This window comes from Suillus plorans (assembly GCF_016647745.1).
Source record: "Suillus plorans strain S12 chromosome Unknown HD556scaffold_33, whole genome shotgun sequence".
Taxonomy (NCBI): Eukaryota; Fungi; Basidiomycota; class Agaricomycetes; order Boletales; family Suillaceae; genus Suillus; species Suillus plorans.
In genome coordinates, this window is record NW_024537417.1 from 6012 (window position 1) to 66959 (window position 60948).

The window sequence follows — 60948 nt, forward strand, 5'->3', positions numbered from 1 at the left end:
GCTAGTCACTAGGCCGTATGTAAATATTTCGAATAGATCACGCGACCTCAAACCTCATGTGCTTTGAAAACTCTGGTGGTGTTTGTAAGCAACTAGAAAGTCACGCGACGATTCTGCTCGAGCCTTCATTGTGTCCCGCCCCCAGGTTGATTCTATGCTAGCGAAATCCTATGTCTACATTTTTTGTTTTTCTTCATCATGAGCCACATATGTAGGGGCTGTCATCGAGAATTTGATTCTCGTGGGGCTCTCAGTACCCACAAGCGGTTTTGTTTGAGCAAAATTACTGATGCTGCTGCTACTTCTCTAGCAAAGAGAAGACACAACCGAGAAACCCAACAAGCAGCAAAAATATGTCGTCAGGAAGAAGAAGCAGCAGCACTAATAGCTCGCCAGGACATACGTGAAAGCATTGCTGAGTCGGGGTTACCACCGGTATGTTCATTCATTTGTTATATCTGAGTCATCTTCATCTGGTGTCTTGTTCAGGACCCAGGCCCAAGGTCTCCATCACCATCTGCATATCGGCCCTCGGGTCTACCAAACCGCCGACGTCGCTTACCGAAAAGATTCCGGGATGACTTACCACCTATCCCAGTGGTAGCCCCGGCTTCAACCTCGGATTCAGACCATGTGAACATACCAGATCTACCCCTCCCAATTCCCAACCAACCAGCGATTAGCACAGTACGAGATCATTATGGTCTCTATCGTCAATACACACACTCCCTTCCATCATATAACCCCGATAACTTCATCTCCACGGCGCATTTATCTGACTCGCCAACCTTTATCAAGACTCCGAACAGCCTTGGGGCCCAACCATGGTGGTCAGGATTTGGTAGATCGATACGGGTTTCTCCAGCCAATTACTTCGCGCCATTTCTCAATGCAACAACATTTCGCCTCATGTCTTGGTTTTACAGTGGCCCCATTACAAAATCTTTGGCTGAGTTAGATCGTCTTGTAGACGAGGTCATTCTTGCAGAGGACTTCGACAAAACTGATCTCAAGGAGTTTCGGGCCTTGAAGGAATCCCATCGCCTTGACAGCTATCAGGGCGATGTTGAAGACATCCGTTCATCATTCTCTCCATCAGATGGCTGGAAGGAAACTGGTGTGAAGATCCGTGTCCCGGCTGATGGAGTTCAACATGTATCTGAGGATGCGGCTCCACTGTTCGAGGTTCCTGGCCTATTCTATCGCAAGCCGCTTGAAGTCATCAAAGCGGCATTCTGCGAATCAGCTGCAGAACATTTTCATCTTACTCCATTCGAAGTCTTTTATCAGCCGTCTGAGAATACGCCTGCAGAGAAAACCTACGGGGAAATCTACAATTCGCCTGCAATGCTCGACGAACACAAGAAAATCCATTCACAGCCCCGAGAGGGTGGCTGCACTCTGGAGACTGTGATTGCAGCAATGATGCTGTGGTCAGACTCGACCCATCTTGCAAGCTTCGGAACGGCATCTCTCTGGCCTATTTATATGTTCCTAGGGAATCAGTCAAAATACGTGCGAAGTAAGCCAACATCATTTGCAGCACACCATCTTGCATACATTCCAAAGGTAGTACGAGCTTCATTATTCTAATTAGTCCATGTTTGATGTGTTTCCACAGCTCACAGACAGTTTTCAAGACTTCTACCGACGTACATTCAATAAGCCTGCGACGGCTGAAATCCTCAGTCATTGTCGACACGAGTTGATGCAGGCAATCTGGTTGTTGCTCCTTGATGATGACTTCATGCACGCCTATGAGTTTGGGATCATCATTGAATGTCTTGATGGCATCTCCCGCAGAATCTTTCCTCGGTTTTTTACTTACTCGGCAGATTACCCTGAAAAGTAAGGATCTTTCGAAGGCACACTTCCAACTGATTTATCTCATTCGATTAGAACACTTCTCGCATCAATTAAATTTCTCGCCCAGTGCCCTTGTCCACGCTGCCTGATCCCCAAGACCAAGATAGGTGGTCTCGGAAACAAGGCTGACAGACGATGGTGCGAGAAAAAGATACGTGAAGATGGCCATCGGATATGGACAATAATCAGACAGGTTCGGGAGTGGTTGTACGTCAAGGGCACCAATATCACAAGTGTCTTTGTCAAGCGGATGCTCGTACCTGAGTCTCTTGTCCCCAGTACGGTATGCTTCATGTACTACATCCTGTTTCACCTTACTGATTTACTTAGAATGCATTTTCAACTCGGCTCGCACGCTTTGGGTTCAATTTTTACACCATGTTTGTTCCTGATCTGCTTCATGAATTCGAACTGGGAGTTTGGAAGGCCACTTTTACGCATCTCATCCGTGTTCTTTACGCATATGGCCACGACACAATACAGCAGTTGAATAAACGGTACGAGTTCCTGCTTAACCACTACAGGAATTGCTTATATTAATATACGCTGACAGTTATCGACAAGTACCCACATTTAGCAGGAGTACGGTCCGCAAATTCAGTGACAATGCCTCTGGCATGAAGAAGCTTGCGGCGCGAGACTTTGAGGATCTTTTACAGGTATGTTTTCTAATAGTGGTGCTAGTACAGCGCACTTGTACTAACCAAGGTTTGCAAGTGTGCTATCCCTGTGTTTGAAGACCTCCTTCCAGAACCATTCAACACCCTTGTCCTCGACCTTCTCTTTGAATTGGCTACATGGCATGGATTGGCAAAGTTACGCCTGCACACAGACACTACCCTATCCTTCCTTGATTCATCCACAACTCGACTCGGCAAGATTTTGAGGCGTTTTTCCAGCGAGACAGAGACATTTGACACCCGAGATCTTCTAAGCGAAGAAGCTGCTCGTGGCCGTCGCCAAGCACGAAAGGCTGCACAGAGTTCAGCGCACGGAAACTCGGCAATGCAACAGCCTCAAGGACGCTCGAAGCACAGGAAGTTTAATCTACAAACCTACAAACTTCACGCACTGGGTGATTATGTTAATACCATCAGACGATTTGGGACAACAGACAACTTTACAACCCAGCTGGTACGTACTAGTAACGCTCCATGTAGCAATTGACTTAGTACTAATACTGTTTCATAGGGTGAAATTGAGCACAGGCGCATCAAACGCTTTTACCCGCGAGTGAACAAGTTTCGATATGTATCTGGAATTGCAAAGCAACAGCAACGGGAGAGAATCCTCTTCAGGATGAAAGAATGTATTCCTGAGGGTAAGTACAAGAAGAGGAAAACCACTTCACTGCGCAATCTTATTGCTCCTGATGCAACGGAGATGCCATCCTTGCGCTTTGAGGAGTCGGAACGGCTACCATACACTGATCCTCGAGTACACTACCATATTTCCACGGAAGCACGCCACTTTTTGGGTCTTTCTCAATGGCTGAGGAAGAATGAAGGGGATCCTGCTTTCACTGTGAGTGCTTCTGACTTCAATTTCTATCCTACAATGCTCAGTATTTTAAAATATCTAGGCATTTCTTCCCCGATTAAAAGATCATATCCTCGCACGATTACTTGGACACGATTATGATGGCGACGAAGTCTCCTTCTCCACTGCTGAGCGCAGCCGACTGGTATTTGTAAATGATCGTATCTATCGACACAAGGTGATCCGCATCAACTACACTACCTATGATCTACGACGAGAACAAGACTCGCTCAACTCCAGGACTCATGCCGATATAATGGTCTTGTCCCACGAGGATGACGAGGCTAATGGCCATTCTTATTGGTATGCCAGAATTATTGGTATATTTCACGCACTTGTCTATTATCGTGATCCCACCGCCAACTCATTGTCATACGATCCTGTGCAAGTTGACTTTGCATGGGTGCGTTGGTTTGGCCGTGATCTCAGTCACTGTTCAGGCTGGAAGGTGAAGCGGTTACACCGACTTGGCTTCATCCCGAGCGAAGATCCTGGAGCGTTTGGGTTCATCGACCCAACACATATCATTCGTGGAATTCATCTTATCCCAGCCTTCACTCATGGCCATACCTCAGAATATATGTCACCATCAATCACCCGTCATCCCAATGACAACAACGAAGACTGGACTTATTTCTATCTAAATATGTGGGTGTCACTGTTATGGGTGAATATCATTGCTGATATCTAACAGTTTTGTCGATCGAGACATGCTCATGAGATTTCGTGGGGGCGGCGTTGGTCATCGAACAACTCACGAAGCAACAAGCAGTTTTCTGAATGATCGTGACCCACTGGACATACATCAAGCCAACACTGCAGTAACCCATAGCGAGGATGAAGGCAGCGATGACGATGAAAGTGATTTGATAGACAGCAAGGAAGGGTCTGCAGCTCGAGGCGAAGCCATGGAACTGGACGAAGGTGACGAGTATCAATTCGACTACGATGACTATGGCTACTCCGGAATACAGCAGGAGGTTGAAGGGGAGGACTTTGATGAAAACAGATACGGCGAGGATGGCCCGGGAGAGGGTGTTGAAGCCACTGAAGGTGATGGGGACAGTGATATTGATGACGAGCTGGGTGCAGAGGACGGCGAGGACAGTGACGAGGAGCTAGAGGGTTTTAGTGAATTTTGATCATGTTGCATCCCCAGTAAGAATCAGTCAATATGTTTGATTAGAGGTCCGTGCATAATATGTATCTCGTTGCTCAGGCTCGAGTATTTCGTACTTCACCACACTAGATACAACTTCAACAGTTCAACTTGCCCACGACTCGGACTAAGAGTTTCAATTCACTCTCCAGAGGGCGTCCGACCAATTCTTACTGGGACTGAACAGTCTTCGCACATTCGAAACATCTCTGCTATAACTTGCATACATACCTCAGCACTTCTGTCAGTACTTCACAAGCTCCACACATTTCTTGTACGAGTTTTCATTTTGCACATGTCTCCTATGACTTGCTACAATCTCATACATACCGTCACACTTCTGTTTGTTACTTTGCGAGCTTCACATACCTCGTGTACAAGCCTTACATTTTGTACGTGTCTGCTAAGACTTGTATACAGGCTACAAACTCATGCATACCTCCACATATCTGTTTGTTACTGTACAAGCTTCGCACACTTCCGGTACAAGTTTTACATCTTATACGTGTCTGTTACTACTTGCATATGTGTTACAATCTCATACAACCATCTACCAGGGTTTGTAAGCCATAAAAGGCAGTAACCAGCCATATACGCGAACTGTTCTTTTGTCGATGACATACATATATCTTTACATACCTTACTCGGTAGCGCTTCGGCTCCGCGTGACAGCGCTTAGGCGCCGTATATAAGCGCCAGCAGTACATATTATTAGACACAAAACTTTCGAACTTTGGACGGGACCTCCCACTTACCCACTTACCACCTAGAGAATATAGTTGCAATCTATTCTTTGACACCTCGCGCTCACATCTCTTGTTATTCATCTATCATCACTTAAGCAAACTCACACTTACTCTCACTTGTTTCCGCTCACGCGCGCGCGCTTCCCGCGCCTCGTGCATACCTTCGCTTTCCCGCGCCTCGCGCGTACCTGCGCGCTTTCTCGCGCTTCGCATTGGCCGACCAGTAGCGCCTTCAGCGCCTACTACCAGATCTTCGCTGCACTTGCTTCCCCTTTAGGGTCGAACGCACTTGTCGTCTCAGGTATAGCAGACTAGGCAACGCGTGACCTTACAACATTTACAGATACCATTTGGAGCATTCATTTGTTCCTCTCAGTATTGTTGTTTCTACACCGTGCACACATATTGACCTATTTAAGCACATGTATTACCACTAGTTTCTTTACTTGAATCTTACTAGGTTTTACCTGAACTATCTCTCGCTTAAACCCCCCAAGTTTAAGTCGTCTGATACTTGATTCTTAGTCGAAGCACTCCTTCATCTAAGCCTATAAAGAACCCTCTCTCTTCTGAGAGACTACGAATCTCAACGATCGAAACTCTGTTGAGTTGTCGTTGTTAAGAACTATCCTAGTTCGTAACACAATGTAGGCAAGGGGTTGTGAGTACACACCAAATTGATGAGGCAGCATGGATATTACATGGACCTGTGCAACTTGGACTGTGACTATAACTTAGAGTTCATCATCATCATACTTTGTGAATTGGAAGACCATTGACATACTGTCCAGGATGAGTAGTACCTTCAATGCTTGGACACCATTACTACTAATTAATGCCATGTTGAATCATGCAGGGGAACCCGACTTCCGTCCAGAAGGCAAAGGGAGCACTTCAGGCATTGCCCTCACCTGCAGGCACTTGAGTGACTTGGGCACATGAGGGTTGGGGGGAGGGATGATGACGACTTGTCAAAAAACATCAAAATAATCTTGATAACCGGGCACAATGTGATTGTGTGGGAAATGGTTCTGTAAAAATGACTTGAAAGCGGGTAGAAAATCAATGGTGCCATGCATGGTTTCAAGATGTTGAACAGATTTTCAAGGGTGTGGAGGTTTCTTCACTAGAACATGACCTATATCTTGTGAAACAACAGCACCACGTTGAAGTCTTCATTCTCAGCATCAGAGTCGGAGTTATACTCACATTCACATTCTGTCTGAGTGGCACAATTGGCCACCCATTCAAGGTAAGAGGTCTGCCAGAAGATTGCTTCCTGGCATTGAAGCCATAATGCCATTTGTTCCTCGTAGTCAACTTGATAGGCCGGATGTTTTCCTGCAGCACATCACAATCAAAATCATCCAACTCATTTATTTCATTAATCCATCTCTCTGCATCATTGGCATTGTCAGTGTTTGGATCCCCATCACCATTCTCTGCTATAGCATCTTTGTCCTCAATGTCAATGTCACCTGCGAGATCCTGGAGGTCATGGTCTGCACTGTCAAGTGACTTGACACTATGGTGTTTTGGTATGTCAAACTCTTTAATTAAACTTTTGACCACAAGATTGATGATATGCAAGAGGCAATGTGTGTGTACCGCTTCTCCACCAAAATGATCAATGAGCTTGGCAAGTTCCGTTGTCATTGTGTCATTACTTGATGCATTGTCTGCTGTTACACTCAGCATCTGATGAAAATTAGTAAGTCGTGCTAGATGTTGTTGATGAAACCTTGCCTTATCTGAAATTCCAAAGTCATCAAGTATCTTTGCAAATGCTTCAGTGAGATTCATGCCTGAATGTGACTTCGTGACCTCGACAATGTCGAGAAGCATTGCAAGGGGCTGGCCTTCATGCTTCAAGTGCACCGAGATGGCTACAAATGCCTTATGGTTCAGTGATGTCCATGCATCAGTGGTGAAATTAAGGTCACCATCATAATCCTGCAACATCTGTGCAATCCTTTTCCTGACATTTGTGAAAACAAGCTTAACATCACATGATATGGTGAATGGTGAAGGTATATAGTACTCTGGCCATCCTGTCTTTATTAAGGACTTAAAACCTTGATCATTAATGACTTCAAATGGGCAAAGACTCTCTGATACCCATCGAACAATCTTGGCCCTATAAATATTGTGAGTCACATTTATGATGCATGTTTCATGGGCTCACTTTGTCTTAGATTTTGTATGTTGCCTATGTGAGTATGTTACTTTGCCTTTACCCTTTCAAAGGAAGGAGGATGTGATCAAGCCTGTTGTGAGTATACTACCCACTATGGAGTTGCATGCTCATGCAGCTGTCTTATTCATATGCAGTCTCACCCCAACAGCTTTTAACATGCTTAGCCATGTTACTTGTTGATTTCGTGTCTCCCTTGTCAAGGTAGTGCTGAACATGCTGTTTACAGCTCTTTCCCAGGCACTTGAATACATGCGAGCGTCTCCTGTTGGTGTATTCAATACTGGGTGTTGGCTTGAAGAATGCGTATACTGGTGAAGTCCATTCTTTTTGTAGCCACTGTAGAGACTGACATCTCTGTAGCCTCGTAGAGGCTATATCTACGACATGCCTTAAAGGTGCAGTTTGATGCACAATTTGTGCTAAACACCTCTCCAATCATTCCCTATGCGAAGTGCAACTCTCCTGTGCCAAGCGCCAAGCACGTGCTACTTTCCCGCTGTAGGACACGAGCTGGTGCTGGGCTCGTATCGAGCTATTTTACAGTACACATCAAATACCCATCACATGCTAATCACTTCCCGATGTTATCCAATGCTAACCCGCTAACCCGACATTTAGGCCACATCGGCCGATGAAAATTCCCACGCACTCGTCCTTCCCGTGTCTTGTCCTGTCTTGCTAGCCCCACTAGGTGCGTAGTTCATTATTTCACACATTACTCACGTCGTAGCAAGCACTATTACATGTTTTCTCATCATCCGCAGTACCACATGTTATTTTACATGTACTTTGGATCCGAAGTATCCCGCCGCTACTTTTGCCTATAGGGTTCCGGATTTCTACGTACCTACATAAATATTGGACTCCCCACAGTGTCATTCATCATCCAAGTAGAGGGGAGCAGTTCCCCGACGCTTAGTGGTCAAACCCAATATTTCGTAGTTCTTAGTTGATATTGCGAATATCATCGCTCTTTCATTATCCGTATCAATCATTGTTGTCATCACACATACCGCTCGCTTTTCCGACGCTCGCATAACGCGTCACTATTAGTTTCCGCATACCCGACCCGACAAACCTGACACTTTTGCATCGGACATCGTAAATATACCTTCGGACATTGTTTCCCGCACTCGGACTATTGATCTCACATCACTCACTTACCCCCAAGACTATTCCCAGACTGCAGACCCCTGGGTCGAATGCACTTGTCAGGCAAGTATAGTAGACTAGGCAGTGCAAAGACCACAACACAAATATATCAGTTTGGAGCCATCTTTGTATAGCTCCACTCAGTATTGTTGTTTCTACACCGCACCAAGCGCCATGTTCTCACACGTGTGCTGTAATGAGACAACAATAGCTAGACACTACATGAAGTAAGTGCTCAGCAATATAGAAATGTTGTGGTCTGCACGTCCTAGTCTGCTATACTTGCAAGACAAGTGCGTTCGACCCAAGGGGTTCGCTGTAAGGATATAGAATAATCAGTTTAAACAAAAAGGAAGATAGTCTGAAGTGCGGGAAACGAAGTCTGAAGGTAAAAACGTTGGGTCCGATGTTTTCGGATTTCGGCAGGTTTCGTCGGGTTTCATCGGATTAGCGTCAGGAATGTAACGAATGTCAGGGATAGTAAATGGCGGGTTACTGTCGGTGTTTTCGGAGTGTTTCAGATAAAGAAAGGATGATATTTGCGGAATTCAATGAACAACTACGAATATCTAATGACCTCCTCCTACTCAGAGGCAGAAAGGTAAATAAGTAAGTAGGAGGCATGCAAAATATATAGTGTCTATGTAGAATTTCGGAGCACTATAGGCAAAAGTAGTAGCAGTAATTTTCGGGTCCAATGTCCTATGTAATAAGACATGTGGTTCTGCAGACATGTAATAACGTGGTCTACAGTGTTAGCGATGTGAAAACTGATAACTGCGCACCTAGTGGGGATAGATACGACAGGACAGAACATTGGGAGGACAAGTGTGCGGGAAAATATCGGGTCTGATGCGCGAGAAACATCGGGTCCATCAGATTAGCATTGGACTTTGTTGGGTTAGTGTTGGATTAGCAGATAAACGTCAGATTGAGCAGATAAGTGTCAGATAACATTGGGAAGTGATTCATGTGCAACATGCATAGGGAAATAGCTCAATCCAAGCCTAGCGCAAGCTCCAGTGCTACAACAGGTATTGTACCTTGCTGGATGGGTAGCGGGTACCCAGTGTGCCAACCCGCACCCACACCCGTGAGGTACCCATACCCATGCTAATGCCTACTTATCTCATATCTGACTGAACTTTTGCACTACTAGTAGTACTGGACTCCCTTCATCTCATCGCTTCCCTCATTTTGTTGCTTCCCTTCAAGTTCATCAGCAAACTACAACTTTCCCCACAGAAGGCACATGACTTATGTTCCCATGACAGCTGATCACAGATTTCACAGTTCCACCAAGAGTCACAGCAAATAGTACCACAAGGTATACATTTATTACAATCACTCACAGTTCAACATGACTCACAGGACTTTGCATTTGAAAGTCGAAGGAGTCCGAGTTTGAATAGCTACTAGTAGTAAGTAGTATATACTAGTACTAGTAATACCATAGAAATGCGAAGTCAATCTTTTATTTCGGACTATGGATGGACCTCAGACAATGCAAAATTACATTCAAACACCGAGATAACAACATGAGCATAAATATTGTATGAACTGTAAGGGACACACATAGTACTAATAGTGCTAGTAGTACATGAAGCGAATATCATAATGTGACATATAGTAGTGCAAACCGTCCATGACAAACAGGTCAGTCAAGCTGGATAGTGAGAGTGTGGCTACTTGGACCTTCTGTCATAGCAGATGATGAATTTTCTGCACTTGATAAGTATGATTGCTTTCTCTCACAGATCATAAACTTACCGGCACACTGATGATCACTTTTGTGTTGTCTTGCAGATAAATGAGACCAGCCATGCTGTTTGAAGGCAAGTCTCATGCACCCCAGGCCCATCTCTGCATCGCCTAGCATCTTCCCCACGACATCTACTCGGAATCTGAGCAAGCTTGATAATACTTTTTCCTGTTGTAAACACTCTGCAAGTGCCTTTTGTGCCCAAAATACTTCACACTTGGCTCATGCAAGGTCCATAACAAGTTTCACTTCAGAATTAGTTGGATTCTGTATCGACTGATGAAATTTTAGGTGCCTTCAAGAAATAAGAAATATAAAATTGACTTTACCAAGGACCTAATAGCTTAAAGAAGCTCATAAAAGTCCATCCCACGTGTCCCTGGTCTCATGTCATCATGGTGCTGATGAAGAATGTCGTCAGCTAGACCTGACAGTTTTGTCGATAATGTGCGCAGATTGATAGTCATTGTATATTGAGAGATAGTTTTGGGAAATGCTGGTATCTGTATCAGCCATATTACTGAAGTCTGACCATGTGTTTCTTACTAGGCTGACTGTCTTACTAGTATGTCTCATCATGATTCCAGCTGCCCCTCATGCGGCAAAATCTTCAAAGACCACACTTCCATTGCTCGTCATATGAGCCAGCCTTGGTCTGGATGCAACACATGGTTAGAGGATATGATCAACCCCATTTTGTTTGGTGAAGATCATAACATGGACTCTGTGGACGATGAGGACATCACTGGACTTCCTCATAATGTTGGCAACTTGCAGCATGGCTCTTATGTTCAGGCCTAAGCATGGGGAAGATCGACTCTTTTCTATCACTTGAAATGGTCAGTTTGTCTACTTTACTTTCACTGCTAATGATTCACCTCTTTTTAGATCAAGGATTTACCCTTGTCATTCCGCTCCGCCAGAGAACTACATGGTCGAGCTGAGATGCTGCCCAGCGGTCCATGCTGGAAGTCTCAAGTCATTCATACATCACATCCTACAAAGTTGCCAGTAATTCTGTACTGGCATGACCCTATTGAATGTATCACCAGCATCTTTAGTCACCCACTATTTCACTGTTATATAGATCTCACACCTCACAAGATTCACTCTACTGTAGAGAGACTATGTCGTGTATACACTAGATGGATATCAGGAAATGACGCATGGGATATGCAGGTGAGTAGATAGTCAAATATTGAGGTCTGGCACTCATGTATTCTTAAAGTTGGTGATACCCAAGGGTGCAACCCTCCTTGACACCATTCTCTCCTCTGACAAGACAAACATCACTGCATTAACGGGGGATTGCATAGCTCATCCGCTCCTAATTAGCCTCCCCAACATCTATGTGAATGTACGCTTAAAATCATCAACCAACTCTTTCATTCTCACTGCCCTGTTACCAGTCCCCAAGTTCATTCACAAGAAAAAGTGAATGAAGGGCATATTGGAGGATCACCTTATACATCAGTGCCTTAATATTGTTCTTGAGCTGCTCAAGCAATCCGCTCAACATGGTGTCATGCTGTCTGATCCTATTGGATGCAGTCGGTATTGCTTCACTGCTCTCATGAGCTATATTTCCAACACCCCTGAGGCCATGATGCTGGCAGCCGTTGGTGGAAAAATGTCGCCAGTGACGATGGCAATGTATAAGCAGTTCGGGGATGTATTCCATCACGAACCCCGGACAAAATCAACAACTAGTGCACAGCTTGCTGTTGTGCGCTCACGTGCAGATCCTAATGATCATATTTCTGTGAGGCACAGAAATTCCGACTGAATGGCATCGACAAACCGTTCTGGTGGGACTATGCACTAGCAGACCCCTCCCGGTTTCTTACACCAGAATCACTCCATCATCTTCATAAAGAATTCTTTGACCATGACACCCAATGGCTCATTTGCGCTGTTGGAGATTCTGAAATAGACTTCCGATTCTCAGTGTTACAGCCCATCACTGGTTATTGACACTTTTATGGTGGCATCTCCAAACTAAAACAAGTCACTAGTCACTGTGAACAAGAAATCCAATGTTATATCATCGCTATCAGTGCAGATGCAGCACCTCCTCATGTCATCGCTGCTGTACATGCGCTCATGCAGTTCTGGTATCTCATACAGTCACCACATATTGATGAGGAAGATCTTGGGCACATCTCAGGTGCTCTAACTGAGTTCCACATGAACAAGGATGCAATCCTTGCTGCTGGAGCTCGTCAGGGGAAGGGCAATAGAAACATTGACAACTTTTATATCCCCAAGCTGGAGCTAATGCAGAGTATCGTTCCCAGCATTTGCAACTCTGGTTTCATAGGACAGTGGTCTGCTGACATCACTGAACATGCCCACATCACGGAGATCAAAGACCCCACCAGATCAAGCAATAACAACAATTACAACACACAAATTTGTTGACACCTCGACCATGCTGAAAAATGTCATTGTTTTGAGCTCGCCACTAGCCTTCTGGATCATGGACAGAGGAATTGGACTTGGATGCTGAAGATAGCAATATTGAAGCTGATGTTGACACAGAAGATGTTCCTATCGACCCGACTCAACACCCACGCCAAACTACAAATTATTTTGCAATTGTGAAGGTGCTTCAGCACCAAGAAGTGGGTTTGTGCCTGTACCACCTTGCTCCTTTGTCAACAAACACACTGCCTTTCACTTTGGATATGACCCCTCCATTCAGAGCATCACCATTGATGAAGTCGTGATTAAATTTGGCTTACCAGATCTACAACCAGCCATAGCTGATTTCCTTCAATGTGAGGCAACTTATGGACACCAGCATGTTCATTCAATAAGTGGCCCTAGAAGGGCTGGATCTACTGCTGTCCTCCCATTCGACAAAGTACAAGTCTGGTTCAAAATTCGCTTGCAGGAGATGGACTTCCACGACACTCACACAATCAAACCAGCTCAGACGCTAAATTGTGTACCACCAAACAACTCGTGGATTCTAGGCTGTTATGATACAGTCATTATTGAGACCAGTGCAGGCTGCCCATGGCCTAGTAGTCGTCTTTCAGGTACTTTCTGTCTTGCGCTACAATAAATGTATGTTCACTCACTGTTACAGGTCATACAATCATGCAGATTAGACTCATTATGTGACCCATTGGCAAGAGTGGCACACAATGGTCCTGGAAGGATTATTTCCTCATGTATGTCCAATGTTTTGATCTTTCAAATGATTGTGATCCAGCCACATGGCTTTACACACTGAAGCGAGTGAAGCACTTGAATGGAAACTGGATGGGCGACATTATTCCGGTATCTCAATTGAGGGCTCCTGTTCAACTCGTCCCTTGCTTTGGTGCTACTGCTGACAAGTGTCTCTCAGCATATAACAGTTTGGAGCATGCTGCTGAGTTTTGGCTGAATGAATTTTGGGATAAAAGCACCTTCTTTGTGCTATCAGTCTAAGATTTGATACAAGATAGGGTCATTTTTGTAGTAGACATGCCAAATGGATCAAAGGTTATTCTTGTACTTGTATCCATGCATTCATACTAGTGCTCCCTCATGCCACTCGGTAAACATTTCTGTTCAGTGGGCCTCGGGATGAAGCTGGCATCTTTGATGTCAGCTCCAGAGGTTCACAACATAACAACAATGGATAGACTCACCAGCTTGGAACTTATTTGCTTGATTTTGCAGAAATCTTCACCTGCCAACAGTGACAAGCTTGGCCATGTATTATCACTAATTTTCAAGTCCTGTGCAACTGAAGTTCCCAAAGCAAAGGATCTCAAAGTTCTGTTGAAGAAAATCCACCCTGATACCAGGATTGAAGCATTTCAGCACATTGAAGATGAAGCAACCCTCGTACCACTCTATGACATGTGCGCATGCCATTAGAACTGGCCACTCCCAGAGTCACATTTACACAAACTCACTGCCAGTGGGGAGAGAAGTAATCAGGCAGGAGAGAACAGTAGCATGGACCAGGGAGAGAGGGAAGGAGAAAATAGTGGTGCCATGAATCAGAGGCCAGGAGATTGGGTTTTCGTCGATGACACTGGCACACCTGCTGCCTCTGAGTCACAGGCTGAAAGTGTTGGCCAGCCTGAGGATGATGTAATGTCAACAAATGCCAGCTCTGCCAGTAGTGACAAAGCCCCAGTGCTCCATGAAATCGACCATGATTCTACAAAACCATGGACGTGTGTTCTTCAATAACCTCCTTGCCTTTGCCCTCCTCCTGCAGCAACCTGCACTCGCTTAGAAGCATAACTTATCTTGTATCTGGAGTGCATCAAACTCCTCATCCGCAATATGTGGCGATGAAATCATGTGCAAACCAGACCTCACCCTACTCGATGATATCAAGGCTAGATGGGATACAATCAAGGCCGTATGTGAGCTGACTTCAAGTGCCTACTTACCTTCACATCCCCTTGCCAAAACTCTCGACACCAAGGCTTACCTGCTTCTCAAACACCAACTGTGGAGACACTTCGCACTGTTGGTCTCCATTTGCAATGGGTATCACAAGCTTCACATCCATCTATATGACCACTCAGGTGGAGTTGTCAGCCCTTGCACACATATTGATTGAGAGCCAGTGTAGCACTCAGCCTTATTCTGAGCATGTATTCAGCTAATTCCCAATGCATGACAAACACCCATTGCACACAAATCACTTTCCAATGTTATCCGACACTTACCCGCTCAATCCAACATTCATCCGCTAACCCGATGCTAGTCCAACAAACCTGATGTTTCCCACACATCGGACCCGATATTTTCCCGCGCACTTGTCCTCTCTATGACCTGTCCTATCGTATCTATCCCCACTAGATGCGGAGTTATCTGTTTTCATGTCGCTAACACTGTAGACCGTGTTAGTACATGTCCACCATACCACATGTCTTATTACATAGGACATCGGACCCGAAAATTACCACTACTACTTTTGCCTATAGCACTCCAAAATTCTACGTAGACACTATATATTTCGCATACCTCTTACTTACTTATTCACCTTTCTACCTCTGAGTAGGAGACGATCATTAGATATTTGTAGTTCTTTGTGTTACGACTAGGATAGGTCGAGCTCTCCCTAGGCGGATTGCCTAATCTGATAGCGGGCTCGCTACTGGAGAGACGGGGATCTTCTCTCGAATGAGAGGTCTGGGGGTTCCACTAAAGGTAGCGTCGGCTTGCCTTTAGGTGCGGCTTAGACTGAGTAATTGGGATGATCACACAGAGGAAGTTCTGATGAAAACCTAGTAGAATCAAGTAGGGAATATACATGATTCTGTCTGCTCTATATACTGTCGTCCGTGTGCACAGACCAATACTTTGTATGGTAGGTAAGTATAAGTGTGTCTATACAAGGGCATCTTATCTGATGCCATGCGGGCGATTATCTGTCCATGAGGCTTACCATGCCTCTTCTATCTGTCCTCAAGGCTAAACATGCCTTGTAGTTTAACTGCGCATGCTGCGGCATGCGGCTTCTCTTCTGACCATGAAGCAGAGCTTCTTCATGATCTGGGTCGAGGACCATCTAGGTCCGTCCAGATGTAGCCTAGGCTGGTCTAGGTCATCTAACGGCATCCAGGCCGTTCTAGGCGTCTCTACGAGTCTCCGTTGAGTCGGTAAGTCTTTCCAAGATGGTGCATATGGCGGGATAGGGGCTAAGGTCATGGTGACCTCTGTAGGAGGGGTTCTCGGTTACATGTTATTGTAACACTTTGCTGAATTCTGAAAATATCATCCTTTCATTATCTGAAACACTCCAAAAACATTGACAGTAACCCACCATTCACTATCCCCGACATTTGCTACATTCCCGACGCTAATCTGACATAACCCAACAAAACCTGCTAACCTGAAAGTCCAAAAACATCGGACCCGACATTTTTACCTTCAGACTCGTAATTATACCTTCAGACTTTGTTTCCCATGCTTCAGATTATCTTCCTTTTCATATAGCTAATTATTCTAATACCTTACAGTGAACCCCTCAGGTCAAATGCACTTGTCTTGCAAGTATAGCAGACTAGGCTGTGTTAGACCACAACATTATATATTGCTGGTTACTTACTTCATGTAGTGTCCAGCAATTGTTGTCTCGTTACACCGGACAAGTACTTACAGATATTTTCATCCATTGTCTTCGGCAATCTCGAGTGTATCGGGCTCGACCCTATGATCACTATCTTGAAACACACACTTTGATCCCCTGATTTCTGCATTGCCAAACCCTCACCTTCTCCTCACCAGACTGCTGAAGTGATTCCAGATGTGCTGATAATAGAGAGTGAGACCACCAAGATTGAAAAGATCATGAGCGAGCCCCCACATACCATAAAGGACACGGTGCCCAACCCCGCAGCCAACATTCCTCCAAACCCAGTTCCCCTTGTAGACGAAGTCCCTAGCAATTCTTTGAGTGTATCCCTCCCAGAGCCGATAGGAAAAATATGAGTAAATGAGAATACATATGATATCCTGGATCTAATATTCTCCAATCAAGGCCTTGTTGGTCGTGGCACAGTGTGCTATCTGGCCAGGAAGGATGAGGAAGAGTATACTGTCAAGGATCACTGGGTCCTCAGGAGTAAATCAGAGGTCCTGAATGAAATTTGTATGATGGAGAAGATGGATGGGATCTGTGGTGTTCCTCACCTTGTTGAATATTGGCTTGTGGAGATGGAACACGGCGAGGTTGACAAAACAGTGAAGTATCGTCAAAGGTCCCGCACAGCATAAAGGGCATCTCCCATATGCATGTTCGCCTGGTCTTGAAGCCCCGCACGCTGACACGCACCAAACTGGTTTTGTGCATGGTCATGGCTATGTTTGAGCCTTGAAGTTCCTTATGTTTGCTCTATGAAATCACTACAAACTTTTTACACTACCTTGAGATTTTATTTGAGTAAATTTCAGACCTGAAGACCTTACATTACAACTTAACCGTTCAAATTAATACTTATCTGGTTCAAAGATCAGTTCCAAATATACCACAACAGATTATTCAGCATTTCTCATGACCTTTTATATCTTCACACATATTCCTCACAACTTTCTGTATGTTTTGAAACATACCCAAGATAATGCTTCAACATGTCACCAGTTCATGAATGGTCAATGGCTTAGTCAGATGGAATGGATTAGTCAGATATTTGAGTGAAGAAAGTTTATAGATGAGAATATTTGAGAAGTGAACAAGTCAACATGGAACATTTTGACGACTGAGTCATTATGAGTCATTTTTCTGGCTGAGTTGCTATGAGTCATATTTCCTTATTTAGAAAGTTACACAGCCACATTTAGAGTAGTATATAAGGGGCTCTGTTTCCCCTCTGAATAATAGATTCCCCCTTCTTGAGAGATTCCCATCTGAGAAGGAAGGAGAATTTGAGTATCTTCCTAAGTTTCTCACCCTATATTTGTGTGAACGTCTGAGTGAATATTGGTTTATTCCCTCCATTCATTTGTCATCATTTCTCACGACATACTGATCTTCTGAGGCCTACCTTGAACCAATCCTTAAATTATGCTAGCTGGTACACGGTTATCAGTCATCTAGTGTAGTTTCGACATTCTCTTTATGACACAGGATATCTTTTCTGTGGAGAGAATTCATGTATTTCTTAACAATTAGGAAGGACAACAAATAAGACTAGCACTTTACTCAACAATATTGAGAGCTTGGCTGCTTTAAGACTACATCACAAGGGTGTACTCTGTTCTGACCTGCGTCATACTCATCATGCAGTACCTGAGCAGCAGAGAAGTTAGTTTCGAAGCCACATATTTTGGTTGATTCAATTGTGTTAGAGGCTTAGTTTGATCTCCTCTGATTTTGAGAAGAGGGAGTATTTATGAAATAATACTCTGATTCATTGCATATTGTCGTGATCCATATCTTCATCTTATCTTTGCATGTCTTTGCAGCCATCTTCTTGTAGCATTGTAGCACTGCATCAAGCCAGTTATTGATTCGGCTACACCATTGATCATCAATCCTTATCATCTATGTCCTAAGTACTGCATCAAGCCAGTTAATGAATTAATGACCTTCAAGTACCCAAGCACTGCATCAAGCCAGTTAATTGTTACTGTTCCTGAGATTTACCTTATCCTCATCCTTTTCAAAGTCATTAAGAATTTGCTTGCTTTGACAAACCCAACTTTTACACCTCCTTTCACGAATAACCACATTATCAACTGTTAGTATTTGTCTGAACCATTGACTGTGGAGGATAGTGAGAACTGGTGATTTTATTGCCAATTATATCCTAGTAAGACAGCGCGACCCTTGTATGAATTCCATTCGCGTGCAGAGTTCTTGACCCCAATACTGGATATTATAAAGAGTAAGTGATTTTGATCGTATGTACCTAACCATTGCACTCACAAAATATTCAGTTCAGAAACAAGCAGTAGAGCAGAACCGGGTTCTTCATTGTGATTGTAGTTTGAATAATGCAATGATTGAAGACAATGGTGATGGCACCCATTGGATGTTGATAGATTGTGAGTTTGCTGTAGACATTGTACGAGGTGATCAGTACGGTGTTGGGGGTACAGTTAGTGTTTTGATTCGTTTCTAGGATATGCATATAAATCATTATCATCTTACAACCTCAGGGCACAGTACCTTTCATATCGCAGTCCCTTCTCTTCTAGCTTTACCTCCACACACCAGATCCATCCAATGAGTGCTTGGGTACACAAGCCTTGGGATCAAAACTATACCCATCCCCCATGGTCACGTATGTCTATCAGGACGATCTCGAATCAATGTTTTACGTTTTCATCTGGGTCTGTATCGAATTCAGGGGCCCTCTCAGCATGAGGCATGTTCTCCCTACTATTCTCCCACAGTATTCATTGCAGTGTGTCAAATGGATAATGTGAGAATGGTCCATGTCCACATACCAAAAGTGCAGGGACAGCAAGACTCAAATTTTTCATCAATCTGACCATTACACTAAGGAACTCTCCCGACAAATTGATCCCTACTTCAAATCTCTTCTTCCACTCGCGTTAGAGTGGTATAACCTTGTTAAAAACCCTAATCAGTTGCTCTTCGACAACGTAATTGATCTACTGGGTAGACACATCACTGCACTTCCGAAGGAGGACTCCGCTGGGCTCCTAGTCTCCAAATGGGTAATTCTCTCAGTGGCAGGTTCACTCACACCACCCCAGAACAATGAGGAAAGTGCATCACCACCTGTAGATGAGACATGACAGAAGCGAGTGGTTGATCACCGGTGGACGATGGAAGCCATACCCAAGCCAAAAAGGAACAAAACTGAGTAGAGTTTGATTGAATAGTAATACATACCGGACACATTTACATATGTTGATATCCGATACAAGTATGAGTCACATGATATCCCCATTATGTACTTAGTGTAAAATAAAGCATGTATCATTACTACTACCTTCGACATGCTCAGTCACACTCTCTACATGCAGGCAGCACTCAACTCATATTTCTGAAAGACATTACATTCAGCTTCACAAGATTCTCTCACATTAAATGCAAGCACTGGAGATATTTGACATGTATTTGCAATTGTCCAATTATGAGTCAAACTTTTCCGAGCCTTAAAAGTTAGTGTGTATCTCCCAGTGATTTACTCATACTGATTGTATCACTATTTCTACTCTCAGTGTGGTCCAGTCATGCCTCTCCATGGTAGCCAGAGGAAAACAAAGTGTAAAGCTGTTGCAACCCACCTTTTCTCACCGCCAACCTGGTGGCTGGTTTGGCTTTGCGCAGTCTATCATCCCTCCTGGCATGGAGCCTGACTTGCAAGCACTTAATAACACCTTTGTAGCGGCTGCTAGGAGAAAACGTACTCTGTCAGTTTCCTTGGATCCCAACAGGTGTTTTCTTCCCACTGCCACCTCCAGAAACAACAATTTGGCGCAACCAGCACCTTCAAAATCCAGGTCGAGTATGCAACCTAATGCTATGTTCCACAAGAACCTGGAGCCTGCTCTATTGTCAGCTTGAGATGTACATTCGGGAGCTGGAGATACTGGATCCGAAAGTTCAGAGGCATCTACTGACAACAACAATGACAATGGAGGTCATGCTGATGATGATGATGATGAAGAGGAGGATGAGGAAGAAGAAGAAGGTGATGTCGAAGGCCAGGAGGTCAGATGGGGAGCAGCAGCGCCTTACTGCACATCCTGGTAAGTGATTCACTCTCACAATTTTAATCACACTAAGCACAAGACAGGTTTTTCAAAGGAAGTTGAGCCCTCACAACCTCGGGTCACCACTGCTCTTCCAACTGATTTTGAATTTCAACACTCATGCGACAAGGATGATAACATGACTGAGAAGAATTTAGCAGCTGGCACGTCCAGTGACGATGACAATATGATCCAGGTATATATTATTTGTTTTTCTGGAGTCTGCTAACCTTCTCTTCCTTGAAGCCCACAGAGAATATTCCTGATGATGTTCTACAGCTTCACCACAAGTGAAATGGACATCCCCGCCTGCCTGATCTTGCAGTCCTCGATCTTTTGTGTCAGGCTGAGACCGAACCTCCCGATTCCAAGCTGAGTGACACGAATACCAAAGCTCATAAGGCATCAGCCAAGATAACAGGTGAAGGGCCTAAGGCTACACAGCTGGGTTGGTATGGTCCTCATTGGAAGAGGTTCCTTGAGGAAACAAAGGGAGAGTGCCATGTTCAGCACACAATAGAAAATCTGTTCCCTACCTTCGTTGATGGTGTAGGGAATGATTCCTGGCTAGGCTTGCAGAGACTGTTTTACCTAGTAGTATGTTTGTACCTTAGCTTACATAATGAAGTTACCGTTTCACCAGTTCCACTATGAGTCTGAGTATTCAGCAAAGTTTATGATATTTCCTCTCCTCTGAGCCTTGAGCCTGGTCCAAAAACCCTTTAGGGTCAAATAGCAACACATTGTTCTGAATCACCATCAGAATTGTTGTACCCACAACAGCTTGTCAGGAACCATCCCTGAGATCCTTACAGCTTCGCTTGTACAATGGCTTGAAAGCAGCCAACAAGTCAAAGGTAGTGAGTATTTCTTTTCCCCTCAAAACAGCTTGCTCACTTGTCTATCAGATATTTGGCCTGATTACAAGCCTGAGATGGCCAAGCTCGTGTGTCTGTGTTTTTGGTTGCATGCCTGTATCTGACGTGCTTGTTTTCATTTCAGCTGTTTGAAGACCTATCAACATGGTGCTCGGACCTCAAGAGAATCACCATCAGTATCACACCCTCTATGTATGACCTCGTCCTGCCATCTCATGTTCCCCCCCAAGAATGTGCTACGTGGGTCAAGGAACACGCTGCAAAACTACTTGAATTGTCTCTTTTTCTCTGCAATGGTGTTGATAGTCTTGGGAAAACTCGAAACATTGCTCACCCTGCACTCCACAAAGCCACCATTTTGTTCTTCTATACTGGGTCTTATTGTATCGCTTGCAGGAGACCTGAGGTTTTCCATGAGCAGCTACCACTGGAGTGCTTAGCTTTGGTTTGCACTGTGGTATGTTGTGATACTTTTACTTGACAATATACTGACACTTTTCAAGTTCAATTGTGTTCTTGACGGTTTAGTCAAGAACGGTAATGGAAAGTTGTACCCGAAGTTTTCTGCCAAAGAGTACAAGTCAATCTAAATCAGGATGGTTGGGCTACTAAACGATATCATTTGGGATCCTTATCATGGACCAAAGCTGGTAGAGCAGCTTTGTTTGTGGGCTGCATCCAGATGGCAAGTTTATTTTGAGTTTTTCAATACTAATATTTTTTTCACGCAGGGTGCAGTCCTTCAAGATTGACAGCAATGATGTTTTGAAGCATCATCATCCACAGGTTCTGCTTGATTAAGTTCCTTTACTACGACTCTACGAGTCCTTACTTTTAGCATACCATGCATTCATGTTTTCTGCCAATTGAATACATATCATGATTGTTGTTTTATTTGTACATGTGAAGACAGTTGGGCAATTGATATGACATTGGCAAACTCTGTACATGCAAAGACAGTTGAGCAATTGGTATGTTATTGGCAAATTCTGTACAAGACCTTCAATCTGGGTGTCTGTGAATGTCTGTACAAAAATTCCCAATGTGATGTAATACTGTAGTGAACTGTCCAGTAGGGACCAAGCTGTGGCCCTGTGACACTGTACAGAACATTGTAGTTTACTGATGTTGTCTTGTTGCTGCCATACTAATGTTGTTATACCGTATCCACCACTTTGTCCTGGTTTCTTTAGCTATGACCTCACACTTGCTAGTACTTGTTATGTTACTTTTGTCTCCTTTTTTACTTTCTATTTCTACATTCTATGTGACAAGTGTGATTAAATGTAAATAAGTTGAAAATAAGGAGGTGATCATCATTTGAAAAGTAGTTCATTCTCAGATAAGTGCAAAAAGCGCCAAAAAAAGTTGAAAATAAGGAGGTGATCATCATTTAAAAAGTAGTTAATTCCCGATAAGTGCTAAAAAGAGTGCTAAAAAAGTGAAAAAAGTGCAAAAAGCGGAAAACAAGAGGAGGGGATCTACTTTTGAACTTGTTCCAGCTTGTGACAAGGAGACGATTTCATTCGTGTCTGAAACTTGTTTGCTCTTATGTGGGAAAATAAGTAGCGAAAAAGGAAATTAAGGAGTCTGCGAATTTACTGATGTGTTGGAAAGAGATAGAGGTTTGTAAAGAAGGGTCATCAACGTATGAGGGTGATCAGTCCTCTTTGATGGCGGCCATGAAGGGAATTTTATTTGGATTTAAGGAAGTTTCAAATATGTGGCACTAGTAAAGGTGTTCACACTAGAGAGTTGATATTTGAATAGACTTATTTCAGATGAGAGAACTGTCCGAACTAAATGTTATTCAGGGGAGAAAGTCCAACTACTCTAACAGTAGATAAATGGAGCCTTATATACTGTAGAGTCAGGAACAATGAGGAATATGACAGAAACTATGGAGAAATGATGCCTTGTAACAATGAAGGCTTTTAGCAACGCTACACAGTGAGTACTAGTCTACATCTAAATAAGTGTGAGGTACGAACACATGATATGAATAAGGTCTATGTGTGTGATTGGCAAATCAAACCCTTATCCCTTTCTCCTCATCCTCGCTACTCACATACTATAGAGGTGTATCATCAAGAACACCTCGAAACTCTTGATTTACTGAAGTTCTCTCTGTTACCGAATCTAAGTCTATTATCTAAATCCTCATGGATTGCTTACATTCTGATCCCAGTCTTCTGACTTGCCCGGACTTCCTGAGTGACCTGTACCAGGCTAGTCGCATCAGTCTTGTTACTCCCACTTCCCCATGTGTCCCCATCCTGATTCCACCGATGACGAAGTACTAGTATCCGATTTTGCACTTCACAAAATCAAGAAAGGACACTATGTAGAACTATACTATTGGATAAATGTCGGAATTTAGGAAGCACACTCATTGTATCGTACTTGAGACGATGAAGGTATGATTCCTACAGCTAATGCAGACGGCTCTACAGCGTGGACAACTGCCACAGGGGCTAAACCGTCCTTGGCCGTTGTAGCAGATCACTTTTTGTCTATGGTGGAATTTGCACAGGTGGTACCCCGGATGATATCCACATTAGAGGAATATGACTGGCCCATTCAACGAGTAACCATGTTAGCTCGGTTTTGGGGCACAGTGATGCTGCACCGTTACTGGAACTCCATAGACACCATAGCTCAACGAGCAATTCTAATATATCAAGAAGAACAATGTCACATGTGGCATAATGCAATTCCTCTCTCTAAGGGCGCTTGGGATATACCATTATCGACGATGCTGCTCTCCTTCACACCTACGACAGAGTCTTTTGTGACATGAGACGTCAGGATCTGGTGGAAGAGTGTGGGGTACGTCTATTCAAATCTTTAATAAAACTTCACACTGATGTTTACCCTTTTATTGTCACATCTTTGCCTTATTTGCGTTATGTCATCTGTTTACCCTGTGATCTTGTGTTAATCCTGCGTTCTCGTGTTCGCTGCATGGTCTTGTGTTTTGCGTCTACTCTCTGTGGTCGTAATTATTCTCTTGCCTTGCATTTACACCACAGAACAACAGCAGTGACCTGAATTCACACATTCACTACTGGAACTCAAAACGACCATTATCGCCAAGTAGCAGAGATCGTTCACCATCTTCCAAAGCTTCCAAGAAAGTGGCAGTCTCTCATCCCTCTCACTCATCTAACTCTTGCTCGAATTTTCAGGACAGTGCACACAGTTCCCGCCCCCGGCAGTGTGCGCAGTCTGCTTGGGGAGCAAGTCTCATCCCTTTGTCAAGTGTATTGCAGAACGTCTCTGGGACAACTCACACTCTGCCATTACAACTCGTGTCAACAGACAGCTTCTGTTATGAGGATCGGACAAACCATTATGTGTGGATTGGCAACGCTCCCGAGGTTGTTCCAATCATTCCCACAACGAACATCATGTGTGCTCAGAGTGTCTCGTGAACTCTTACGGAGCTCAACAGTGCCATCAAGCACAGAAGACAAAATCCACTCATGCCATATAACTCTGTTGTTTGGGAAGATAGTCTTCGCAAACATAACCTTCTCAACCTATACCCATCTTTGCCACATAGCCTTCATTTTGGTTTTGTCCTTGGTATCCCGAAAATTAACAAAATCCAGTGTCCCTCCAACAACATTTTGCTTATTACCTATGCTGATGCCTTCAACACAATACTTAGTCAAGAACTCTCTACAGGCAGATATCTTGGTCCCTTTACTTATGATGCTCTTCTCTCTTCTCTTGGCCCATTTCAATCGTCACCTATATCTATTATATCAAAGTCTGGCAAACCTGGCAAGTTCCGAGTTATACAAAAATTTTCATTCCCTCTTACACCTTCATTGGATTACCCACTTGCATCTATCAATTCCCATCTCGAGCCAAATGACTTCCCATGCACATGGGGAACCTTCGACACTGTATGTACTATCATTCGATCTTTACCTCCCAGTTCCCAAGCTGTGACAAGGGACGTTGCCGAAGCCTATCACACCATACCCTTACACTCCTCTCAGTGGCCAGGAGCGGTCATGCGACTTCCCAATGGGGAGTTTTGTATTGACACTTGCATATCATTCAGTATGGGTCCCTCTGCAGGGGCTTACGGGCACGTTGCTGATGTGGGAATTGACCTTTTGTGCGCAGAAGGCATTGGTCCCATCATGAAATGGGTGGACGATCATTTATTTTTTCGTATTCAATGAGAGTACATCGAGTCCTACAACAATCATCGGCATTCAGTATGGTCTCATCTCATCTGTGAAGGGCCTGAACGTTTAGGGGGATGTATCTGGTATAAAGGCACCAATCTCCCAAATGACTCATTCAACGTACATGCAGAAGATTGCAGATCACCCATTCGTGATCTTTCAATGTCTTCCCTTCGTTCTTCCTTCAACTCAGAATTTGCCTATGCATTTGCCGACATCAATCGTGTGTCTAAACCTTTGGGGATCCATTGGGAACCTATGAAAGACACTGCCTTTGCATTTTTTGCCCTCTTCCTTGGACTGCTTTGCTCACAGTCAAACTTTCCAAGGGAAAGAAAGAGAAGTATCAGTTGGCTATCAAGTCATGGCACTTACAAAAGACTCATACACTCATCGACATACAACAACTGTATGGTAAGCTGCTCCACGCCTGTCTCGTGGTTCCGGGAGGTCGAGCCTACCTCACCTCTTTGGAAGCCATGCTCAGGGTCTGTAGTGATCATCCATTCGTGTCATATCACTCCGTCAAACATCTCGAAGACGATCTCGACTGGTGGCACACCACACTCACTCGCACCTTCATTGGACGGTTCATCGCTTTGCCCCAATCCCTCATCAACATACGTGCATTCTCAGATACGAGCTCGTCTGTTGGAGTTGCAGTTGTTATCAATGGGCATTGGCGGGCTTGGAAACTTTGGCCTGGATGGCAAACTCTTGATGGACAACGAGATATTGGGTGGGCAGAATGTGCAGGACTTGAGCTACTCATCATGGCTATTCTCAACAATGCACTCTACTCTTCTCATCGCCACTTCCGTGTCTACTGCGACAATCAAGGAGTCGTTGAAGGTTGGAAGAACAGAAGGAGTCGCAACCAGGAAGTCAACGCCATATTTCACCAAATTCACGCCAAACTCAACTCTCTTGACAATGTCTACTCTTTCCACCCCCAGTATGTCCCCAGTTGTGACAACCCTGCAGATGGGCTGTCCAGGGGGATCTACCCATCACAGAGTCTCCTCCTGCCACCCATATCTCTCCCCGATGCTCTCTCAAAATTCCTCGAGAGCGCCAGCACCAATAGCTCCATTGTTACCACCTGTACACACTCCCAGAAGCCTATTGCTGACCAGATGGTTGACGGATCACCTTTCTGGGACTGGGGAGCTGATCTTATCAGACATTGAGACTGCTGGGACGACAACATGCGGGTGTTTTGATGGAACACAGGTACTAACACCCTCAAATTCTTCCTCCCAACCTCGACCCTACCATGTATCTCTCTTACCTCTTCCATTGGTACTTCGCCCACACTGTCTAGCTCGTGACTGCTTAAAACTCTGGATCCCTGCTACTGCTAAATCATGTATCGACCACACCGGTCATTTAGTAGCATTGTCCGACAGCAATGTTGATCGCATTCTCCTCGTTATTGCACACTCTCACGTGCCCAGTACCAGGGAATCCTATGGGTCAGGATTACTGGTATTTCACGTTTTCTGTGATTCTCGCGATATCCCAGAACATCAGAGGTGTCCAGCATCCTCTATTCTAATACTGGTGCTCTTAGCTGGGTGTGCGGGACTCTACTCCGGGAGAACGTTAGAGAATTACTTCTACGGCATCCGAGCATAACACTCATTGCACGGTTTGCCTTGGTCAGTTGATCAAGCTCAAGCTTCCCTAACATTAGAAGGCGCGAAACACCTCGCTCTGACATCCTCATCTCGTCCAAAATGTGCTCCCTTCACAGTGGAGCTGTTGCTCGCAATTTGCTCAGCCTTGGATCTCTCGTCCCCCCTACATGCCACTGTGTATGGATGTCTGACAACATCCTTCTTCACCATTGCTTGGACAGGAGAATTTACTGTCTCTTCATTGAAGGGATTCAATCAGGAAATGCATGTAACTGTAGGTGACGTTCATCGAGAAGTGGATCGCAATGGCTTTTGCATAACAGTTTTTTGTTTGCTGCGCACAAAACTTGCATCAACAGCAAAGAAGTCTATTGGGCCGCTCAGTCTGGACTCATTGACCCTCGCATGGCTCTCGACAACCATCTACTTGTTAATCACCCATCGGCTTCTGATGCTCTCTTCAGTTGGCAGCATCGTTCTGGTCTACGAGTCTTAATGCGCAGTGCTTTCTTGAAATGCCTGAAAGAGGCGATCACACATGCAGGACAGGGAGATGTGAAAGGCCATGGGATACGCATTGGCGGAACACTCAAATACCTGCTTCAAGGTGTTCCTTTCGAGATGGTCAAGACAATGGGGTGTTGGAGTTCTGATGCTTTCATACTCTATCTTCGAAAACACGCAGTGATTTTAGCACCTTACTTACAAGATAAACCTGTGCTCAAACCTTTTATGAGGTATGCAATGCTGTCCTAATTCATAAGTATTCACATCTCTCCTAGTTCCGAGGGTCAAGCTAATGCTAGTTGCGTCGTTTTGCTCCTAGTTCTAGGGGTATCAGCTTTCCTTGACCCCATTCTGAGAGCCTCCAAAGATGTTTTGGTCAAAAGTCTCAGACTGTACCTGTCACAACCCAATAACGAATTAACACTGGGCATCCCTAACGGGCGAAGACTAGGACTCAAACACAAAGATAATCGAACAAAGAGGTAATATTGAGCAGGTATGTCCAGGCTGGTACACAATGTACAGACGAGAGGTTTGAACTAAAGAACTACCTACTACGAACTAGCTACCTATATACATATATTAAGTCGGAGACTGAAACTGAGTTCGAACTAACTACCAATCAAATAATAAGACGATGTATCGTATGATTCTATATATAACCTTATGACGTCATGACTCGTGCTGCAGCAACCAACAGGTTCTGGAACATTGATGTAGGTTCTTGTGGTATAAAGTTTGGCAGCTTCGACATGGCAAGGGTTCTCACGCAAACGGTCGACCGTTTTTTCAAAGACCGAACGACCATTTGGACCGTTTGAAAAGCACGTGAGGTTGGAGGTCACGTGACGCCGGAATTTGCCGCACTTACAGAGTCAGAACATGGCGCGGGGGGCGACATCTAACATGCTCAAAGCTCAAAGCAGCGTGCGTTGCCCCCGTGTCTGTTCCCATTCCGAACAGGAATCATTGATCTTGTTCTCTACAATCTTGTCTTCGGCAGAATAATATCATTGATCCTGTTCTCCTACGATCTTGTCTTCGGCGGAATTCTCTACCTATCTTGTGTCTTCGGCAATATCTTAAGTTGTGAGTGGGCCTGCTGCACGAATAAGGGAACACGGTGAGTCGACAAACAAACGAGACCACAATGGCATTGTGTGGACAAACGGAACGGACAGAACGAACGGACAAATGGAACGAACGGATCAGAACGAACGGATCAGAACGAACGGATCAGAACGAACGGACGAAACGGACGAACGGATCGAATGAATGGGACAAATGGAAGCGGGTAATTAAACGGGGGGATATTTGGAATTTGTTAGTGCGAGAATTGGGAGCTGGGAGGGGAGCCAGTCAAAATAGGGTAACCGGTGAGAGACAAGAGATCTGTGCGTGACTCACCGAAAAAAAAACTTTACTGCTGCAGGTAGTTAATCCTCAGCCACTCCTCACCGTTGCGAGAGACAATCCGGTCGCGGGGAGTGGTTGGGTCAGTGACGAAACCCTTGAACAGTCGAAAAAGCACCATGTTATCCGACTCGTGAACCTCGGTGCGCGAAATCAGCAGCTTCGAAAATGCTTCGGTCTCGAGCAGGTCCGTCTCTCCTGGTCCCTGCATGAAGACGTGCTCGTAGACGCGCTGGACCGTCGACAGGAACACGTGAGGGTGGAATGTTTGGCCCTCAGAGAAGATTCCTCGTGGCTGAGGCCAGGGAGGCAGTTCCTCGCCGGCAGCCTTGGAGGACTGCTTGACACCATCTGCGCAATACCCCTTCTTGTGGTTGAGGGGCGAGTTCTCGGGTCCTGGATACATAATTGTTTGACAGCGGGAGCATGTCTGTGCCTTTCGAGCCTTGGAAATAAAATGATGGTTGATGGGTCAGCGCGAACGATGTGCAAACGACCAGACACAAGTGACTGACCTTTCTGCCTGGTTCTTCCTTCACAAGTGGGACGACGGAACAATGACGGCGCCAAAATGACTCGCTGTTTTTGCGTGCTGTTACCCAATGTCAGAAAAGTAGTTGAGAGATGGTGTTTGCAAACGGACTCACAGGTATAGTCATTCTTGGTGATTTTGCTCATCAGCTTCGGCTCGATGTCACCCAGCGCACGTAGGAGGGCTTGTGGGTTCTTCTGGACGACTGACTGGCCCTTTTTCTTGATGAGACGGCGGTTGTACTCTTCTGTCGCCAGCACCCAGCGCTTCGAAGTCATTTGATATGACAGCCATTTGAACTCAGCCCGCATTTCCATAAATAAGTAGAACTCATCCGAATTTTGGAAGGTGAGCGAGCGAGGATCAATACCCGTGGAAATGGAGAACAGGCGCTGAGACCGGGTCTGGCCTGCCGCGATAGCCATCGAGTTATTGATGCCAGTGCTGCCAAGCACTGGGCAATCCTGTGAAGAATTCGGGAGGGAGTTTGCGCGTGTAGCGTTGGTTGGGTGTGATGGGACATACCTCTGTGGTAGCCCCAGGAATCACCTGGCAATCCTGTGAGAATTCAGGAGGAAGTTTTCGTGTGTAACGTTGGTCGGGTGTGATTGCACATACCTCTGCAGTAGCCCCAGGAATCACTGGGCGATTGCTGGTGACTCCAGTGCTGGGGGTAATTGCGTTGCTGATGCCAGCGCTGGGGGTAATTGCGTTGCTAATGCCAGCGCTGGGGCAATCCTGTGAGAATTAGGGAGGAAGTTTGCGCGTGTAACGTTGGTCGGGTGTGATGGGACATACCTCTGTGGTAGCCCCAGGAATCACCTGGCAATCCTGTGAGAATTCAGGAGGAAGTTTTCGCGTGTAATGTTGGTCGGGTGTGATAGCAGTGCTGGCAACCACTGGGCGATCCTGCAAGAATTCGGGAGGAAGCTTTCGTGTGCTGCACCGTTGATGGTCTTGCACAGAAGGAAAATACGCATCGAGTCGTCCAGTACCTGGGGCCATGCTAGGAACTTCTGTGCTGGGCAATGCTAAGGTTCGTAGTTTTTTGATGGTGCCGCTGCTGGCATCCCCTTCATTGTCCGAGTCCAACGAGATGCAGACAGCCTTTCTCTTTGGTGCTGGAGGTTTCTGCGCGAAAAAAATGAGATATGGGGGGGTTGAATGGAAGTGTTGTTACTTACCATTGGTCTTGAAGTTTCAGCTGGGAGCGTAAGAAGGGCGGGGTCGATTTGCCACTCGTTGATGATGACATTCCGACTGGCAAGAAACGCAAGGTCGACTTCCTCACCTGTGGTGGGGTCAACAGACGAATCAAAGGAGTCAAGTAGGCCCTTCTCAACGTTCTCCTCCTTGATCAAAAGACCACCGAATGTCGCTACATGATCTGACATAACTAACCCAAAAGTCTTGCCTGAGTCGATGTCACCAAGCTCAGGAAGAAGCTGCAGCTGAGAGTCAGTAGTTTTTTGCTGGAGCGTGTTGTGAAGCCTCGCTATGTAGTCACAGAGTCGGAGGTGATGTGAACCATTGGCGAACTTGAGGAATGGCGTGAGTTCAGGCCTGCTGAAAGCCACTCGCACGTTGCGACGGAGGACAAAATCATGGCCGAGGGCAGCGAGCATCGTCACACCGCTTGGCTGTGCTCGCTGAAGGGAATTCCACCCTTTGTGGGATCCCTCAATGCGACTCCCATCAGCTCTGATGCCTTGGACGCTGCGCTCGAGGCACCCTTTGCAGACATGTTTCAACTGTTCTTGGTGAACCTGAGTCATTATTGTCAGTAGCGATCGATTACAGTGGTACTTAGCGAAAAATGAAACTTACTTTCTGCGCTGCAGCTGACCAAACACCTTTGTCTGCCCATTTGCTGAATGCCACCATAAGCCTCCGTTCCTGCTCTGCTCGGTCCCAGTATTGCGCAGGCTGACCTTTCTCGGCATGTGTCTTGAGAATGGCGCCTGTGATGTCAGCAGCGACAGTGCCTCGATAAGGACTTTTGCTCGATTGGAGCATGACAGCGATGTATCTTCAAGTGCACATTGAGTAAGTAGAAACTAAGTAAAAGTAGATGCATGGCATTCACCTCGCACTAAAGTGCCAAACATCGAGTTTTGAATCCGTCTCCGGCATTGCAGAGGTCACTGCATTTCGAACTTGGCAGCAATTATCGGCGACCATCATCTTTGGCTGGGGGACGTTTAGAATGTCGTGGCGGTGCTTAAGACCTTGAAGGAGTTCAGTTATCTCTGCGTTCGTGCGCGTCTGGCAAAAGCGCTACATATGGAACGAATATGTCAGTGAAAAGCTTAGGTGAGTCATTGTCAAAACTTACCCATGAAATGATCTGATTGTCCTCATTCAAAACACTCAATATCCCGCCTTTCAGCTCCCTAGACTTCTGGCGATCCTTGTCGGTAAGTGTGGCCTTACTTGCTGCTTTGAACGTGTTGTCGAGTGAGCCGCATATGGCTGCCAGGTTGGAGAATTAAAGGTTCGTTGGTCACACGAGTCTTTCTGTAAACTAACCTGATAAAGTCTTCAGGTATTCTCCACTCTCCTTTTGCCTTGTGCGTGCGCAGAAGTCTAGGAAGACTTCTGTGATAATCTCACCCGAAATCGATTTGTCAGCATATGCAAGCGGGTCGCTGGCGCTTGAGAATGCCTGGAGTGTCTTCACAGCGCTCTTACTACCAGAGAAATAGTCGGTAAGTCTGCTATTTGCATTGCAGGTGGGCTGTATCTGAAACACTTCAAGGTATTCAAGCATTCGCCGCTTGTGTTCCAACAGGTGGAGCTCTTTGCGGCACACCGAATACGGTAAGAGTGTCTTTCTAAAAAGAAAGACTGCATGCACTCACGTCTGACTCTTTCTTCCAGCCCTGCAGAGGTTGTTGATGGGCACATCTCCACCAGCAAATCGAAGAGATCACGCGTTAGGGCACAGCGATAGAAAAAGATTGGGATGTTGCCTGTTCGTTTGGTGAGTGGATGCTCCAGACATCTAATGCACGAAACTCACGAGGAATCCGCCAGTGCTCCCATGAACTCCAGTATGCAGCGCTCGTCGTTGCAAAACAGTAGCCCTCCAAGTTGGCTGGTTGATGCGCTTGGACATCTTCGACATCTCCAGGTATGTTCTTGTCGGTTGCCTTCTTCATCTTTGTTGATTCCTTGCATGTATTGCATTGGAGTTGGGCACCGAGTGCTGTCTCTTCGCAGATAAGTCCGTGGAGTTTGCGCGGCCCCGTGCTTGTCCACCCTTCCCAGGTGGTCTCCTTGTCAGAGCCGCATCGAGGACAGGTGGCAAGCTGTGGGTAGTAGAACGGGTGAATGACATTGAAGGGTTTGATGTACTGTGTTACTGGCTCGATGTCTTGATGTCCGAGTCCCGAGCGCTTTTGAATATGTATGTAAGACGGGGGCACGAATCGAGGCCCGAGCAATGGGATATTGAGGCCTAACTTATGTGTAGGCTCGATTTTCTTTGATCGAGGTCGACTCTTCTCCCATAGGCACTGCACGTATTCGACGACCTCGGCCTCCCACCTCAACTGAAACTCTGGACGTGGGTGGTTCTTATGGTTACGGGACTCTTTCCATATGTTGACTCGTTTTTCAACCTGTGTTTAATCCGTCATTTGACGAGTCAATGACGACGTCTCTGACGGCCAAAAGAAAAACTTACGTTTACAGTCCAGCTTTTCTCAAAGGCATTTTTATCGATAGGCGAGATGGCCGCCGAGTTTTTGAGGAGGTTGAGGACTACTTTAGGCTCGAATACTGACATGTCCTGTGAAGGTGTAGTACTGGTGGAGGTGGAGCCACAGACGTGTTTTAGGGGGTTCTGAGTCCTCTTTGACCTTTGACAACTACCACGCTATAGCGTCTTGACGTGATCCCCGCTATACATATATTTTCTGCACACGAGCTACTGCCGTTGAAAGAATATTGTCTGAACTTCTGATTGGTGGGTTGAAATTCCGAATTCACCACACCATTATTGGAGTGCACACCGATCGCGTAAATTCAGGGAAATACTAATTACTAGTTACACAGTAGTTCAATACTCAATGGCCCCGCACATCCATATTCCCTCCTGCAAGTCTACTGCAGGGAGAGCTAACACACATACTAGCACACATACAAACGCAGAGAAAGTGCTTGATGTGTTCACCGGCAGCTACGACACTGTCAGAGTTCGGCCAGACATCCAGATTCATCCCACAGACATTGCGCGCTTCGTGCAAGTCGGATTCGACGACCAGATCAACTCCTTTGCGACCCGCTCGGGCTTTCAGCCCACCGTTATTCAAGACATCTACAAAAATGTGAGTAGCTACAAAGACACGCAGAAGGTGGTGAGGGCCATGCGCATTGCTGCCATGGAGTCAGCTAAAGTCGAGATCCAACAACTGAGGAATCAGAGGCTGCGAGAAGATTCAGACTCGGAGGACTTGTACGAGAGGCCAGAGAAGGCCAAGGCCGAGATGGAACCCAAAGAGGAAGAAGATTCAGACTCGGAGGACTTGTACGAGAGGCCAGAGAAGGCCAAGGCCAAGACGGAACCCAAAGAGGAAGAAAATGATTGAATTGGCGAGTAGCGAGTAAGCGGCGTTTGTAAAGCTATCATGTAACTATTCAATGTCAGTATGTACTGCAAATACAAAAGATAAACCAAGTTCAGAGTTCTCACCTTGGAGATATGGCCTTTAGAATAATGGGACCGGGCCAATGGCTGCTCTCCGTCGAAACGTTGAAACTGACTCCCTGAGTTGACCGAGGACGATCATTCTCATAGGACACAGGACGCCAGATGCCAGACTCCCTGGGATCGTTTTCCGGCTTCGGAAGTCGGACCCCCTGCGAACCCTTGGAATCTTTTCGGCTCGCCTGCGGCGAGCCCCCCCCTTGCCATGACCAATTTTTCTAAAGTTTAGTCCGGCATATTCCGATAAGTCACATGACTCTACCATGTGCTCGTTTGTTAATTCTACAATAGACGCAACCACAGGTGCATCTTCAACCGTAAATACATTATTGGGTACAGGCACCTTCTCAGAGCACTTAAAAGACTTAGAGTTCAGAAAAGAATTATGATTCGTGTGAGGTACTCGTGACAGTACCCAAATGTTATACCCAGTTTTAGCCTTATCCTCAGCCTTAGTCACTCCTTTGTTTCCTACACACTGTCCTTACTGAAGCCAGCTTATTAATCAAGTCTTTGTTTATTTTGCGAAACAAGACAGAGATTGAGATAGTCACAAGAACTGGCCTCCCTCATGTAACGCATGACAAATTCGACAGTCACGTCACGTCCCAGTCTCACACGCAGTGCACAGTTCGCCTTGGTGAACATAGAATGCTTGAAACAAGATCCAAAGATCAAATTTTGATATGCTCAGGCATCTGCCTACCTTGATATCTAACAACTCATCAACAAATACCTGCAGAGATCAACACGAATCCTACGACAGATATCGACTCCTTTTGTGAATCGCCCGTCACTCATCCCTATCTGGTACTTCATCCGGCAACTGATATGCCAGCCATCTCAATCCACCGGACAACACAATCAAGACGATATACACTGCATTTCCTCCTAGAAGGTTGTGTTCCTTCGATACAGCAAAGAGCGAAGTCGCCAAGGCGGGACCAATGGCACGAGCTACCGCCGCAGAGGTTTGGCCGAGGCCATTGATAGCGCCAAGGACATTGTTTGTGGGAGCAGAGGCTGTGATAAACATGAAAACAGCTCCTGTAACGAAGTGAGCTGCTTGCAATGACGAGACGGTTTCATTGCAACACGCACCATATCCCATATCCCATATGACTTCTATACATATGAGGAAAAGCAAGGCAAACGTGATTGTATAATCGACTTCACCCCTTGCACGTAAAATCCACGACATTATCGGAAACATAGCCACGAGTGGTGGGTAGCACCACACTGAAACAGAGAACAGACGCTTTGGACCAATCCAATCGGTGATTCTGGCAAAGAAGAATGCCTGAAATACACCATCCGTGATCCCAACCAACGCCATCCACAAGCCAATAGTAGCAGGATCAAATCCAAGACCGCCAAGGTAAGTAGGTGTCGACAAGAACAGCGGCAAAAGAACCCTAAAAGAAACGTCAAGGAAGGAGAGCATGGCGTAGTTTGTCATCGGAATGACAACGGAACGCGTAAGGAGAGATCGCAAGGGCATGTTTGCCATCGAGCTTTTAACAAGTAATTCTCTGTCGGGGCTACTTGAAACGCTGACCGTAGTTGAAGTGAACTTCGGCCGACGCTTGGTCGATAATGTCTACTGATCGTGAGTGATGTGTGCGATATGGTAGAGATCCAGAACTTACTTCTTCCAAGAAGATTGTCATCATGACAAGGGCCAGGACTAGCAGACAGGCTGCCACCCCACAAGGCAAAAAGTATGGGTAATTTCTCCAGAACGAACCGGAGAACAATGCCGGCCAATGATCCTGCGGTCGCGCGAGTGTTCCTCCCATTAATGGACTGACATGTCGAACTCATTATTTACCATCTCCGTCGTCAACGACCTTACTCACCCAACAAAGCCTCCGATGCACCAGACAATCGGGATCAGGGCAAATCCCTGAGCCATATTTGTGGAGTCCGTCAATTCTCCCATCATAGTCTTCATTACCACAACGTTGCCATTGAGAAAACCGCACATGCAACGGCTGGAAAAACCATGTTAGAGATGTATATTTCCTTCGGGTGAAGACATACCTAACAACAAGGCTCCAGAAGTTCGTCGAAAGGCCGAAACATAGCATCGAAATGCATGTTCCTAATAGTCCGATGACTAATACCGGCTTGCGCCCAATGCGGTCAGACAGCCGAGCCCACTTCAGCACCGTCAGTGCCTGTCCGACGAAAAACAGAGAGTCCTGCCAATCACATTCGATGAGCGAACCATTCTCACAAGCAATTCGCAAAAGGTAATCCTGGCACTTACAATGATTCCAGCATAATATCCTACAGCCGCATCGTCGCCCCCAGTGATTCCAAGTTCTCTGATCAGCTAAGAGAGCAAAACAGTATCAAAGGTGTGCATCGAAGAGAAGCATCGTGATTGCGAAACCATACCTGATTGATGTACGGGAATATAGATGTCGAAGCGATGGGCTCCGCAAGTTGCAGCGTTATAAGTAGGCCTATCTGAAGCTTTGGAAGGGGCGTTTTAGGTTTTTTCGAGCCCTTGGCAGGTACCAGAGGCGTTGTCTCATTTATCATAATTTCATGAGAATTAGAGGTATCCATTCTGGTGGGTTGGTTAGTGAGAGGGAAGATATCCAGTGAACTCCCTTGATTTGATTATACGAACCTCGTCTGTATTTATAGCCTGCCCATCGTCGATATACTAGTCAGCTATCAGATATACGTATGTAAACGTAGAGTCGATTTGTCAAGTAACATACCTGAGGGTGGAGTAAACCGGTGCGAGTCATCCGAGTTACGAATGAAAACGCTGTTAGAGAGGCTAACAGAGCAAGCAATATAGTTTCAAGTCGACTCTCGATAAGCATGGAAAGCATCTCCAGAACTCGTGTTTGGCAAAAGCATGAGTGATAGACACAAAAAATATGCAAACGATTGAAAAGCGATTCCATACGTTGCACTTGAGACTACCCAAGGGCCAGCGAAGATATTGAAATTCGCAAGCCAAGCGACGGGTGATTTCCATTCTGGAATATTTGTGCCGACTATATTTATAAGAATCATATCACGAGGATTGGATGCAATCGTGTCAGGGATGTTTACTAGTCCAAATGTTCAAATGAAGAGAAATGGCATCTGTCCCGCGGGTATTTTGCTTTCTTACACTGTGGAGTTCGATCAGTTAATTGACTTCCAAAAACCGCCTATGCTTACACTGTTTAGCGTGGTGTTACCGTACATCCCGTAGTGTGAGATCCAAGAAAGACGGTCCGATGCAAATGCGGTGGTATTACGTCGCCATTAACTCTTAAGCTTTACACAGTATCGGGCGCGTCAAATAGAACGAGGAGAAAGCCAAATCTGGGTGCTCGTCTTCACCTGCTGACACGTCAAAACCAATAAGTACCATCTTGCAATAACTGCAAAAATACAAATGCGAGAAGAGATCACGCTTATGCTAGATTCCAGACTCAGTGCTACGAGTCCATTACGGAATAGCAAGGCCATCCTGGACAGCTTTACGCGCATTGATACGACCAAGCCACATCTAAACCGATCAAACTTTAGAAACAAGACACACAAAACAAAACACGTTCGAGCGCCCACCTCGAGGCTCGGCCACTCATCAAGAGATTCGATACCCGCGAATTGATGAACATTAATCCTGAATACAATAGAACCAGAGTGAGAACATCAGAAAGACGTCTTCGCAAGGGAAACCGAACAAAGATGGTACCAACCATGGGAAAACGTTGATATCTGCAGCGCTATAGACGCCCCGGCCGGGCCCAGCGAGATAATCACGGTCTGTGAGGCGGATCTCCATCACGCCATAGAGGCGCTTCGTTTCCAGGATATAGCCTGATGTCGTCATCGTTAGGCGCATATGAGACACTAATCAACAGAAACAACTCACGCTTCTTTGCATAGGGAATGTCCTCGGGCGCAAACCTATTGAAATGATTCGCTGCACTGCGTCAACTCAAAACTTCAATACCAAGTTCGAATTTACAGACCTTGGCCCTGCATAGGACCAACGCCTCCATGCTGCAACCACCGAGTCATCAGTACTCGATCCCACCAGCTGCCACGGAATACTCACCGCCCAGAACATCCAATGAAGCATCTCGCTGTACTCATTCGGCTGCGACACAGGGTCAAACCCAAGCTTCCTCTCCGGATCATAATGCTGTTCGAGATACAGCAAAATAGCAGCTGTCTCAAACACGACGAAATCTTCCCGCGCGCGGTCGACGAGCACTGGGATTCGCCCGTTTGGGTTCAACTTGATGAACCAGGGCTCTTTTTGGTCGTTGCGTGAGATGTTTATTTTCTGGACGCTGTCAGAGTCAAAATTTGGGATATCGTCCCAGGAGAAGAGGGGGCACTCACTCATAATCGACCTTTTCTCCATAAACTGCTCTAAGTTCTTCGAGAAAAACACTAACTTTGCGTCCGTTTGGAGTTCCAGCGGTGTATAGAACAAAAGGCTTGGGCTTGGACGTATGTACAGTAGACATATTACGAGGGGTGGTTGATAGTGACCTTGCTACTGAGCTGAGACGGTTAAAGGCGACTTGCATTGCTTTCTAGGGGTATGGAGTGACGCCATGTTCGAGTACGGATGACCTGATCCGTATGACCGACGGGTGTTGTTGCTGACATATAAATTTATGGTTCAACCGCATCAGTCAGCAACTGGACACAATAATTTGCCCTCTACATAATTCGCGGACTTCTTGACTTCTCTATCAAGAACTGGACCCGGTCTTAAGCTTCTTCAGGCGTATCTTGCCGATCCGAGCGATCTAAGAGAGTTTGCTCAGAAGAATTTTGGAACAACGTCAATAGAGCCGAGCACCGCTCGACACTGTTCGGAACAAATTCTGAGTTGAAAACTTCAATCTTGGAACGGGAGAAGAACCAGTGGGAACTAGAAATTTTTTTTAAAACGTGTAAACCTGAATTTCTACCGCGAAAAAAAAAGAACTATAGCTATAAGTACACATATATAACGGGAGACCTGATGAAAAGTGAGAACGAAAAAGAGAATGGAAAATGAGAAAGGTAAGAGGGAGAGGAGCATGTATACGATATGATACTAGAAATACGATAGCCATCATGATGACTCACCCGCATCAGCCCATCAACAAACGGAGTATGAAAAGGGCTAGACAAAATATGCGAAAAGAGAACAGAACTCGAAAGCGGCTGTACTGTAACTAGATGAGAACGCGTGCATGCGATAAACCAGGAGATGAGATAAACAGTGACATAACATGGTCCAAGATCGTCGCACAATTGAAATGCGGTCATGCAGAACGTCCGAGCGGATAGGGCAGAGCAGAGAGCAAAGATTGTGTCTTGATAGCATCGAGGAAAGCGCTGGGACGCATGGCACGTCGAGCAAAGCAGTGATTGGCATCGTAACATCCCACTGACATGGCATGAAATCAACAGAACGCAAATAAAAATCAGCGCTCCTCCGCATTTTTATGGCTCTCGCCCCTCGCCGTCTCCCCGCTCCCGCTCCCACCACCACCATTGAACACCCCCGAGCCCGAGTAATACATCCTACCCGGTGGCCGCGCCCCATCTGTTTGTGGTTGGCGAAGCGTATTTGGACGCTCAGGCCCAGGTACAGCCTGAGATCGTAGCGGCGGTGTGCCTTTTGGATTAGCCGCAGGCACGACAGGCCCACCGCGACTGGATGAAGGAGCAAATGGCGAATACGGTGTTTGGGATTGGGGTTGCGATTGCGACTGGCCCTGGTCGAGACGCGGGGCGTCTAATCGTGCGACGGAGGACGACATCCTGCGGTCACGGTCTGTATCAGGAGAACGAGACGCGGCGCGATCCCGGTCTTTATCGGTGCCCCAGCTAAGCGGCGACGCTCGTCTGCGTTGCTCAGTGCCAGTGGTTGGGAATCTGTATGACGAAGATGGTTCCGAACCCGAACTCGTCGTTCCATTTTGTTGGAACTTTGACTGCGGATATCCAACACCGCCGCCGCTCGTACTTTGATTCCGCGCCGAATCCGCACGCACTGCACGAAGTGCCTCCTCCAACAAATCCAAGCGCTGACGCATACCCTGCATCTCCTCCTGCATCGACCGCGTCCGTTTCTCCACCAACTCCTCGACCACCGCATCTACCTTCTGCAGAGATTGGAGGAGCGCGTTTGATTTTTGAAGCTGCTCAGACAGCCAGTTTTTCATCTGCTTCGAATCGTTGAGCGCGTCGTAAAAGACTTCGAAAGGCGCTAGAAATGCAGATTTATCTCCTGAGTAACCGGGGTGTTGAAGGGCGCGAGGTGTGGGCGGGACTAATGAACTGGCGATTGGTATAGCAGGGGGAGATCTTGTAGTCGCCGTCTTGGGTGCGCTCACCGAGGGACCTATCGTGTGCTGCAAGCCAAATCGGGTAGGTGTTGGAGGAACGTTGGTGGCTACTCTTCGCGTGGTCTGGTTTCCGCTTAGAGCGGTTGGAAGTCGTGGTAAAGCCATGGGGAACCGACCGAATTCTGGGACTGGAGGGGCGCTTTGTATGACAGGTGCGAGCGGATCAGAAGAGTTAATCCCACGAGGGCTGATGACAATATCAGCGGGTTTTCTTTTGCGACCACCGGACTGAGCTGCGCGACGACGTGCGAAACTAATAGGGGGAGGTGGTAGGGAGTTTGAAGGAGGGCTTTTCAGAGGTATCTCGGGTTGATTTTGGGTTGCGGTGAGAGAGAGCGGTTGCTGACTTGGGACAATCATAGGAGGAGGGGTGAGTGGCTGTGATTGAACAGTCGCACGACTGCCAGATACCAGAGTATTTCCACCTGAACGGGTGGCTGTATTGGGACTACGCCTACCCAACCTTGGGAGACTTAGCTTTGATGCTGCCAAGGAACCGTCCGGGGGGGAAGAAGAAGAAGAAGTACCATTATTAATAGCAGCTGGGAGCATGGGACACGGAGCGGGGGGAGCAGCGAAACTTGGTCTGCGCTGTTCGATGAGCTGCTGTTGTTTTATGGTAGACCTCGGGTGAACGTCTTCTACTGTTGGTATTGATATGACCACGGGAGTTATTGGGGTTGAATGTGAAATTTCAGAGGAGGAAGGGGTGGTTGAGGGAGGGAGTGTGGTACCACTCACAGTCACCCGTCGTTTCTTTGGTGACGGTGGAATGACAGTAGGAGAAGTGATTTGAGGAGGGGAAGGAGAATCGATGATACTATCATCAAGGTCATCTTCCTCCTTGATTCTAAGGACTCTGGGTGACTGACGGCTAAGATTTTGATTGAGAATGGGATTGAAAATAGGACGAGGACATACCCAGAGTCATCTGTACTATCACGACGGATTGCTACGTCTTCTCTTGAACGTTTCCTTGAGTTTCTTAATTGTTCTACGCTAGGTTGCCTTGATGGAGAAATTGTATGATGAGTTCTTGGTTGAATTGGTGGTAACGCGTTATTAGAATTTGGGATTGAACTAAGAGAAGAGGTGCTAAATGCCTGGGCGAAGGAGGGTAGAGACTGTGGAGCGTGATTGACGGACATGGTCGTGGTAATCGTTGTCGGTGTCGTTGTGGTGGTCGTTGTTGTCGTTGTGGTTGAAACGGAACCGAATGATGAATTCAATTGGAATTGAAGAGATGAACCAAAAATGAATTGCAGGTTGGTGTTAGCTTCCACAAGAAGATTCGACTTATTCGCGTAATTGAGACCGTTCCAATGGCGAGATCATGATAGAGGCTTTTTAATTAAGTCGAATGGTAAGCACAGCTAAAGATGATCATAGTAGTAATCATCAACTATCACCTGTGCAACACTATGCAAAACACTGCAACTCGGCTTTCGGTCAACTTGATAGTAAATCATTATCCGATGTCTCGGCCATCCGATGTTAAGGCCTCGAGGCTTATGGAGACCTATAATCACACAGTCATTCTATAGGTGAACTACACTCGGGGCTTTCCTTCGCAACCGATAGGCAAGGGCGTAGCTGATACCCTGCTAGCTGCCCCCATTGCACGTGTAGAACTATATTATACCGTAACACTCGTGGGTACCCTTTGCTTCCACACAATAACCTCCAGCCTTCTAAAAACAGCGGTACTTACTACAAGAACACCGTAAGCGAGTTCATTTAACCCGAAAACCAATCTCACTTTTTAACACCTGAACTCGTCGAGAATCTTCCACAGAACCCAAACCTAGATCAAAATTCAAATTCACCCATCAGACCCAATCCCCCCCCCGTAACCATCCTCCCCCATGAAGGTACACGGTCCAAGATCCGATCACTCCATCACAGGCGTTGACATCTCATTTCAATCCATAAATGGGTACCCGCGACGCTCAACTACATCCTCGAACAAGCCAGTGAAACCTCAAAAACCAAGCGACGTAAACGCGGTAGCCTCCCAGAAGCAAATTTCAAATCTGATAGACGTTATTCACCGCGCATCTCTTTATGATTTCGTCCGCTTCTTCCTCGCTGTCAACACCGTGATTATTGGAGGTCTGCCGTTACCAGCGCTTGTGGCTTCCCCGTGTTCCTTCATCGGCGGTGGGCAATTTTTGACCGCAATCGTACCATATATGTACGAGTGGTATGTTTCCAGAGAAGCAACTGGCTCCGGAAATGGATTGGGAGATATGTCGACCATCGGTCTCTTTCCATTCACGAGACGAGGTGGGGGCGTCTGTGGAGGTGCTAGAGTGCTCCGAATAGGCTCAGGCTCAGGCGTTTGTCGCCCCGATCTGTCTGCTATGACAAGCGGAAGAGGATTCGACTTGAGTCCATCGCACAACCCTCGTATGGAATCTTCAATCACTTTAGTCGACCACACCGCCTTTTCCACAGATGGAAATTCGTGAGCAGTCAATAGTGACGTCAACACACGTTTGTTCATCTGTGACGAAACCTGCCCTGCTTGGGGTGCAAGTGGTGACACTTCACTCGCAGTGACTGTCGAAGCCGGTCTGCTGGTACCAGAGACAGCAATCACGAAAAACCCGGTGACCGCCCCTGCAATACATTCCTGTCGGAACGACATCCGCTCCCAGAATTCTTCCACAGACACCTTCTTGACTTCTTTAAGCGTCTGGTCCTCTTTTTTACTCCGACCTTCCTTCTTTTCTGAAGCGTCGGCTGACGAGGTGTCTTCTTCGTGCGTCTTTAACGTATCCGCTCTTGCGCGTTTTCGCTCTGGGGACCTCACCCCATCCGCATCCGTCGTGTACGCAATCTCATCGATAAATCGAGATTTAGGGTCATCATCAAATGACGGTATACATTGCCCAAGATGACGAGGCGAATCGCCTCCCGAAGGACAAGGACATGGTAGGGAGATTTCGTCCTGCGAATAAGGGTGACCGTATGTCCAACTGCACGAACCAGTCGATGGGTATACCCGCTCCAACGAGTGATGAGCTTCAAACTCGCTGAGACCGGGTAAGATGTAATACAGTTTGGTGCGGCATGTATCTCCCACGCGAGACGCCAACTCGCCTACGACAGTGCTGAATTGGCGTTTCCACCAAGCACAGAGCTTGATATCGCTTAGGGGGCGCTTGTTCGGGTATTCTGAAGAGTTTGGGAATAGATATTGATTCTGTGCTCTCGCAAAGACGTGAATCCATAGATGGTTAACGGAGATGGGACGCGTGGCAGGGTCTGCGTAGAACAGCAGGAGTGCACGAACAAGAGCTGGAGTGGGAGATGGTGCGGTTGCTTGTCCGGTAGAGTCCACTTTTGAGACATACAATATCGCACAGGACGTCGTAGGGATGTTATACACGCATGCTTCGATTGCAGAGACGAACACGGAAGAAGAGTCTGGTGTGGTTTGCTCGGAAAGCAGAATCAAAATATCTTGCAAGTACGACCTTGGTCGCGGATTCGCAAACGGGAAAAGGTTGCCGTGCTTTCTGGGTGATGAGACCAGGACATGAAGATGGAACTCACGAGTTCCTGGTAGGCTGTTGAGGCCTGCTAGGAGCGCGTCCCGCAAAGTCATGACTGCGATACGTGGGAATATGCGATTTCTGCTCAGCGGCACAAGAACAAGGAACCCGAATAGGTCGGTGAGTGCCCCAGGTAGGGGTCAGACCGGTCAAGGTTAACGTTGGGCCGAACCAAGGAGGAGATCAACTCGGGGCTATGGTGCTGCTCCACCGTCCTGTGTATCGAAACGGAGAACCACTGCCCTGTAATCACACACGCCTCACAGCTCCACTCAACTGCCACTAGTACTGATGTTGTCATAGCTAGATCAATCACAGATCGTAGACTATGCCCCTTCAAAGTTTCGCTCCCGAGAGCATGTAAAGAGGAAGCAAAAGGAAGAGAACATCTACTTGATCTTCTGAGGGCAATGCATGATATTACAAGAAGGAATGTATGATACAAGGAGTTGGCTTGATAAAGGCTAGAATCATGCCACGTATGCAAATGTGTCTCTCGTACCATCGACGCGCTCAATATATTCCTTCTCCAATAGTGTATCAATTGCCTGGGACCACAGATAAGTGGACGTTAAGCGAAGAAACAAGGAATCCTACCTTCTTGATATCGGGAATCTTGGGGGCGAATCGTTGCGAAATCTGAGAAATCACCTCCTGAATCAAAGGCTGGTTCTTCATCGTCTTGCGTGCCTTCATGATTCGAACGATAGTGGCCTGGATCACATATTTACGGTCCTCATCAACAGTTTTGAGTACCTCCGAGGACTCCGCTTTCACCTCAGCCTTGATTGGCTGATTCAAGTTGACACGGATCTTCTTAGACTTGAAGTCTAACCAAAGTGTATTAGTCCCAAACGTAATGCGAAACGGGGTAAGCCATACTGGGGTTCAAATCATATTGATCGGTCTCCTCGTTGATAAGAACTTTGGCCTTCACCAAAAGCGTCAGCACCTGAGTCAAGATGTCCTTGCTGATAGCCGTGGCAGTAATCAACTCCTCCAGTGATAACGTGTCATGTTTGTTATACTGCAGGAGAACGGACATTTGATAAGAACTGGTCATCAAGATGTACTTCTGATTGAGGTAATTCGTCCTCAGCTCGTTCTTCGAGTAATTCCACAACCATGTTAGTTTGCGGCCGGAGTGCTTCGTCTGATAGTACTTGGAGAAGCGATCGTACGTAGGAAGAATTTCAGGAGGAATGATGAAATCGTTGTTCGGTGCACTGAGTGGCCAGAAGTTCGTGCCGAGAACCATGATGGAGAAGTTGATGTCCATGTCCTCGTGATTCGCCATTCGCTCCTTGAACTGATCAGTTAGGTCTTTACTGAGACTCATGTCTATAGAAAAAAATAAGCGGCCGCAAGGTGGTGTGTGGGGTATGGAACATACCGGTGAACATTCTCTGTAACTTGTTGGTGTACTCGAAACCACAAGCTTCCTTCAACTTGGAGATCATGCTCGCCTCGCTCTCGTCGGATGCAGATACGCCGTGAATCAGGCGCTTGGACAATTTGGTAGCATAGAACGTCTGGAAGACGTCCTTGTCCTCGATGTACTTGAAAAGTACCATCTACATACACGAATGAGACATCAGTGAAAATCATCGAGCGAGGTACTTACCACGCGGTTCAGAGCACCTTCAAGGTCCTCCTCCTCAGCCATCTTGTTGTTTTTGCGAAGCAACATGTCCGCGTGCTTCGCGAGCAATTCTGGCGACTTTGTCGTCGACGAACCCGTTGCAGAATTGCGATTGACAAACTCTCTGCATGCCTTATCGAGCGACGCAACAAAGCCAGCTTCTCCCCTGAAGCTCCTCGTGACGGTGTCCGAGTTCTTGCGATGAACCTCAAGCAGTGCATCAACGTATGCCTTGGGATCCAACGAATCTGCACCCTCTGATCCTTCGCCCAAGAGTTTCGCAACAGCAGCCAGACCAGCCTTCTTCACATGTTCCTCAAATTTCTTTCTCAAAGGCTCCAGGCCTTCGGGTATGCGCGATAATAATGCATACATCCTCTGCAGGTCTTCGTCTTTGTCAAAATCGAGCAAGCTTTGGAAGCTCTCCCACATGAGGTCAGAGTGCTGACGGATCAGCACATGCTCGCACTTGCTGACGAGCTGTTTCCGTGTGTCAGTGTTTAGGTATCGGTCGACACGGTCCTCTTCCTCCTTCAGGCGCTCTTCGGCTTTTTTCAGATAGTCAGATACACTGCTCTCTGCGAGAAATGCCTCGGATTCCTGCTCGTAATACTTCTCCGTTGCGTCAAGGAACGGTGTCTCCAGGTGCTCCCTGTATACATCAAGCGATGCCTTGTTGATGTCTGACTCGTCAAGACCAAGCGAAACGAATGAGTCAACCACTTTTTTCACAAGGCCTTGATCGATCGTCTCGCCATTTCTTTGGCGCTCGATCAATCGGAGGATGGCACCAGCAAGCTTTGTGTGCTTGCTCTGGACATGGAGGAAGAAATTCGATTTCCATTGCACGAGCGCGAGCTGTGAGAGGTAATGTGTGTATGAGGATCAGTGTGACAGCGTGAAGAAAAGGGGTGGCGCACGGTGTATACAGGATATACACCCTTCCGACCTTCATCCCTTTCTCGCTTCACCCAGTGGCGATTGAGGTACGTGAATAGTCGATTGATGTAGTTAGCACCTGTCGTGTATCTGTCCCATTCACTGGCGTAATATCGTAGGAGAGCTTCATCTTGGAGGGAATCGGATTGCTATAGGACGGATAAGAATTATGTTTGATCGCGCATGATATCAGGGAAAGGGAGTCAACCTACATCCTTGAGAAGCTTGAGATGGGTGATGAAATACCGAATGAGATTGTTGTACAGATCCGAGCCCATCAGGTTAGCCCCTGCTGTTGAGGAGTCAGACTGTGGTCTTATCACTACAGGAAAGACATTGCTTCCTATGACACTCACTTCGACTTCCCTGACCAACAGTATCGGTAGTGGTATTATGCATGCGCGAGGACGTGCAATAATTGTAAGCCACAGTGTAGAGGCTCATGTACTTGGAATATGAGACGCCAGTCTGGAGCTTGGTCATGATGTGGTCCACTCCCTCCTCAAGAAAAGCCCATGTTGTTGCAAGATCTGCACTCGCAGGTGGCATTGGATGAGAAACATTGGCGGACGTTGTTGTTGATGACATGATGATCGTTTGTGAAGGACAGCTGTCGTGACTTGTGAGTACGCACGCTGAGGCGCGGCTGTCACACTGGTGGCGCTACCTCGCGTGCTTTGCACAAATATTGTTTGCAACAACTCACACAAAACAAAAAGAAAGTGAGACAGACGGTGGGTATTAGAATCGTAGTACGAGAATGAAAATTATGTTATTGCTAAATCTTCACTCCTGTGTGTATCGAGGCAATGCCTCCCCAGAGTTCTGTCCATGCGCCACCATCAAAATCACCTCCTGTGGAGAACCCTGCATCTCTGATCATCTGCGCAAAGTCGGGCTGGCTTGGGAATTTGCGTATAGATTCCACCAAATACTGGTATGAATTACGGTCACCAGCTAGAATGGTTCCAAGCAGTGGGATGACCGTGAATGAGTATTGGTCGTATAGTCTACAGACTAAATTAAAATGAGATAGTAATGAAATGAAAATCACTTACGTGCTCAGGAGCGAGTTATTAACCTTGCTGAATTCAAGACACGCGAAGGTAGCACCAGGCTTGAGAACGCGGTAAGCCTCGCTTAACACAGCGGGGACAGACGTGCAGTTGCGGATGCCAAATGCAATTGTGTAGAGGTCGTATGAATCATTCTTGAACTGAGAAGCAGTCAGCTCTTGTGCATTTGCCTCATGGAATGAAACCTGAGGTGCTGGCAGATGTCATGAAGTAGAGTATAGGACAGGCACGGTAAGCTCACTATTGTGATACATTGTCTTTTTGAACCTCATGAATCCCTCCTTCAGCATCTGCGCGTTGATGTCCACGATGTCCACGGTCGTCTCTCTGTCCGCATAGTTCTCCCTTGCATGATCCAAGATACGGAGAGCAATGTCGCCTGTTCCTCCTGCAACGTCTATACACCGAAGGGGACCTTTGCGACCTGGTTTGAGAGTATCTACAAAAGAGTCTTTCCACAGCCTGTGCACACCGAGGGAGCTTGCATCATTCATCAAGTCATACTTGGACGCAACAGAGTCGAAAACACCCTTCACGAGGGATTCCTTCGACTCCTCTGGAACTGTCCTGAAGCCAAACGAAGTCGTCCGGCCAGCAGGACCTGATGAACGAAGGATATGATGATTATGAATCAGGCGGCATGCTGACAGCTTGCGAGGTATTGACCTTGTTACCTGCATAACTCGAATGAACTTTTGGAGCAGACAACACGTCCGCTATAGGGATGGGAATATTATGTAAGCGTCAATGTTTTGCTTGACTTGACTGACCAGGCTGAACGTTGAACACTCCTGCGGACAACTCAAATGCTAAAGCCACGGTTATCTCTTTGGTTCACTCGTGGTTATGCTACTCGCATTGCAGAAAAGCCTCCAGCACGTTTTCCAGATCCATTACTGAATGCTCCCAACGTTGCTGCCAAAACACTCAAGGACGAGAACTTGACATTCATTCATCGACCTCCCCCAACAGTACCTTCACCTCATTCAACAACTTTAGCTCCTGCTTCTCCGTTGCTCAAATCTCCGACACCATCTAATAAACATGCACCCATGCCACCTTTCTTGCGGCCTTCGGCTTACAATGCTGCACCATTACGAATGTCTGATAAAGACATTGAGCAACTACGAAAGTTGAGGCTGTCTAATCCAGAAAAACACAGCCGTGCTAAACTTGCAAAACTGTTCAAATGCACGCCAAACTTTGTGTCCAAGATTGCTGCCCTCCCGAGGCCCAAACGGAAGGAGTTTGCAAGGAAGATGGAGGCGGAGCATGAGACTGTAAGGGGGCAGTGGGGAGAGAAGAAGGCTACCTTTGTTGCTATTAAGCAGAAACGCCGCGAGTTCTGGTGAGGTACGGAGCACCATGGCTATATCTTCTTGGTCCGTTTCTCAGGCCTCTAATGATTTGTGCACGACTGACTAGCACTGGGTTCATCAGCGTAACTAGAGTCGTAGCCTGTGTAGATGGATTTTGCCTGTTACGTTACCGACGCAATTGATCCTACTTTACTTCGCCGACGCGACAACCCGTTCCGTAATTTTCCGTCCTTCCGACTCTTGTCACTCTTTCTAAATCGGGAGCACGACTCAACTATCGTTCCACTTCTCTCCATGGGCCTGCATGGTCAAATGAGTCGATTTTCATGCCAACGCGCTAGCTCTGGTGTTTCCTCCGTGGTCCAATTACATTAATCCATCGTTTTTAATACTAGCCTGATGTAAATTTTTTGCCGAAACGGCGAAGGTACATATTTCCCCGAATCCTGTTCAAGCCCTTTTTATAGACTCTGAAGACGTGGGGGGTCTGGACTCACAGCTTCGTGAACTTCCTCCTCTCGTACCACCTTGTACCGAGAACTTTGTTACAGTATCTGAATGCTGTGTCGTGCCACTTGCTCTTCCTATAAAGCTACACTGGCTCCTGCGTTCAACCGCCCAGCACGTTCTCTCGCATCCAATTTTCATACCATGGCGTCAACTCGTTTTCCTCCCCATTTTGCCCAAACTGATCACCGTCAGCGCTCTCTCAACCAAATGCGTTCCAAACAGCTTAGTATTGAAAAATACATCTACCTAAATGGCCTCAAAGGGCGTGACTCTAACCTGTTCTATGACATTTTGCTTGAGAACATGCAAGTAAGCCTGCTCGTCGTCTCGTGTAAAACCGGGACTGAGATGTTTTGAATTACTCAGGAAATGATTCCCATCTTGTATACACCAACTGTAAGGTGCTTCACCAGGTCGTGTGACCATACTTAAGAAGTGCTCTTCGAAGGTTGGAGAAGCTTGTGTCAACTACTCCCATATATGGAGGCGACCCGAGGGTCTTTATGTCTCCATTGAAGACAAGGGTCGCATTCGTGACGTTTTGGCCACCTGGCCAAATTTCAACGATGGCCGTATAGCCGTCGTTACCGATGGTAGGCTAAATTGATGCTCCATGTTATGTATCTTCCTGATCAAATCATCAGGCTCTCGTATTCTCGGTTTGGGCGATCTTGGGGCAAACGGTCTGCCCATCAGTCTTGGGAAGTTGTGAGTGTTTACGCTTTTCCAGAGAATCCTTCAACGAACATAACTACGCAGGGACCTCTACATCGCTGGTGCCGGCATCAAACCGTCATCTACCGTAAGTCCATGCTTTTCATATTAACCTGCGCCCAATTGACTCTGGCCAGGTCCCGATTTGCCTGGATTTAGGTACCAATACACAACGTTACCTCGACGATCCTCTCTACATCGGCGTTCGCCGCCCACGCCCGTTGGGCGCGGAAGTAAGTCCCCTGCTATCATATGCACGTCCATATATTCACATGTGTATTGAAGATGGACGAATTCATGGACGAGTTCATGGAGGCCATGAAAGAAGTCTTCCCCACCCTACTAGTACAATTCGAAGACTTCTCAACGGACAACGCGTTCAAATACCTTGAACGGTATCGCCATCAATATCGTGTTTTCAATGATGATGTCAGTCAATCACATTCCAGCTTTCACTCTGTTTTCATGCTGACCCCTGTGCAGATCCAAGGCACTGGATCCGTGATCTTGTCAGGTTTCACAAATGCCGCTCGTTTGTCTTCTGCCGCTTCCGGGCTGCCGCCATCAGATCACAAAATCCTGTTCCTCGGAGCCGGTTCTGCAGGTATCGGTGTTGCCAAGCAATTATTGTCCTTCTTTACCTTGTCTGGTCTGAGTCCCGAAGAGGCAAGGTCTCGAATCTACGTGAGCCAAGCCACATTCGAAGGGCATTTGAATTTGTCACTCAATAAGCCTGTTAGACTGTTGATTCGAAAGGTCTTATTACTGCCAACCGCAAAGGTCTTCAAGAGCACAAGAAGTGTACGAAGATATGTTTGTGTCGTTTTCTACGAACTAAACTGCAATTACAGTCTTCGCGCGCACTGATTACGATGGCCCTGCGCTCACTGACCTCGTTGACATCATCAACCACGTGAAGCCCACCGCCTTGCTCGGCCTGAGCACCATCAGAGTACGCCTTCCAGTGATAGTTGTGTTTTGCATAACCTCACTTCGTTCTAGAATGCATTCACCGAGAAAGTCGTTAAGGCGATGTGTGCGCTGAACTCCCGTCCCATCATCTTTCCTTTGTCGAATCCCGTCGCGCTATGCGAACTGGACTACCAGGACGCCATCGAATGGTAAGTTAACAGAACCCCCGCAGTATAGTCGATGTTGATGATCCTCGCCTGTAAAGGTCCGATGGACAGGTCATCTTCGCGTCAGGCAGCCCGTACAAGCCATTGTCTCATAATGGTGTCGTGTACGAGCCTGGCCAAGGAAACAACATGTACATCTTCCCCGGTATCGGCCTCGGTGCGATCCTCTCCCGAACTCGGCACGTATCGGATGCTATGATTGAACAGGCAGCCATCTCACTTGCCAACTCCTTGACCGAGGAAGAGAAGGCGGCCGAGCTTGTATATCCTCGCCTTGCGCGCATCAGGGATATCAGCGCCCAGGTCGCATTTGCCGTTATTAGACAAGCCCAAAAAGATGTAAGGAGGGAACGATACCCACGCCTGATTAGAAATTCGATGCTGATCTTTATACTCCAGAAATTGGACGATAATGCTTATCTGCGTACACTCCCCGATTCCGATCTTTTGGGACTCATTCATGACAAGATGTGGCAGCCATCTGCGTTGCAGCTGCGTTCGTTTACGCGACTTTAGTTGGGAATAGTCAAGGGGATGGAGTTAAGACAGAAGTCTGAGACTGTCAGGACGGGCGACGGAGAATGCGGGAGGGCGACGGAATGTTTCTATTCTCGGCTTTTGTCACTTGCATGCTATTGCTCTCCTTATGTCCCATTCATCGTCCTCCACCGGGCAGTGTGTATGTATGTATTGTTAATTATTTGAATAGAAGGAGTTAAAAGAATCATTTGGATGACCGGTAGCATCTATGTAAGACTGTTAATGGGGTTTGATGGAATCATGTGTGATATGTGACTAGTGAGTGGGAGGAGATGACTGTTTCATTATACATCTATCCGATCGTTATGCATCTATCTGCTCATCGATATGTGCCGGGGCGTTGCCTTCTTTTTGTCTCCAGTGTGCAATGCTGTAGCGGTGGTTAACACCCTTGAGCGCAGGCAGACATGCAGATCCACCGCATCCTCCTGTCTGTGGCATGGGGACAATGTAGAAAACCTCTTTGACGCGCGAATGCAGCAGTGCCATGCTGCACATGATGCACGGTTCGTGAGTTATGAAGAGCGTAAGCCCAGTTAGCAGGTAATTTACGCCGTTGGACGATGTGTCTGAGATTCCAAGGCTGCCGTTGGAAGGGGAAGTAGCGGGCTTTAGGGGGTCAGATAGAAGATCGGCGGGGGTCGTTTGTGCACGCCAATCGGCTACGTTTCGAATGATGTTCATTGCAGCATGGCGCAAAGGATGCCCAGTGGATATACGCGTGTCTTTGGCTGTAAATGACCGAGACAATAGAGCTTCGTCTTCGAAGGGCTTAGGCACGTATGCAACGACCGGAAGCTGAGAGACTGTGAGTATACCTTCTCATCCCAGACTTCTAATTAACCAACCTCGTCACTTGACGCTGTCTCAGCAGTATTTCGTAAAATGTGATTGATGGCATCACGAGCCCATTGAACTTTAGCAATAGACCATTTCTCGGGTTCCCATTTTCGCCGTGGTGCGTATACAGTAGGCCACAACGTATTTTTTAAGATAAGTGATGTTTGTGTTAAAGCGGGATTGCAGGGGACAGAAATCTGATAGGGATCTCCGATATCAATGTTCGTAGGAAGTAAAGGAACAGAGGACGAGACGCTGAGCAGGAGCGTAGAGATACTGTCTCTTTTCCTGATGCGTTTGAGATGTGATAGAGTATCGCTCTCGAGGCCCGACTGTTTCAGCCATCTAGTAGCTTTGAGTGTTGGTTGGGGACATCGGAGCGAATAACCTCACTTTAACATTGTCGCTATGTATTTCGAGTTCGAGATGTCAACCGCCCAGGCTTGCACTAAATGGTGTGATGAGTACGCTCTCAAATTTCAAAAGGTACATTGGGAGGACATACTTGTCCTGATATCTTCCATCGACTCCTCTTCTTCATCTATTTGGAGCTTCTTCCAAATGAAAGGAAGAGCCTCGCCTTCCAGGATATCGTGCGGGTCACCGCTAGTGTCCCATGGTTCAACCTCAACCACTTCAATATCGATGGCTAGAATGTCGAGAAATTCGGACTGGTCACTCTGGTCGAGATAGACTTGAGGTTCCAAATTTTCTGTAGTGCCCACAGGATCAAACCAGAGGTTTTGGCCGTAGAAGATACACATCTCTTCCTCGGGGTTGATTGTCCTTGTAGACGTGTATCTGATACACTGATGGGCGGGATCGATCGTGTATGACACATTTGGATGGCTGGAATGATTGAAAATGGAGCCTAAGCAGTACCACCGTGTCTCCATTGAGTTAACAATGATGATGTGCAGAACAAATCTCACCGAGCCCAAGGGCGAGAGCCATTCGTCCATCTCGCCATTTATATACATAATGGTCCAGGATCGTATGTCTCCCATAGTCATTGTACTCAGTTCTGGTGAAAAGAAGGACAGGGCTAACTTCGATCACGGTCTGGGGTGGTATAATGCGAGATGCTGCGAACCGCCATTTTTCTTCAACTTTTATTATAAGATCTATACGAGATTGCTCACCATAAACACCTCTTCCTTTGCCTTCTGCAGTCCTTATACAACATCCTTCACGATTCAAGACCCAGTTACTCTGGCACCATGAATTTTCCGTAGATGATTCCCCTGAGCTAGTTGAGGTGTTTGATGTCGTGACTGTAAACAGAAGAGTAGCCATAGGCCATCTCACGTGCTCAAATTCACACTTGCTCCTGACACGTACATCTTAAACGGCGCGTCAGTCACGGTGGAGAGCTTTATCAACAAGAACATTGACATTACACTGGAGTTTCGGCGGGCAAGCCATGGCGCCTCCACTATCCCCCAGGCCACTTCCTAGCATTTTGCTCATATCCCTAATACCAATTGCTTCATGGTTTGTTGTTCGTCCTCTGCTAGACCCTGTCCCTCCATTGCCAGCTCTATGGACATCTGTTGGGTTTTCCATATTTGCGTTTGTTGCCGCGCTTTACTTGGTTCCTGCACTTGGACCAACATTCGTAAAAGCTAACTTGAAAGGGAAGGATCTTTTGAAGGTCTACTCCGATCCTATGTTCGTGTCGTTAAACAAGTGCGAGGTCGAAAGCTGACCTGCATATTAAGACCAGAGAGTCAAGGCCTCGTCTGCGCGTCGATATATATCCTGCTATTAATCTTATTCATTCCTTTCCCATTCTCAACTTCCATCGCAAGCCTTTCGGGCGGAGGAAGCAAGATCGAAGGCTTGCTGGGCGCTGCGTCTCTACATCATGAGGTAAGTGTCTCCTCAGTGTTAAGAATAATCTTTGTGTAACAAGCAGTTAAGCTATCTGTATATCTGTCATCGTTGCTATCGCTCTTGATGGCAACTGTGTTGGGGTTCCTCGACGATGTGTTCGATATTCGATGGAGGCATAAACTGCCTATCCCGCTTATTGCTGCCATACCGCTCTTGATGGTCTACTATGCGGAAGGAGGCAATACTCATGTAGTTGTACCCATTCCTCTTAGGCCATTCCTTGGCCTTCTCGTCAACCTAGGTTTGTGATTTTCATCGTATCATCGCTTGTGATGCCTCAACATACCTTCAGGTCCCCTATATTATCTTTATATGTCCCTCCTCTCGACATTCACCACTAATAGCATCAATATTCTCGCTGGGATCAATGGCTCCGAAGTCAGCCAAGCATTGATCATTGCAATCTCAGTTATCATCAACGATCTTTTATACATGCCCTGGCCATTTGACTTCCGTATACCCATGCACCTTCTCGGTAATCAAATAGAAGTCGAAATTGGTGGCGCTTGGCAGGCAGGAATGGCCTACGGAAGTAGCGAACTTGTTGATAGACATCTTTTCAGTCTGTACTTCATGCTTCCTCTCGTAGGTGTATGTCTTGGATTTATGTACCATAACTGGTGGGTTCGAATGACTAAAAGTCCTCGAATTGCTATTTCTCATTACCCATAGGTACCCTGCGCGTGCGTTCCCTGGAGACACGCTCTGTTATGTTACTGGAATGGCCTTCTCCGTGGTCGGAATACAGGCACACTTCTCCAAAACTCTACTCCTGTTCTTTATTCCTCAAATTTTCAACTTTTTGCTCTCATGCCCACAGCTCTTCGGTATCGTGCCGTGTCCTCGGCATCGCGTTCCAAGGTTGTACCATAATTTCTGAGACACAGTCCGTCATTGACCAACTTATGATATCATCTTAGATTCGTTTCCGACACTAATTTGTTGCATCCCTCAAAAGCCGTCTTCGATAAACGACCTCCTACGAAGCTCGCGTCTATTACCCTTCGTATATTCGCTACACTCGGTCTCACAGAGCTGACTGTGGACCCAACAAATGGAGTTGTCCTTGAAGCCACCAATCTGACTATCCTCAATTTCCTTCTCTTGCGTCTGGGTCCTATGAACGAGAAGAAGCTCGTCCAGGTACTTATGTGTACTCAGGTGCGCAGGTCTAGCATACCACTGTTCGCCAAATTACTGACACTGGCTGGCATATCCTTGAATCCTTTCCTAACAGATCGCGGGTAGTGTCCTTGCTTTTACCATACGCTACGGCTTAGCTGGCCTTGTCTATGATGGCGACAGGCGGTGATGGTACATATATTGTCATGGGGCGCGCCTTATAATGGGTCGCGTGCCTGCCCCTGGATACGACGGCTTTGCGTTGGCACAAACAGCCCGCGCTCGTCACGATCAGTGACGTGCGGAGATCCGCTGTCGTGAGAGAATTGAACTGAGTCAAGACTGTACATGTAGAATGTAGAATGCAGAGGAGTGAGCGCTTGAGCAGCTGGTGCAGTGTTGGGCAAGAATAACTATTTGGAACTAACGAAGATGCGGCCACCTCGGGGTCTTTTATGTCGGCCGAATGCCCTGCTGGGCGTAGCTTTGAGCAGGTTTCCCGCTGAAAATCCGTATAACGCCGCCTGCGTGCTCCGTGTTTCCGGACATAGAGCGTAATCACGAGCCTCTCATCGTTATTATCGGCTTGTGATCTGTATCAAGATGTATGAGCTCTGACACTACTAGTTTATTTTTCTTCGCTTGTTTCAAATGAACTAGTGGGGTGGAATCACATGTCTCAGTCATACCTCGCCGCTGAGCTTTACTGACCACTTAATAGATTCCACCCTCCCCATCTCAATATCCTATTCCTGTCACTTCCCATATTGTTATGGCCAATACTGAACGATCCGCTTTCCAGACTGAGGTCGCTGAGGTCGAACGGTGGTTCCAGGTGAGCCCCTAAACTCCCATAACTGAGTTGCAGTATTGAGCAATGTCGATCATGAAGAGCCCACGTTTCGCGAGAGTGAAGCGGCCATATACCGCTGCTCAGGTCGTCGCGAAACGGGGTAGCATCCCAATCAAGTATCCTTCCGAGATTCAAGGAAAGAAGCTCTTCGCCCTGCTCTCCGAGCACGCCAAGAATGGTACACCTTCACACACATACGGAGCGTAAGTGACCTTCGCACAACTACTGTGTGACGGTATTGATGGAAGGTGCATAGCCTAGACCCCGTACAGGTTACCCAGATGGCCAAGTATCTCGAGACAGTTTATGTTTCTGGTTGGCAATCCTCCAGCACGGCTTCGTCTACCAATGAACCTGGCCCCGATCTTGCAGGTACGCACTCTCCTTCTGCGATGACGTAGTTTTCCTAACTGGCTTCCAGATTACCCCTCGAATACGGTTCCTAACAAGGTTGAGCACCTATTCATGGCACAGCTCTTCCATGACCGTAAGCAACACGAGGCTCGCTCGAATATGTCTGAGGCAGAGCTTGCGGCGACACCATCCATCGACTATCTTCGTCCAATCGTTGCCGATGCTGATACCGGACATGGTGGACTCACTGCAATTATGAAGCTTACCAAGATGTTCGTCGAAAAAGGCGCGGCTGGTGTTCATGTCGAGGACCAAGCACCTGGGACAAAGAAGTGCGGCCACATGGCGGGCAAGGTTCTCGTGCCGATATCTGAGCACATCAACCGCCTTGTTGCCATCCGACTTCAATATGACATCATGGGTGTAGAGAACTTGGTCATTGCACGGACTGATTCGGAAGCCGCTACCCTGATTACCTCAAACATTGATGAGCGCGACCACCCCTTTATTTTCGGCTCCACAAACCCGGATCTCCCCCCTCTTGTGAATGTTATGACAGACGCCGAGAATGCCGGAAAGTCTGGTGATGAATTGCAAGCGGTTGAGGACGCTTGGACTACGTCTGCAAACTTGCAGTTGTTCCCCGAGACCTTGGCTAATGCCTTGACTGCACAAGGTGTATCAAAGGCTACCGTTGATCGATTCATCTCCCGTGTTGCGCACTCGTCATTCCCTCAAGCAGTAGCCATCGCACAGAGAGAATTTGGTCTCAAGTCTGTACCCTACTGGAACTGGGATACACCTCGGACCCGGGAAGGGTTCTATCGCTACCAAGGTGGCACCCAGTGTGCGATTAAACGGTCTATTGAGTATGCACCATACGCCGATGCCCTTTGGATGGAAACAAAGAAACCGATCTTGGCTCAAGCCCAAGAGTTCGCTCGTGGGGTCCATGCTGCACGCCCAGGTCACTGGTTGGCGTACAACCTCAGCCCTTCCTTCAACTGGGAGGCTGCTGGCTTGAATAGTCAGGATATGAAAGGTTTCGTCTGGGAGCTAGGTAAACTCGGTTTCGTCTGGCAATTTATTACGGTCAGTACTTGACAAATTACCTACTCACAATCAAACTGACTGGATCTTACCTGTCAGCTCGGCGGCTTGCACTCCAATGCGTACATAAGCGACCTCTTTGCTCGCTCATATGCGAAGGAAGGTATGAAAGCGTACGTGGAGATTGTCCAGAGCAAAGAGCGGGAGATTGGCTGCGATGTCTTGACGCATCAAAAGGTTTGCTACTACGACCTCATGCACGCGCCCTGAAGCTAATACTTGAATAGTGGAGTGGTGCCGATTATGCCGATAATCTCATAAAGACCGTCACCGGTGGTGTATCGTCCACAGCAGCCATGGGCAAGGGTGTCACGGAGGACCAGTTTAAGGCCAAACTATGATCTACGGCACTCGTGGTCATCTTAAATTGATCGTAGAACACATTCTATCTTCACAGCATTACAAAGTTTACAAATACATCAGGATTAACATTTGTATTTCAAGTTGTGGTCCGGGACCCTTGAGTCCACGGCTGTAGTTTTATCTTTTTTTTTCCCAGTAGAATACTACTGGATTATGCGCATCTTATCGGCAGTTGCCGATTGCTCCATGATGTCGATTGCCGCAGCTTCAAGTTCGATGTACAATTGAAAGCCAACTACGCGGCGCGTCAGAAGAATCAATCATCGTGATGAGTTCTGAAAATCGTGTACAAGTGGCTGCTTCCTTCATCCTTCAATCGCCTCCAGGAGAGATCAACGACGTCTTAAATGGTGCCCAGTATTTAGTACCTTGTCTTCTCCGCGCAACGCTGACTTCTGGTCCATTTTCCTGCAGATGTTCGCGTCATCGTAGATGATGACGCGGGATTAGAGGAAGGCATCCTTCCTGCCCTTCGGGAATATAATATCGCGCAGTTCACAACAGTCGAAGTGCCAGGCGAACACCATCAAGTCAGTATCTAACTCAACGCGTCGGGATGCCGTTATTCAATGGATCTTGTCCTAGACAATAATTAGCGAATTTGCACGTGTACCCGACACCGAAGAGGAACGCTACCTAGACCCACGATCTAAAATTTCTTTTGTTTTCAACCACTTGACTCTAGTGAGTCCCCACGTTCAGTCACGAGCGGTGGTCACCGATGGTGTTAGTAGGAAGCCACAGATCCTCAGTCGGAGGAGCCTTCGGAAGTTGAGCCTCAGCGGTCAGTGGATTCATTGTCATGCATTGATGCCCATTGGATTTATCAGAGATCAGTGCTGCGTTGGAATCTGCTGCTTTGTCGTACTTGAACTCACACTATCACGATGGAGTTGTTACTGTGCTAGCCATGTCGACCACCCGATTCGCAATCCAGATAGTCTCCAATAAATACAACCCATCAAACTACTGGTTCGTTCATTATCACACATCATGTTTGTCGAACTAAATAATCTCTGCAGGGCTGGTAGATGGCGCTCGCACTACGAGATAGATTTTGAGAGTAGGACCATACAGGGAAGGGTCCTCGTGAATGTTCACTACTATGAACAGGGCAATGTAAGACTTCGCAGGATACAAATTCATTGGTCTGACGTTTGGTATAGGTCCAACTCAGCACATCGAATGACTCGTCAATATCAATACCGGCTGCTGTCTCATCACTATCTCCTGCGTCATCAGCATCTAAAATATTTGCATTGATCGAGGCTGAAGAGTCGCGATGCCAGGCATCCCTGAATGATGCATATCATGAGATGGGAGAGAAGGCGTTCAAAGGGTTGAGGCGCGCCTTGCCTCTGACGCGACAGAAGATAGACTGGGATAAGGTGAGTTCCTTGTTATGACGGACATCATCCCGACTGAATTTATCTAGACTATGGGATACAAATTGGGCGCTGAGCTTACTGCTAGCAATCGTGCCTTTGGCGCCCAACCTCGATAGTGGTCATCAGCAATTGACTTACGTCAAGGGATACCTCTTGGTTTTCACTTATGTAGTTGTATCCTGTAGGAATGAAAAACCATTTCACTGAAATGACCCATATAAGCACCCAACTTGCAATTCGGCAAACATTTTAGCGCATATGGTGACAGTCTCACTCGCACATAGATCTCTATGGCGTACTTTGTACAAGTGGTGCGCACGGACGATTGTAGCTTATACTGACATGAAAGGCCCGCATGCTTCGACTACCAACTTGTTTGTAATCTTGGTGCTAATCGGTATCGGCTTGCCCGAGAGCTCAGCTGGGATGATTCCGACATGTTAGATGGAAATGACAGGTGGCATATACCATTTTCAAGCTTACACCAATAAATACAAGATCTATACCACAAACTCCATGCAGGTGAGTGTACGAGATACTAAGCAATTAACGGCACAGGGCAGACATCATAGACATTGTTTGTCAGGCTTCCGGTATTGCCTCCCGCTGCCCGATCAAACTTGCGAATACCTCGGATGCAACACTCATATGAAATGTGAGAGATGCTTGCGTGTAAGGCAATGAAATGAGGGTTGGGTGATGAGTATG

The 60948-nt window shown here is 46.7% G+C and overlaps 25 protein-coding genes across 25 annotated transcripts; 13 read left to right on the forward strand and 12 right to left on the reverse strand.

Annotated features, from left to right (window-relative positions):
- Positions 1-4115: 4115 nt before the first annotated feature.
- HD556DRAFT_1308920 (uncharacterized protein) lies at positions 4116-4547 on the forward strand (the record flags this gene model as incomplete). Its single annotated transcript, XM_041300209.1, has 1 exon — positions 4116-4547. One exon carries the CDS (start codon positions 4116-4118, stop codon positions 4545-4547), a length of 432 nt encoding a protein of 143 aa, XP_041159413.1.
- Positions 4548-6804: 2257 nt separating this feature from the next.
- Positions 6805-7011, reverse strand: HD556DRAFT_1217668 (uncharacterized protein; the record flags this gene model as incomplete). Its single annotated transcript, XM_041296723.1, has 1 exon — positions 6805-7011. A coding segment is annotated over one exon (207 nt), but the record flags the coding sequence as incomplete, so codon positions are not given.
- A 3977-nt stretch (positions 7012-10988) lies between these two features.
- Positions 10989-12842, forward strand: HD556DRAFT_1443963 (uncharacterized protein; the record flags this gene model as incomplete). The annotated part of the gene is made up of 8 exons (XM_041306706.1): positions 10989-11183; positions 11234-11260; positions 11310-11463; positions 11509-11600; positions 11650-11778; positions 11896-12147; positions 12195-12387; positions 12451-12842. The coding sequence occupies 8 exons, from the start codon at positions 10989-10991 to the stop codon at positions 12840-12842; spliced, it is 1434 nt and encodes a 477-aa protein (XP_041159415.1).
- A 1119-nt stretch (positions 12843-13961) lies between these two features.
- Positions 13962-14954, forward strand: HD556DRAFT_1308923 (uncharacterized protein; the record flags this gene model as incomplete). The annotated part of the gene is made up of 5 exons (XM_041300210.1): positions 13962-14033; positions 14097-14281; positions 14342-14602; positions 14691-14797; positions 14860-14954. 5 exons carry the CDS (start codon positions 13962-13964, stop codon positions 14952-14954), a joined length of 720 nt encoding a protein of 239 aa, XP_041159416.1.
- Positions 14955-16733: 1779 nt separating this feature from the next.
- HD556DRAFT_1308924 (uncharacterized protein) lies at positions 16734-17159 on the forward strand (the record flags this gene model as incomplete). Its single annotated transcript, XM_041300211.1, has 2 exons — positions 16734-16839; positions 16945-17159. The coding sequence occupies 2 exons, from the start codon at positions 16734-16736 to the stop codon at positions 17157-17159; spliced, it is 321 nt and encodes a 106-aa protein (XP_041159417.1).
- Positions 17160-17833: 674 nt separating this feature from the next.
- On the forward strand, positions 17834-19721 carry HD556DRAFT_1479992 (uncharacterized protein). Its single transcript, XM_041308612.1, has 8 exons — positions 17834-18186; positions 18370-18626; positions 18696-18769; positions 18822-18929; positions 18957-18982; positions 19083-19217; positions 19281-19309; positions 19346-19721. Exons 1-8 carry the CDS (start codon positions 18163-18165, stop codon positions 19647-19649), a joined length of 957 nt encoding a protein of 318 aa, XP_041159418.1. The 5' UTR covers positions 17834-18162; the 3' UTR covers positions 19650-19721.
- Positions 19722-20488: 767 nt separating this feature from the next.
- HD556DRAFT_1443965 (uncharacterized protein) lies at positions 20489-22080 on the forward strand (the record flags this gene model as incomplete). Its single annotated transcript, XM_041306707.1, has 6 exons — positions 20489-20609; positions 20657-20808; positions 21376-21472; positions 21521-21558; positions 21615-21947; positions 21994-22080. The coding sequence occupies 6 exons, from the start codon at positions 20489-20491 to the stop codon at positions 22078-22080; spliced, it is 828 nt and encodes a 275-aa protein (XP_041159419.1).
- Positions 22081-23909: 1829 nt separating this feature from the next.
- On the forward strand, positions 23910-24173 carry HD556DRAFT_1210210 (uncharacterized protein; the record flags this gene model as incomplete). The annotated part of the gene is made up of 1 exon (XM_041296546.1): positions 23910-24173. A coding segment is annotated over one exon (264 nt), but the record flags the coding sequence as incomplete, so codon positions are not given.
- Positions 24174-29262: 5089 nt separating this feature from the next.
- On the reverse strand, positions 29263-29836 carry HD556DRAFT_1238565 (uncharacterized protein; the record flags this gene model as incomplete). The annotated part of the gene is made up of 2 exons (XM_041297982.1): positions 29263-29700; positions 29771-29836. Coding segments are annotated over 2 exons (504 nt in total), but the record flags the coding sequence as incomplete, so codon positions are not given.
- A 70-nt stretch (positions 29837-29906) lies between these two features.
- HD556DRAFT_1207835 (uncharacterized protein) lies at positions 29907-30197 on the reverse strand (the record flags this gene model as incomplete). The annotated part of the gene is made up of 1 exon (XM_041296502.1): positions 29907-30197. A coding segment is annotated over one exon (291 nt), but the record flags the coding sequence as incomplete, so codon positions are not given.
- Positions 30198-30818: 621 nt separating this feature from the next.
- Positions 30819-32557, reverse strand: HD556DRAFT_1238580 (uncharacterized protein; the record flags this gene model as incomplete). The annotated part of the gene is made up of 4 exons (XM_041297985.1): positions 30819-31553; positions 31615-31772; positions 32119-32259; positions 32317-32557. The coding sequence occupies 4 exons, from the start codon at positions 32555-32557 to the stop codon at positions 30819-30821; spliced, it is 1275 nt and encodes a 424-aa protein (XP_041159423.1).
- A 166-nt stretch (positions 32558-32723) lies between these two features.
- Positions 32724-33344, reverse strand: HD556DRAFT_1238460 (uncharacterized protein; the record flags this gene model as incomplete). Its single annotated transcript, XM_041297975.1, has 1 exon — positions 32724-33344. A coding segment is annotated over one exon (621 nt), but the record flags the coding sequence as incomplete, so codon positions are not given.
- A 516-nt stretch (positions 33345-33860) lies between these two features.
- Positions 33861-34379, forward strand: HD556DRAFT_1443969 (uncharacterized protein; the record flags this gene model as incomplete). The annotated part of the gene is made up of 1 exon (XM_041306708.1): positions 33861-34379. One exon carries the CDS (start codon positions 33861-33863, stop codon positions 34377-34379), a length of 519 nt encoding a protein of 172 aa, XP_041159425.1.
- Positions 34380-35297: 918 nt separating this feature from the next.
- HD556DRAFT_1480007 (major facilitator superfamily domain-containing protein) lies at positions 35298-37081 on the reverse strand (the record flags this gene model as incomplete). The annotated part of the gene is made up of 7 exons (XM_041308613.1): positions 35298-35545; positions 35600-36098; positions 36148-36304; positions 36358-36492; positions 36542-36702; positions 36771-36836; positions 36902-37081. Coding segments are annotated over 7 exons (1446 nt in total), but the record flags the coding sequence as incomplete, so codon positions are not given.
- Positions 37082-37961: 880 nt separating this feature from the next.
- On the reverse strand, positions 37962-38994 carry HD556DRAFT_1443971 (glutathione S-transferase; the record flags this gene model as incomplete). The annotated part of the gene is made up of 7 exons (XM_041306709.1): positions 37962-38021; positions 38081-38138; positions 38215-38335; positions 38391-38441; positions 38491-38521; positions 38577-38814; positions 38867-38994. The coding sequence occupies 7 exons, from the start codon at positions 38992-38994 to the stop codon at positions 37962-37964; spliced, it is 687 nt and encodes a 228-aa protein (XP_041159427.1).
- Positions 38995-39948: 954 nt separating this feature from the next.
- Positions 39949-42023, reverse strand: HD556DRAFT_1443972 (uncharacterized protein; the record flags this gene model as incomplete). Its single annotated transcript, XM_041306710.1, has 2 exons — positions 39949-41749; positions 41797-42023. 2 exons carry the CDS (start codon positions 42021-42023, stop codon positions 39949-39951), a joined length of 2028 nt encoding a protein of 675 aa, XP_041159428.1.
- A 914-nt stretch (positions 42024-42937) lies between these two features.
- On the reverse strand, positions 42938-44488 carry HD556DRAFT_1238625 (histone acetylation protein-domain-containing protein; the record flags this gene model as incomplete). The annotated part of the gene is made up of 1 exon (XM_041297988.1): positions 42938-44488. The coding sequence occupies one exon, from the start codon at positions 44486-44488 to the stop codon at positions 42938-42940; it is 1551 nt and encodes a 516-aa protein (XP_041159429.1).
- A 417-nt stretch (positions 44489-44905) lies between these two features.
- On the reverse strand, positions 44906-47565 carry HD556DRAFT_1238568 (Cullin; the record flags this gene model as incomplete). The annotated part of the gene is made up of 8 exons (XM_041297983.1): positions 44906-44983; positions 45033-45257; positions 45304-45776; positions 45829-46009; positions 46060-46935; positions 46998-47165; positions 47229-47308; positions 47373-47565. The coding sequence occupies 8 exons, from the start codon at positions 47563-47565 to the stop codon at positions 44906-44908; spliced, it is 2274 nt and encodes a 757-aa protein (XP_041159430.1).
- A 100-nt stretch (positions 47566-47665) lies between these two features.
- HD556DRAFT_1480032 (UbiE/COQ5 methyltransferase) lies at positions 47666-48772 on the reverse strand (the record flags this gene model as incomplete). The annotated part of the gene is made up of 3 exons (XM_041308614.1): positions 47666-48026; positions 48075-48285; positions 48334-48772. The coding sequence occupies 3 exons, from the start codon at positions 48770-48772 to the stop codon at positions 47795-47797; spliced, it is 882 nt and encodes a 293-aa protein (XP_041159431.1). The 3' UTR covers positions 47666-47794.
- Positions 48773-48862: 90 nt separating this feature from the next.
- On the forward strand, positions 48863-49743 carry HD556DRAFT_526955 (mitochondrial ribosomal protein subunit L20-domain-containing protein). The gene is made up of 2 exons (XM_041310874.1): positions 48863-49445; positions 49518-49743. The coding sequence occupies exon 1, from the start codon at positions 48899-48901 to the stop codon at positions 49442-49444; it is 546 nt and encodes a 181-aa protein (XP_041159432.1). The 5' UTR covers positions 48863-48898; the 3' UTR covers position 49445; positions 49518-49743.
- Positions 49744-50062: 319 nt separating this feature from the next.
- On the forward strand, positions 50063-52548 carry HD556DRAFT_1480038 (uncharacterized protein; the record flags this gene model as incomplete). Its single annotated transcript, XM_041308615.1, has 13 exons — positions 50063-50230; positions 50288-50317; positions 50370-50514; positions 50566-50629; positions 50681-50723; positions 50773-50868; positions 50921-51064; positions 51119-51319; positions 51376-51448; positions 51487-51587; positions 51638-51756; positions 51813-52113; positions 52174-52548. The coding sequence occupies 13 exons, from the start codon at positions 50063-50065 to the stop codon at positions 52288-52290; spliced, it is 1602 nt and encodes a 533-aa protein (XP_041159433.1). The 3' UTR covers positions 52291-52548.
- A 69-nt stretch (positions 52549-52617) lies between these two features.
- HD556DRAFT_1238631 (uncharacterized protein) lies at positions 52618-54450 on the reverse strand (the record flags this gene model as incomplete). The annotated part of the gene is made up of 6 exons (XM_041297990.1): positions 52618-53112; positions 53163-53499; positions 53548-53602; positions 53660-54025; positions 54087-54239; positions 54297-54450. The coding sequence occupies 6 exons, from the start codon at positions 54448-54450 to the stop codon at positions 52618-52620; spliced, it is 1560 nt and encodes a 519-aa protein (XP_041159434.1).
- A 127-nt stretch (positions 54451-54577) lies between these two features.
- On the forward strand, positions 54578-56362 carry HD556DRAFT_1432389 (glycosyl transferase family 4-domain-containing protein; the record flags this gene model as incomplete). The annotated part of the gene is made up of 7 exons (XM_041305117.1): positions 54578-54825; positions 54876-55026; positions 55078-55291; positions 55343-55670; positions 55723-55911; positions 55971-56211; positions 56288-56362. The coding sequence occupies 7 exons, from the start codon at positions 54578-54580 to the stop codon at positions 56360-56362; spliced, it is 1446 nt and encodes a 481-aa protein (XP_041159435.1).
- A 622-nt stretch (positions 56363-56984) lies between these two features.
- HD556DRAFT_1376565 (isocitrate lyase icl) lies at positions 56985-59025 on the forward strand. The gene is made up of 5 exons (XM_041303103.1): positions 56985-57228; positions 57282-57397; positions 57447-58471; positions 58529-58666; positions 58717-59025. The coding sequence occupies exons 1-5, from the start codon at positions 57050-57052 to the stop codon at positions 58828-58830; spliced, it is 1572 nt and encodes a 523-aa protein (XP_041159436.1). The 5' UTR covers positions 56985-57049; the 3' UTR covers positions 58831-59025.
- HD556DRAFT_1376572 (F-actin-capping protein subunit alpha) lies at positions 59026-60449 on the forward strand. Its single transcript, XM_041303104.1, has 8 exons — positions 59026-59202; positions 59267-59382; positions 59438-59536; positions 59587-59636; positions 59690-59824; positions 59875-59971; positions 60019-60240; positions 60288-60449. The coding sequence occupies exons 1-8, from the start codon at positions 59121-59123 to the stop codon at positions 60354-60356; spliced, it is 870 nt and encodes a 289-aa protein (XP_041159437.1). The 5' UTR covers positions 59026-59120; the 3' UTR covers positions 60357-60449.
- Positions 60450-60948: the final 499 nt, after the last annotated feature.

What these genes read in the sequence shown, in the direction of transcription:
- HD556DRAFT_1479992 (XM_041308612.1), top strand. Translation starts at nt 18,163, where the DNA reads ATGCAGTACCTGAGCAGCAGAGAA. An exon ending in AATACTGGATATTATAAAGA is followed by an intron (nt 18,770 to 18,821) that starts GTAAGTGATTTT and finishes CAAAATATTCAG; the next exon opens with TTCAGAAACAAGCAGTAGAG. An exon ending in CAGTGTGTCAAATGGATAAT is followed by an intron (nt 19,310 to 19,345) that starts GTGAGAATGGTC and finishes CCAAAAGTGCAG; the next exon opens with GGACAGCAAGACTCAAATTT.
- HD556DRAFT_526955 (XM_041310874.1), top strand. Translation starts at nt 48,899, where the DNA reads ATGCTAAAGCCACGGTTATCTCTTTGGTTCACTCGTGGTTATGCTACT.
- HD556DRAFT_1376565 (XM_041303103.1), top strand. Translation starts at nt 57,050, where the DNA reads ATGTCGATCATGAAGAGCCCACGTTTCGCGAGAGTGAAGCGGCCATAT. An exon ending in ACCTGGCCCCGATCTTGCAG is followed by an intron (nt 57,398 to 57,446) that starts GTACGCACTCTC and finishes ACTGGCTTCCAG; the next exon opens with ATTACCCCTCGAATACGGTT. An exon ending in TCGTCTGGCAATTTATTACG is followed by an intron (nt 58,472 to 58,528) that starts GTCAGTACTTGA and finishes CTTACCTGTCAG; the next exon opens with CTCGGCGGCTTGCACTCCAA.
- HD556DRAFT_1376572 (XM_041303104.1), top strand. Translation starts at nt 59,121, where the DNA reads ATGAGTTCTGAAAATCGTGTACAAGTGGCTGCTTCCTTCATCCTTCAA. An exon ending in TTTTCAACCACTTGACTCTA is followed by an intron (nt 59,537 to 59,586) that starts GTGAGTCCCCAC and finishes TGGTGTTAGTAG; the next exon opens with GAAGCCACAGATCCTCAGTC. An exon ending in TACAACCCATCAAACTACTG is followed by an intron (nt 59,825 to 59,874) that starts GTTCGTTCATTA and finishes TAATCTCTGCAG; the next exon opens with GGCTGGTAGATGGCGCTCGC.